This window comes from Lycorma delicatula, chromosome 2 (assembly GCF_047948215.1).
Source record: "Lycorma delicatula isolate Av1 chromosome 2, ASM4794821v1, whole genome shotgun sequence".
Lineage (NCBI taxonomy): Eukaryota > Metazoa > Arthropoda > Insecta > Hemiptera > Fulgoridae > Lycorma > Lycorma delicatula.
In genome coordinates this window covers 117,944,927-118,015,778 of record NC_134456.1, presented here as the reverse complement: position 1 = coordinate 118,015,778, position 70,852 = coordinate 117,944,927, and the positions used below count along the sequence as shown (strand labels likewise).

Sequence of the window (70,852 nt, the reverse complement as noted above, 5' to 3'; positions counted from 1 at the left end):
GCCCCTCAATACCAGCTGCACATGATCTGATGAGGTCACACCATCATCCACCGCTCGTCGGAGGTCATCGGCCCAACACGTTATCGCCCACTGAAGGCCCCATATGGAGTCTGTGTAGACACGTCTGAAATGATAAAATAAGTTTGAGTCACCTCCTCCACCATACTCGGCCGAACAGACCCACTCCCCTGAGACTCCTCAGCCTCATCCAAATCGTTCTTAAATATCTCCAGCGTGCGTACACTACCCTCCATGTGATCAGCATATTTTTTAACTTTCGTGTTCACATGTTTTTGAACGAGTGAATTTAAGTCCTTAACACTGTTAAACAAACACGCCAAGTTATGGGGAAAGCACCTCTTCATAATAGAGAAGCTCAATTCCTTACTCCCCGAACTTTTGCCTCCTTCTTGCTCCCCCCCCCTCGATATGGAATCGTACTGTGATACATATCCCTGTAGTTCAGAGGTCTCATCGGTAGAGGACATAGAGGACAATCTCCCGCCACCAGCATTATACTTCTTGGTGTCTTCGGCCGCCGGTAGGGAACGACGTAACCTGTGTTTCCCTGATTCCTTATAATCACGCTAGCCGCGCTCCACACCTCTCCATCATCTGAGGTCGGATGAGGTCATCCGACCTCATCGGAAGAGGCAGAAAATCGTCATCGGGGGTTCTATATGAAGCAACCACTACGACCGAAACCGACAGATCTACAACTCTCTGTTGCCGCCGAACCGACACTTCTCTGCCCTTTTCCCTTTGCGACTACTAAGTACTTGGTCCATCCGCCGACATTCTTCTGTTTTCATTTGCTCGATACCCCCTTCATCAGCTGGGGACATCTCTTAGGACCGCTCGTAGTCGGCCATAGTCCAATAACAAAATTAAAAACAACAAACAAAATTAAGTTCGCTAATAAATAATTAATGAAGAAACTTAATTAAACAAACACCTTAATTACGAAACTCACGAGATGGCTAAAGTGTTTAAGTCTTAAGGTAAATATTGCCACCTAAACAAAATAATGGTAAACAAGCTCTTAGCAACGACTAAATACCCCGGAGCAACCGTAGGTAAAACGCAAACTAACCCAAACATAATATAAAGTATTAAGTGGGATAAATTATTGACAGTGGTCTCCACCATAATACGTGAAAAGACAAATGAGGAGAGAATTCGACAGAATATAAATCAACGGATAAATCGAGACACGGAGTCCGAAGACGAATGATCGGAGTCAGCCTCTTGGGGTGGGCGGCGTGGTCTCCCCGAAGTCGCCGTCTATCACTCTTCTCCAGGGAACGCCACGGGGTCGTTTTGAATCGGATGGCACAGAGCCCGGATGATCACACGGGGACTGAGTACATGCTATAGGGATTAGTTCCTGCCTCTGCGTGCCTCCCGGGCACCAGGGGCAGGAACCCCTTTAGCGGGTGAGAGCACCGCACTGCCGTCAGAGCGGGCCTGGCGGTGTCTGGCAGAGCTTTTTCCTCCCCCTACGGAAAACAAAAACAAACTAAAGAAAACGAAACAAATCACAACTAAAATAACAACGAACACTAACGAAACTAAACAAGTAAAAAAAAGCAACAAACACAGCAATATAACTCGGAGCGAGAGGAGACACAACCATACGCTACGGAATCTCAGCTGTCATTAATTACTTTAAATTAAAGAAACATACTTCGACGTAACTATATTATGTTTGATAATCAAAATATTTAAATAGCGGATTTACAAAGTAATAAAAATAACTACAGACGTAATAATGCAGCTACACTAATAATATAGCTGTATAATTATAGTAGTAACATTGTCCTTTTATGCAATAATGTGACTTACATAATCGAAAAAAATTATTGCCTTAAATCCAAATTAAAGAAATAAATCAATAAACTTTATAGGATATAAAAATCTAAATTTAAGATAATGTCCAAAAAAACTGGTAAGATCCATTCGATCGTTCATAAGAAATTATGTGGAATGTATTACATCATAGAAATTTCTTTTTCTAAAAAAAGATCTAAGATAAGGCCCAAGAAAAAAAGGAAATGTAGCTGTAGAAATGATGGTTTTTCTGAATAACTACAATAAAATCTACTGAAATAAATAAAAAAAAACTGCTTCCAACAGATAGGCGATCCATCACTCTCAACAGAAATCTTGTCAATTCTCCGTTTGTTTTCAAAGGAAATAAAGCATTTTCCCTTCATCCTCTCTCTCTTTCTCTTATTTTAAGAAAAATATTTTCTCATGTGTTGGTCATTATCAGGTTTAACTTGGATATGTCTTTTTTTGAACAAAATTTGGTGTTTTCTATACATTTTAGATTTTTAATATCTGACAGTATATATTTTTATTATAGATTACAGATTTATTGGTATTAATAATCCTCATGAACATTTATGTATATTCAGTTTGTCATTTGCTTTCCGCTTCCTAACGCTCCACCCTTCACTGATGGTAAAATTATAGGATAATATTGGAAAATTAATAAAAGTGCTGGGTGGACATAAAAATAAAGTAAAGCTGGAGAATAACACAATGAGGAAGAAAAGTTATATATTTTTCGTTTTGTTTATTTTTTTATTTTTATTTCGTGCAATAGTGTGTCATTATATCCGTTGCGTGAGCTTATAATATTGAATTCTTCTATTTGCTCTTAGGTGACATGGATGTGGATTATACTTCAAAAAGCATATAGTTTATGAGGCATCCAGTAATTTGAGATTTGTGTTACCTTAACATGCATAAGCGAGGGCTCATTTAAAATAACTACAAATTTTTAAAAATCTGAATATAATTCAGTCTTCAGAACAACAAAAAACTAAACAAATCAGTAAATCCCAAAAACCATTAATCAAATAAGCACACTGATACTTTTTCTTTCTTTTCTTTCTTTTTCCTGTTTAGCCTCCGGGAATTACCGTTCAGGTATTACTTCAGAGGATGATATGTATGAGTGTAATTGAAGTGTAGTCTTGTACGGTCTCAGGTCGACCATTCCTGAGATGAGTGGTTAATTGAAACCCAACCACCAAAGAACACCGGTATCCACGATTTAGTATTCAAATCAGTCTAAAAATAACTGGTTTTACTAGGACTTGAACGCTGGAACTCTCGACTTCCAAATCAGCTGATTTTGGAAGACGCGTTCACCACTAGATCAACCCGGTGGGTTAAGCACACTGATACTGGAAAAATTAAATTGTTCCATTACACAATGTTCTACATCGGTCAACCAAACGCAGTTTAAAAACCTTCCAGAGTAACAGTGAAAATGTTATAATAACATCATAGTCTGAAGCCACTACCCAGTAGCACTGATAACAATCTTAATATTTATTCTACTTACTTATGAAAATGATCACTCATAACAAACTTGGGAATTTGAAATATACAATATAAAACAACATACTGAAAGAACAGATGCCGTTTAAATCGCACTTTTCGACCACTTTCATAATAGTGATTGTATTATTTTAAAAAAACCATCAACAGTAACATCAGCTGACACCAGTGTGAAAATAGCAGCACCAGTCACTGACAATGATAGCAAATATGAGTAAAAGTGAGACGTGTTAAAGTAAGTATTTAAAATTATTTTCATTCGTAAATTGAACTTCCCCTTTTTCGTAAATATTGCACACTAGTTTGTATAATCTATCTACCGCTTCCTCACCTGCATTGCGCAGTAATTCTACAGGTATTCCGTCTATTTCAGGAGCCTTTCTGCCATTCAGTTCTTTTAATGCTCTCTTAAATTCAGATCTCAGTATGGTTTCTCCCATTTCATCCTCCTCAACTTCCTCTTCTTCCTCTATAACACCATTTTTTAATTCATTTCCTCCGTATAACTCTTCAATATATTCCACCCATCTATCGACTTTACCTTTCGTATTATATATTGGTCTACCATCTTTGTTTAACACATTATTAGATTTTAATTTATATACCCCAAAATTTTCCTTAACTTTCCTGTATGCTCCGTCTATTTTACCAATGTTCATTTCTCTTTCCACTTCTGAACACTTTTCTTTAATCCACTCTTCTTTTGCTAGTTTGCACTTCCTGTTTATAGTATTTCTTAATTGTCTGTAGTTCCTTTCACTTTCTTCATCACTAGCGTTCTTATATTTTCTACGTTTATCCATCAGCTGCAATATATCCTCTGAAATCCAAGGTTTTCTACCAGTTCTCTTTGTTCCGCCTAAGTTCGCTTCTGCTGATTTAAGAATTTCCTTTTTAACATTCTCCCATTCTTCTTCTACATTTTCTACCGTATCTTTTTTACACAGACTCTTGCGATGTCCTCAAAAATCTTCTTTACCTCCTCTTCCTCAAGCTTCTCTAAATTCCACCGATTCATCTGACACCTTTTCTTTAGGATTTAAACTCCAATCTACATTTCATTGTCACTAAATTACGGTCGCTATCAATGTCTGTTCCAGTGTAAGCTTTGCAGTCGACGAGTTGGTTTCTAAATCTTTGCTTAAAGGGTATAATCTATCTGATACCTCGCAGTATTGCCTGGATTTTTCCATGTGTATATTATAGTGAGTATAGACCTTGCAGCAGTCAACCAGTTTCTGCGACTGATGAGAAGCACCAAAAGGAGGAAATGGATGAATTTATTCAAAATAACGTGTCATCTCATATAGCAGACTGTCACCTAGATTGGCATATTAAAAGAACAAGTAGGACACAGATTTAGACAACTGGGCTACGGTAAAAATCTTTTTGCAGTGGATGCCACTCAAACTCACAGAAAAGAACAAACAACAACGAAAGGAACAGATTCTGAATCGTAACGTGGGAGATAACTTTCTTCTTAATGTTGTTACGGGAGAAAAAACTTGTATTCATCATCAAGATCCAGAAAAAATGACAGGAATACTGGTACTATCATTTTCTACAATTAGAAATTTCAAAATACAACCTTCCGCCACAAAAATTCTCTTGACAGTGTGCTGGAATTCCAAAAGGGTATACGCGACTGACTACCTGGAAGCTCTGAGTACCTAACACAGGGTTAAATGTAAATTCTATGCGATACATAGATTCTATTTAAGACATTTTAGGAGACGCGCGTATCATTTTCGACAATCCACGGAACGGATAATTCTGCAACACGGTAATACTCTGCCATACACATCGTTTGCAACCACCGACGCTCTTGTGACGGTGAAATTTGAGCCTAATTTATACCCTCTATACTCATCAGATTTAGTGCTCTGCAATTTTCATTTCTTTCCTCAATTGAAAAAGGATATTAAGGGTATCCATTTTATCATGGATGATTGACTGAAGGAAGCAGTGAGGTCCTGGATTAAGGAAAAACACATACATTTTTCATTTACGGAATGAGAAAAGTGGTTCACGTTGGGAGAAAAATCTAGCTGGAAATGGTGAATCCCTTGAAAAGTAAATATAAGTTTATGTTATAAATAATATGGTTTTTTATGACTCATCTGTTTCATTTTAAAATATCTTTTCATTTGCGAGTTGATCGATTGTGCATTACATTTTAATTACTTCTCATATATCTGACACAACACAATATTCACGCAGTACATGTTCAGTATATTCACAGTACATTTTTTTCACTAGAAAAAATATATAGAATCAAATCCCACTAGACGCATACATTGTGAGTATTTTAGCTGTACTGGAATATATACATAGAACTGGTTGGTATTTTGGAATATACACAGAACTGGTATTTTTGTTTAATGGTATTTTGGAAAAAATTATTTATCAAAGTTTAGATGAAATAATATCTTTCTCAAAATGAAAGTTATTTTTAAAACTGATTTTTCAATTTCAATTTTTGAGTAACATAAGCTCAAACAAGTTCACGCGCGCACAAGTACACATAAATCCATTCTTGCAAAAAGGTACAAAGTGCAAAAGGATGCCTTTGATGCATAAAGGTTTTCAATTTTTGATATTAAATATTTCCTGCTTCTAATAAATAAGCATTTTTTTGGTGTACATTACGCTTTAAAATGCTGTTACCTTTATGAAAGGTAAAAAAAATCCTGTTACCTGTAAATTTATGAAAAAACTCTCTTACTTATTTTTTATACATTATTAAAACTACAAAAACTAGTTGCAAGAATAACTATTTAAATCGGTTCTTTCATTGTTTCAATAATTTTTTTTTTCTTCTGAAGATTTTTAATCTAGCAATACTTCTTATGAAGAAATATAATTTAATAATAATATTAAAAAAAATGTATACGTCAAATTAACAACTTCACCGGTATTAAACTTCATAAAATATCCTTTTGAAATCTACATTCTTTTATTAATATTAATTTTTCCAAGAAATTAAATAATTTGCTAAAGAAATAATTAAGTCAAGTTCGAATTTAGGTGTGTAAAACTGAGTCAATATTATGAATCTAAAAAAAATATTTATTCCAAGGTAATTTCCTCATATAGAGAATAGTAAAATTCTTATGTAGCAGATTCTAATGTTTTAAACATAAAGTAAAAAAATAATTTATTTAAAATTTTAAATTGTTTTATAACTCTGTAGACTTCCACAATGACGGAATAAAAATTTATTTCAATGATATTATGTTTGTCATTCGAAGATAACAGTGCTTGTTTTAAATCACTTATTAAATTAAAAAAGACAGCAACATTAATTTTCTTTCAGAAATTAATCTATATTTTGATATGATTGTATTAAATTCAATATGTAAATAATTTCATAGTGATTATTTATTTTTTGCGCGTATTAATAATAAAATTATTGAAAATTTTACAGGTATTAAATTTACTTCTTTTTGTCAAGATTAATTTTATTTTATTTTTTTATTGCATTTGCTATATAGATAATTTATTATTATTTGTTTTTATATATAGCATTGGAATACGATTTAAAGTGCGTTTAGATGTATTTATATTTTTATTCATAAATATCAATTAAAAATCTGCCAACATAAAGAATTTTCCACAAAATCATCCGACCCACTAAGTTCAAGATTTGAAAAATAATAATATATAAAACAATGATAATTAATAAATAAAAAAGTAACACAGTTTTACGTTGAAAAAAAAACAATATTCCTTTTTTAGCCGATTCCTTATTTTACCATGCTGATGTAAAGTCGAACATATCAGTTTAAATTTCAAACGGGTGCTTTCAGCATACGTACATTTAACTAGTCTATTCTCTAACGACAAAATTTTATGGTGCAATTTTCCTAAACCGTTGGTTGTTTGATATAATTATAAGTATAAAATTATATCATTAAAATGATATAAGCATAATTATACAAGCATAATAGCAACAAACTTGAAGAAATCATTAATGTTATTTTCTGTTCTCTATTTATTTCGCTATTTATAATCCCTATTTTTTAATATCTGTAATCTATTAAGAAAAAAATTTCAAATGAAAAACTTCAACTTTTCAATAATAATGATGAACAATGTTTCATTTTAGATTATCCTAAAACCAGAAATTATTTCAAAATATTTTGTCTATGGTGTGAAAAATCAGTTTAGTTTTAGTGACAAACAAAACTAAAATTTCTATAAATTAATGTTTCTTTCTTTTCAAACAACATGTTAGTCCTTTTAATCACTTTCACAGCTATCTTCATTGACATCGATACGAAGTTTTTTCATTATCAACTTCAATTGTGTCTATGATTTTTGCAGGCGGTTGTTTCTGAATTTGGAGAAATGTATGAAGAATTCAATCGAAAAGTGTATCAAACTTAAATTATCTATTTATTACATCATTGATTTTTGTGTGCTGGTATATTTCATATTGATCCACAACAGTAGTGCTCGTTCCTTTTAGGTTTTTTTTAGAGAATACACAGTATAAACCTTTGTAAGTTGTGAGAATCAGTTTTTTAATATATATGATACTTAATGTATTTTTATTTTCATTTTTTACAAAAAAAAAAATGAGTGTTCTATTATAACCATTTCTATATTATAAATATTTTTTGTAAAACTTTTTTTTGCACGATCTTGAAATGATGAATATATTGATCATTCTGTGGATCATGATTCTAAGACATGGGATTTTATAACACTTGGATATTTGACCCTTTGTGAATATGTCATTGTTTTCATCAAATTTTGAAACTGGACTTTTTTACGTAGTTTGCTTATTGAGCCGAGTTTGTGAACACAATCACTTTATGCGAATAGAAGTCTTGTTGAGTTAAAATATCATTGGAAAGGTTTGAATAGAATTTGTTTCAGAAAACGTTTTTAAGTGGTTGATATACGTACAAATTAATTTGTTTGAATAATGGCTTTAACGACGTTTATAGTTTGTTTTATGGATCATGAATTAGTGGTATAATGTTAGTTTTGTAATCGTGTACTTAATAGTTTAAGGTCTTATACTACATAATGTTTTAAAAATAATATAATCTTTAGATTGTGTTATGTTTCCATAAAACTTTGATATAGTTTAATATCTCAGACCTACATATCATAAGTAATCACCAGTAGCGAGAAAGATGCCGGAAAGGATATAAGTGTGGTTAAACCTGTGGGTAGATAATGTTCAAATAAAACAGCAAGAAGATAAGAAACATTTTTAATATATTACAACACTATTGTATCATATAATGAATAATAATCAAAAATTCCAAGTGCAAATTTCTTTACGCATTTAACTTTAACTGCTATTCAGTTTTGATAGAGTAATTGCCGGATCTGTTAAGTTTGATAACTCGTCTACAGCTTCCACTAAAATCTCTGACGAATCCTTCTCGACACTGTAAGAGTGGAGCAATAAATCGATTGTTTTTTTGAATATTTTTTGAAGAAATAACAGGTTCAATTGTCGAATTAGATGGATCGTTTATTTGACATACCGTATTTTCCAGTATTGCAAAAATCAAAATTACTTGAATCAACCAATGCATTCCGTAAATTTCAATGTCAGCTCCTATAAAATTAAAATTATTCAATTTATGATTATTATAAAATATTTTCTAAAATAAACACAATATTATTAATAATTAAAATTCAATTTGTGATAATACTATTCAGTAATATTTTATTCAGCTAGTAATTTTTTATAAATTAATATTGCAGTATAGAAGCCATAGAATGAAATCATCTGCCACAAGATTACATTTTATATTACATGAGGTTGAATTCCTGGGAAATAATCTGGAAAATAAAATACCAGGTTTTCGTAAGGTAATAATCAATCAGCCTAATGTCTTTTGCGTTAGATGATCACTCTAAAATCGTTTCATTATTTATACGAGTATGTTTCATTATTTTGGGTGAAATCAAAAAAAAGAAATAGTGTATAGAATTCTAATTCCAAAATCAATCCATTATTTAGGCTGACATAAGACGTGAAATTCATAATAATATTTCCTTATAGTGAGTTAATTAAAGTATTAAGGAGAAAGGTAAAGAGGTTTTGACTTTTTTTTATATCCATCACTATATTAAAAACACTACCAAATATATTAATTAAAAGGGAAATATGTATTATAATATTTAAATATTATATTTATATTTAATATAATATATAACCAAATAAAAATTACACTACACATTGAATAGGTGAAAATTCTTTTTTATGTAATATCATATCTAGCCTCATGTTGTAACTTAACAGTTCAGCTACATCTTGTTTGCTTTTCTTTTACTGATCAGGACGAGATTCGTGGCTGAATCATACCTACACCAATAGTATTTTGTGTTCACTTCTGAATATATTACATATGTAGTTGAAGTAAAACACTACAAAAAATAATCTATATCCTAGAAAGTATATCTGTTTTTTTTTTTAGACGCTGATTCTACGTATTATGTAATCTAAATAAAAATTATGAAGTTCGATTACAATTTACTTTCAATGGATAAAAATTTCAGTTTGTATATAAATAACATAAATAATATTTTTTCTTATCAAACTTTGATTGCTTCATAAATACATTTTAACTCCATACGGAACAGAACGAAAGGATTTTGGAGGGTGCAACAGTCTCCTGCAATAACGTCTTTTGATGCTGCGTCTTTCAACTGACGAGTAAGAAACAGAAAACTTAGTAATATTCGTTGTTTATGTGAATTTTAGGACTTCATTCTGATCCAGTAGAGTGTTAGGTGACAGGAACCCGATGGAACGATTTGCTTGTAAGCTTATTTTCCTTGACCCTCTCTTCCTTTCCGTTGAAAGTCGGCAAAAAGGCTCGTAACTTGGAGCCACCCTCCCGTAAGGGATGGGTACCAGAGGCGATTTTAGGGCCTGGTCCTATAAGTAGAGTAGTGGCACTCTAGTAGGATTCCCATACTATTGGGTGTCAGATAGGCAGAATCCCAGTCTGTCAAGGTAATTTGCATTCCCATAAAAACAACTGTATGTAAATCTACTGTAATTTTATTCAAGGCTTTCTATATAACACCATTATTTGTGCAGTTTTACACAGAAGGTTAGTATTTAGTATTCTAGAACGGATTTATATTTGAGACTGAAAAGGATAAATAAGATACCCAAATTATCCAAGTTTACTGTTCAGTTATAGATTCCAACTAATTTTGAAAATACTTTTTCAAAAGTAAGTTCGAAGGTTATTGCAAGACAAATGCTTGAAAGAATTATCAATTTTATATGATCGATAATCAGTTAAATTATTTATACTAAAATAAAGTGAAATCAATAAATCCAGGCATTAACACGGAAAATAAAAAAAAATAATTTATTTTAAAAATAAAGCTGGTTTTGCTAATTATTAACATTTTTTTCTTAAATTAATGAATAATAATAATTTGGCAGTGTCATTCCTTCCGAGAAAAAATTTTCCCAGGTAATGTAGCCTACTGAGTTTTTCAATGAAGAATTAGACATGCATCAGAAATGCATTCTTTAGAATGTTTTGTTTCAAGTTTGACTGAAGAAAAATTTTCCCAAATTACTTTTACAAAATAAAATTTTACCAATTTTTTGACGACTTTAATTAAGGAAAAAAGTTTGTCGTTTTGTATTTAATTTGATAAATCTTAAAAGTTCATAAATTTATGATGAGCTCCCAATTATCTGATGATGTTTTATTATTTTATACTATTTTTTTTTTTTTTTTTTAAGTGAATTTTTACGGGCATCGACTGCTAAGGTCATTAGCCCTCGTCACATTATTTAAAAGAAATTATTATCTCCATCAGGATCGTCATATGTAAGCGTGTAAAGGGCCCTTACATTTTATTTAAAAACACAAACTTCACAATAAACATTAAGACATAAAAGACAAGGACAATCACAAACACTTACGGGGTGTAAAGGGCCCCAATATTAAAATTTGAGATAGGTTCTCAAAAGACCATAAAAATTAAAATTTCAGCTTATCAATACCATATCTTTCTTTCTTTCTTCTACGAGTCTCATTTATAGTTTGTTTAAGCACCCTCGGGGCGACCAGAACCGCCGTTGAGCAGTATATCAGTCGCGCCAGGGTGCCGAGGCAGTTTAATCCTTCTTATAAACAGGCTATATGCATGCACGGCATACATCCATAGCCTCGCGCCCTTAATCCACCCTTGAGGGTCCCCCATGCCATCATCGGACTCACTGCTCTTGAATGCAGGTGAGCCAAAATGGCCTAGGCAAGAGGGCTACCTCCCGTCACTATACGTGCCACGCTTCGATACTCCCTTATATATATATATATAAAACTACCGCTTAGAGTATCTTTTATCACAGCTTTAAACTTCCATTTTATAGACTTTTAAGAAGTCCACTGGCGTGTAAAAATGCAACTATATTTTCTTAATTTCCATTATCCAGATCAGCACTAATATTATTTGTAAGACGGAACCTCTTTCTGAGGTCCTCATATATGGCACACTCTTCTATTAGATGCTTTATTGTCAGTGTTTTATTACGAACACCGCACATTGGTCCCGGTTATTACGAACTCCCTTCGCCGGTTAACAAATATAAATTTGTTAATCGCGCGTGACCGATTCTAAGTCTGGTCACCGCTACTTGTTCACGGCGAGTCAACTTAAAGTCGCTTTTCCATTTATAAGGAGAAGTTTTTACTGAGTTTAATTTTGTATTTAAACTCCTCCATTCAGCGTTTCACTTGTTTCTTACTATGTTTGTTAGACGGTTTTTAACATCTGCCACTCTTACAGGAAATACATCCAAATCATCGCAGACTGTTGCCTTTCTGGCAGCTTCGTCTGCGATTTCATTACCTGTAATACCAGCATGCCCCGGAGTCCATACAAATACGCATCGCTGTCCTCGTTGTTTTAGTACGTATAAAATGGACAGGATGTTTGCAATTAGGACATCCTTAATGTTCTTGTTCCGAATTGCGACAAGTGCACTTAATGAATCGGAACATATTAGCACTCTCTCTTCGCAATAGTGTTCAGTGTAGCGAAGAGCCTGCTGAATTGCAGGGAGTTCTGCCGTGTAGACACTGGCCACATCTGGCAGTTTCCAAAAGTGGGCTTCTTCATTTACATATATTGAGCATCCAACACCATGTTCGGTTTTAGAACCGTCAGTATAAATTCTAATATGTTCTTCGTAGCTACTGACGGTTGCCAAAAATTCCTGCTGGATGATCACTGTTGGTTTTTTTTTTATTTCTCCTTGAGAGAGATCCAAACTTGTATTTACCGCTGGCGAGAGCCATGGCGGTATTTCTCTAGTAGAAATTGCCAATGTATCTGGAATGGCAATTTCATATTTATTTCTTAATTCATGGTACCTAATTCCGGCTGGTCTGGAATAGGTAGCACGACGTTCGTATAATGCAGCCATGGGATGATTCGTAAACAATTTATTATTTATATGAGCAGGGAAAGCCCATACATTTTCTGCATATCTAAACAAAAGGATCTCTCTTCTATAATGTAGTGGCATTATTCCAGCTTCAGACATCAGACTAACCGCCGGAGTGGTGCGGAAAGCGCCTGTTGCATATCTTATTCCGCTGTTATGAACTACGTCTAACTTTCTTAAGTGCGACTTTCTAGCGGATGAATATACGATACATCCGTAGTCTAGTTTAGATTGAACCAATGCTTTATACAATCTCAATAATGTCTCTTTGTCTGAGCCCCAATTTAAGTTCGATAAACATTTTATAATGTTTAGGGCTCTTTTGCATCTATCACTTAAGTCCTGTATATGTAATCCCCATGTAAGGGATTTATCCAATACTATTCCTAAATATCTTACGCTGTCTTTATATTGTATTGGATTATCATCAATTGTCAACGCAGGACTTTGATGAGGAATTCTCTTCCTACAAAAGTGTACACAGCACGTTTTTTCTGGTGAGAATTGGAATCCGTTATTCCTTGCAACTTCATTTAGAGCATTGATCGCTCGTTGTACCTCACCATAGCAGTCTTGTTGCTGGCATACACAATTGCCAGATCATCAACATAGACGCTTTTGCTGATTTCTACTGGAATGGCTAATATCAATTTATTAATCGCAATGGTAAACAAGGTACCGCTCAACGGCGAACCCTGCGGTATGCCATTTTCCAAGATTCTTTCACATGAATATTCATTGTTGACGCGTACTAGGAAGGTACGGTCATTCATATAGTTGCTGAGCAGCATAGGCAGATTGCCTCGAATTCATGTATCTGGAGCATTATACCATGACGCCAGGTCATATCGAAAGCCTTCTGAAGATCAAAGAAGACTCCGACACAATGTTTCCTTTTAATAAAGCTGTTATATATAATGTCCTCTAAGCTCATCACTGATCATTTGATCAGTGGTAGAATGGTATTGCCGAAAACCTGCTTGATACGGTGATATCAGGTTTTCTTTTTCCAAAACCCAGACGAGTCGATTATTAATCATTTTTCCCAGTATTTTTCCCATAGCACACGCCAAAGAAATAGGACGATAGCTATTGGGGGTCTGTTAAATTTTTATTTTTATTTATACTATTATTATTGTTATTGTACAATTTTATTGTGTTATGAATAATTTTAAAAATATCGTAAAAATAATAGGAGTAATAAAATAACATATTTTATTCTTATTTTGGTCATCCTATATGATTACGATAATAATTTTTAGTTTGCAATAATTCAGTACAAAAATGATAAAATATTTAACCTGATAATATCTACGTTGAAAAACAACTGTTTAACAGTTTTATTCGTAATAAGATATTTTTTCGTATCAAACTGTATGCTGAACGCGATTTGTTTCTTTCGTCTCTACTACGTATTTTCGCTAATACATTTTTCGCTTTATTTTATATCATTCTTTGATTGTATTTATGGGCCGAATGCTTGCTCTTTTTAATGTTCCGTACAACGACCCTATTATTGAAGAAGAAAATATTATTCAAATAGTACATTCCAGTACTCAATTAAGTACTAGGAAAATTTCCCTTGCGCTAAATTTTCATTTCAAATAACTATAACAAGTACTAAAGAATGGAAAAAGTTAACAAAGAGAAATTTTAATTTCTTTATTTGTCTACCGTTCAAAACTTTTTACTATCTGATTGTCACATAATAAATTTTTGTAATTTAAGTTAAAAATTCCAGATATTGTAAATTAAGTTTTAATTACTGAAAATTAATTTTTAATTTTGAAATGAAAGTTGAAGAATAAGCTTTAGCGGACTACTGAAAATCAACAAAAATAAATGTAACCAAATTTTTTAAAACATATTTCTAGTAAATAGCGTTAAATAAATGAAAATCAATTATTTTTCATGATCGCCTTACGGGAAGTGGATGTGCAAAAAAACCTCTTACAATTCTTAATAGAAGTAGTACAGCTGGTAAAGACCCAAAATATTTAATAACAGGACTGGTACCTCCTGATTATTTTTATGAACTTAGTCAGCGCTTAAACCTTACTTAAAAAACAGATGGATTGAACAAATAAGTCCAATACTGACTTCCAAGGTAGCCTTATTTTAATTCCCTTGCCTGTTTGTAGGTATAAATAAATACTAAGTAAGTAGTTTACATAATATAAATTAATAATCAAAAGAAGAATTAATCAGCATAATTTTTAATAATGCATTTGGATGACCTTGATATTCTTAGTAGAATTTCCTTTGATATTCTACATCGTACTAGTTTATGCATAAACAATGAAAAATAGTGTCTTTAACCTTTGAATAGCGTCTTGGTATACTAAACTAAATAATTTTGAATTCTCTTCTGTCATTAATTATGATTTTTATTTATCTTAGAATTAGAATAACTACTTCACTATTTGTGGTTTCCATTTCAATAAAATTTATTCTGTAACACTTTAATCCATTTTATATATTTATAATAATTTGCTAAAAATTAAATTTTCTGCAGATTTCATTTTTAAGTTATTTTCAATTAAAAAATAATTTTTTTTTCAACAGAAAACTGGCTTTTTTGACAGTCGTTTATTGTGTTAAAAAATGGTTACATGATAATTAAAATATACCTTTGAGACGCCATTTTTTTTAAAATCAAATTACCCTCAAAACCATAAAATTTTCTCCCTAATTGGCGTCATAAAAATTCAGTACGATATTAACTTACACTTACTGTATAAAAGATATTTTCGCAACAACATCGAAATTCAGAAAGATTTCAGTTCAAGCTAAAGCAACGCTTAAAGTTTAAGCTAAATCTTAACGGCAGGCTAAATAAACCAGGAAAAGAGATTATTTTTCAGGAGTTATAATTTCAAAATGTCTTCTAATCACTGGTGCTCGTTTAAACTAAATCTCAACGGCAGGCTAAAATAAACCAGGAAAAGAGATTATTTTTCAGGAGTTACAATTTCAAAATGTCTTCTAATCACTGCTGCTCGCAGAATAGCTTTTTCCTTTTATTTATTCTAACCTAGATATTAAAATTAATTTAATTTTTTCCTCATTTTCTTGTTTTTATAAAAATACAAATAACTAAAAAAATCAAATGAATAAAATAGAAAATAAAATTAAGATTTGTTTAATTGTTAAATTCTATCGAAGAAACCTTTAAATAACTTCTGCCTAAATTTTTGTTATATTTATTTTTAATTACAATGTAATAGAAGACGAGGGAAGCCATGGACTTTAGCGGTTGGACGAGGGGGGGGGATAAAGAAGTTTACCGAATTATAATGAAATATTATATTAATTCGGCTAATATGGGAAAATTTTTAAATAAAAATTAATAATTAATTATAATTCGTTAAACAAATAATAGAATATCGAATACTAACCTCGTAAATTTGTAATAATAAACACTAATTTATTATGCTTCTCGTGTAGATGCTTATTGAACAGCGTTATTTTCACCTATGGCAAAGCCGGTTAGTAATATTCCGAAGTAGACCTCTTCCTTCCTCTTTTTCTTCCTCCTCTCCTAATAAATAAATAAATGCATTCTGAATACTAATTTTTTCCTTGTACGTCGTACGAGAAAGTATTGTAATCGCGGAAAATTTCGGTTTTCAGATTTCAACGGAAATATCCATTTTGACTAGTTTTAGCGTGACGTCTGTACGTACGTATGCATGTATCTAGCATAACTCAAACGAGTTAGTCATAAAAAGACTGCAAACTGATGAAATTTAACTACAATATTCTACTGAACATTTAGTATTTTATTATACAATATGTAGTATACTTAGATAAGTAAACTAATACAATTTTTTATAAAAATTACGTGCATACTGTAGTGTACTTAAAAAAATCGCTACACAAACAACACTATAACACGTAAGTCAAAGACTAACACACAATAATTAAATAATTACAGAACATTTTAGGCGTATGTTTCGTTACTTAAGTACTTCTATCTATAAAATCTGTAACCTAAAAGGTGCTGTATTTAAATTTACGTTTACATATTTACACTTCATTTTACTTTCTAAAGAAATTTGTAATTTTTCTTTGTACTTTCCTTTCTTTTTCTGATGCAGACAAACTTGTCGCATAGCAATTAACTTCGCCACCTGTGCTTCTTTTTGAGCGAAATGCCATTCGATGCATTTCGTCAGCATCTCCACAACTTCTTTGCCGCTCATTTTATTCACTGGATTATCATCGAATTCTTTACTTTCGGCATCTTCCTTTAAATTTTCTTTATTTTTAATATGATTAACAATTTCTTCATCATTTAATATTTTGTAGCCTAAATCTGTGTCGTTTAGTTTTACCCATTCTTCTACCTCCTCATTTGTAACATCATTTAAACCAGGAATGCTGTCACAAATTTCTTTCGATTTCAAATTTTTTCAGCATTTTCTTTTTCAGTTTCTGATTCTGATAGCTGATAAGGCCATAGTTTATTCCAGCTCAACTTAACGTCTTTCCCGGGATATCTTGCCAAGCGTCATCAATAATATGTATTGCATCCTTTATGGTGTACTATTTCCAAAAATCTTCGAACTGTAATTCATTTTCGCATAAAATTAAATTTTGCATTAATAATTTTTTATAACGTCGCTTCATACTTACCATGACCCCATGGTCCATAGGCTGGAGTAAACAGCTTGTGTTTTCTGGAAGAAATACGGCGATTATATTGCCATCTAGTGCTTCCAGTTTGTCGACCGTATGACAAGAAGCTTTATCCATCACAAGTAATGGCCTTTTCTGGTAAATTATTCTCTCTAATATCAGTGGACTTCGGGCACAAAACAGTCCTAAACCACTGGCTAAAAATTTCTTGCGTCATCCAAATACTCCGTTGCGAAAAATATTTCACCGGTAAGTCACGATTTATATGTTTAAAACTCTCCAGTTTTTTTACTTGTCAATAACAGCTAGAGGAAGTCGATGACAACTATTTGCGTTACAACATACAATAATAGAGATGCGTTATTTCCTTACTTGGTATCCAGCCGCAGAGCTCTCGGAAGAAGATGCTAAGGTTTTCTTAGGAAGCGTCTTCTAGGACAACTCCGTTTCGTCGCAGTTAAACACCTGGGCAAAATTAAGACTTAATTTTTGAACTAAATTTATCACAATAGTCAGAAATAACGTGACTGTCAGCGCTTAATTTTTCGCCCTCAATTATAAGCTGACAAATTCCATACCTTTGCTTTAAATCTATTTAGCCAATGCTAGGTGGCTTTAAAATTTGGATCGCCATTTAATCGTTTATTCATTTGAAGAGCTGCCTCAATAATTAATGAACCACCTAAAGCTAGGCTTTTACTACGACGTTGTGCGAACCAAATGTACACTGCCTCGCCGTGTTCAGCATTTTCTGCATTTTTCATTCTCTTTCTCGTTGTTACATCAGTCAGTAACTTCCATTTTACTCATAAATTTTTCTACTTCAACAGCATTTTTTTTTTAATATCGTCTACTGACGTACGAGGAATTCCGAACTCCTGTGATAATTTAACGGCACTTTCACGCTTACGCGGGCGTTGAAGAATCTCAAACTTTTTTGTCAATTCTAAACTTTTATATCTTCCACGTTTGATAGACATTTTTGCTCCGTAAGTACAGTAGACACTAATAGGTACGACACTACGACATTAGTACGAACAACTGACTCACACTACGCAGAGCACTACTGTAATTATTTTCAGAAACGGAAAGGAAATGACGTACTATAGTATTTTTGATAAAGTACTATGCTGCATAAGAAATATGTAAATACTGATTAGATAATAGTGCCCAAATGAAAATGTTTATATGAATGAATTTTATGTAAAGTAATGTTATCAGTTCTTTACTCTCGCGATTACTGTAATTTATACATAACGAACAGTAGGCTAATAAAATAACAATAAACGCAGTTTAGTGAATATTTATGCTGTAGGCCTAAACAGATAGAGTATTTTTTATTAGTAATTAAAACTCTAACTTACTTTTGTTTATCAGTATTGTACCCCTAAAATAAAAATCACAAATTTTCCAGAGAGGGGAAGAATTATCGGGATCCTATTGTATATTGATTTATTAATAATTATTAACCTCTGATTGTTAAAAGTTTTACAATAAATAATAATTCAATAATAACAATAAAAAAAATCAGAAGTTATTAATGAAATAAAATTTTATGCACTTTTAAAAATATGTATATGTAATTTAATAGGCGTACAAGAAAGTCATGTGGTGTCCACATCAGATTTTTATAATTAGCTTATCAATAAGTAACTTCATCAGTCTATAATGTTTTTATCCTTAAAGCGTCAATAATTTTACTAATTTACTTTGTTAGCTGATTTATTTATATGTTAATATAAACAAAAACAATATAATTTCAATATAAATTATTTTTCCGTATACTAGGATCCCTATAGCTACGCCTTATATATTACTTATAAATTGTAAAAAAAATAATAGGTTCTTCCTTAATCTTTTTTTCCTGAAATTCTAAACAAAACCATTTGAAAGTAGGGTTTTCACTTTAGCTGTCTTCATATAACTTAAGTTATTACTGTATGTGAAATGATTGAAAGTAAAAACAGTAGTAGAAAATTAACATTAAAGACATCAATAAACTGATAAAATGGACTTCAATTTCTACTAACAATTTCTTATGTTAGGAATAAAATATTGATTAAAATAAAAAATTGTATAATTTTGAACTCATTAAAAAAGCCAAGTAAACATATATAATATATATATTGGTGCAAATTGTTATTTACAATCAGCTTTATTTACTTAAACAAAAAGTAAATTGGCTTGATTGAGATAGTTCCCAGTGAAACTTCTCAAAAAAAATCGATGTAAACAAAACGTACGTTTTATGTATGGAAAATAGATCATACCATGAGAGAGAGAGAGAGAGAGAGAGAGAGAGAGAGAGAGTACCTGTGAAATGAACGCAACAAAACGTAATCAACAATTCTGAAAATATATTGATGAAACGAAAGATAAAAATACTTCTGAGAATAAATTCTTACATTAAATATCACACATTATCTTCTAGATCTAAAACGTGGATACGTTTCAAGCATCTAAGATTTTCACTATTATCCAGCAAGTTCACAGCAAGATGGTTTTCATTATTGTTAAGTCGTAATTTATACCTCAGACTAAACCATTGAGTTTCTTAATGAAGATAGGACAACCCCAGATATTCGTAGACCTCGCTGTTCCTTACCAACCATGGTGCCTCTTTTATCCTCCTAAATATCTTATTCTGAAACCGTTGGATAATTCCAATGTTGCTTTTACTTGTCGTTTCCCAGATCTGGATACCATAGGTGCATACCGGTTTCAGAAGTACTTTGTACAATAACTGTTTGTTTGACAACGAAAACTGAGACCTTTTACCTAACAAGCAGTACATTTGTTTAAACTTAATAATGTTCAGCTACTTCCTTTTTTCTCTTACATGATGTTTACAAGTCAGATGACGTTCCAGATGAAAATCTAGATTTTTTTTGTTGAGATTATGGGGATCGACTGCTTTCGACATTTTCTCCTATGAGAATGGAAATTTGTAGTGTATGAAAATGCCATGCCTGAGTAGGATTTAAACCCAGAACCACCGGGTGATAGACCGATCTCCGTGGCACTCTGCCACGGAGATCGGCCCGAATTTAGATACTTGTGTTGCTGCATGGGGAATAAAAATACCATCCAGATAGACTGGTAGAAGTGCGTCGGCCGTCCAGAAGAGGAGGTCGGCGTGTTTTAATGAAGCTGGGGAGACCCCCAGCTATGGGAAGCCCCCTCGAAAGGGACGAGACAGGAATGGCGGAGACTGCTGCCACAACACTTCGAGACGGCTGTGCAGTGGCTAACGGAAGGCGCCAGTTGTCTTGGAGATGTTTAAAAAGTATTGTAAAAAAAAAATTAAAAAGATGGACTGGTGGACAGTCTTCTTTCCTCAATGTAAATGTTACATGACTAGACTTCGCTGAATTAACTTATTTTTTACACAGTTAACTACCCGTTCATTTGATTCAATTTAGACCGTAATTTATCTTAGGCTAGTGTTGAATCATTGATGACCGCCAAGATCGCAGTGTCATCAGCAAACTAGGCACAACGACTTCGTGGCAAGATGGAAGATCCGCAGTGTAGATAAAGTATAAAAACGATTCCAGACCTGAGCCCTGAGGAATACTAGACTGAATGTTAAAAGACTCAAATATAATTCTTGATTATGTTTAACTTTGAAAAAACGACCCCACAGGTAGTTACGCAGAATCAGGTAAAATGGTTGAGGTAAACTCATTTTCGCTTTATAAAGTAAACCCAGACCTTGTCGAAGGCCTACCTGACATCTAAAAAGGCTGCTGAAAAATATTTCTTTCTCTCTTAACACTAAATAAATATAAAGGTTTAATGAAAGTAGATCTTATGCAATTATAACATTTTAGGAAGAATATAGCCTATTTCTTTTAAAAATGATGAAACATACAGTTTTAATTTCTACATTATCAGTATTTTATATTCTACAATCTAATAAAATAAATTTTGAAAAAAAATATATATATATATACGAGGTGTGATCAAAAAATACGGTGAATAATTTTTTATTAAAAAAAGTAATAAGGTTACTTAGAATTCGATTTAATCTCCTTCAAAATACTGTCCTTGGCTAGCAATGCATTTATCCTAACGTTGACTCCATGGCTGGAGGCAGTTCTGGAAGGCGTCTTTCAGAAGGACTTTCAGCTGCTCGGTCGTGGCCCTCTCAATGACAGCAATGGTGTCAAAACGTTTTCCTTTAAGCACAGTTTTAATTTTTGGGAAAAGCCAAAAGACGCATGGTGCTAAATCCGGTGAGTATGGCGGATGTGGACAGACAGGAACACTTTTTTCGGCCAAAAACTCGCGAATGAGAAGCGAGGTGTGACACGGCGCGTTGTCGTGGTGAAGAAGGAAGCCATTGGTCCATTTTTCTGGTCGCTTTCTTCGTACGTCGTTTCGCAAACGTTGCAGTACATAAAATTCAGAGTTTACAGTTGTTCCCCTTGGAACGAACCCTGATCGCACTATGCCCTCACTATCGAAAAAAACAACGAGCATGACCTTGATGTTGGATTTTGACTGACGTTCCTTTTTAGAGCGAGGAGATGAACTGGTTTTCCATTGGGAACTCTGCATTTTGGTCTCAGTGTCATAGGCATAGACCCTAATTTCATCTCCTGTTACAATTTTTGCCATGAAGTCCGGATCTGCATGAAGACGACCCTTCAACTCCGTGCAAATTGACACACGACTTTCCTTCTGTTCATCACTCAAAAGTCTGGGAACAAATTTTGCACTCAGTCGTCTCATTTGCAATTCATTAGTTAAAATGCTTTGAAGGGATCCGTACGAGATATTAAGGTCTTCCGATAGCTTTCGAATAGTCATTCGCCTGTTTGAATGAACCATGATTTCCACTTTTTGCACATTTTCAACTGTTTTTGAGGTTACTGGACGTCCCGCACGCTGCTCGTCTTCAACAGACTCATTTCCGTTTTTAAATCGGTCATACCACTTGTACACAGTCTTCAAAGTTACCACATTATCGCCGTACACCGATTCGAACATTTCGTGAGCTTCTTTGGCACTCTTTTGCAACTTAAAACAAAACTTAATGTTAATGCGTTATTCAAAATCCATGTTGTGCGACAGACAGGATAAACACAACCTCACTCTAGCGGCTCTGGCAGCTGACTGGCAAGCTCGAACGTGTTACAACTTGTCCCTGCCTGTCTCAGTTGATCACGCTATTGGACAAATTACAGCATATGGATGTAGCGTCGGCAGTTGCCGCTATAAAAATTCATTCACCGTATTTTTTTATCATACCTCGTATATATAATTTTTTTTTCTAAATTTATTTTAAAACATAATACACCATTTGTCATTAAAGCTGACGAATAGACTTAGTAATTCGTTTAACTTGTAGAAAATAGATGGTAGTTTATTTATAATACAAATACAAGTAACATTAAATTCAATATAACTTGTGAAAAAATCTATTACTTGTTACATCTACTAATTATTTTTTTTTTATTTCATTGAATGAAGTTTTTATTCTTTTAAATTACTAATCTTGATTGTGATTTACATAATATGCAAGATCAAGAGAGAGTTAAATATGTTAACATTGATACAACATATACATGTTTTTCATCCGTTTGTAAAAACAAAGGACCGAATTAACTGTAAACTAAAAATATATTAACATCAGAAAACATAAATACGTAAAATAAAATAAAGTAAAATTTTGTTTAAATAGATTTTTAATTTACTTTTTTTAAATAAAACAGTTTTAAAAGAAAATCAATTAAGCAACCAGTTTTTGAAATGCAACTTTACTTTCTTGGGAAAATACAGCAATCTCGATGCCATGTAAGCCAAATTACATAAAATAAACAAATCTAAAATAAAAATATTTATAATAGATTTGAAGTAAAAACATTATTTTACAAAAATTAATAATAAAATTTAATACTAAATCTCCAAGTGCTTTAATTTAAAAATATGTCCCGTAGAATACCCTCTGATGAAAATTTCATTACTGTCAACAATTATTGACCTTCAGTAATTTATTTCATTCATTTAATAAATTCAGAAAACTTATTTTATACTTTTTTTATAGTATAGTATTTTTTTTTTTTTTTATGAACCTTAATATGTAAAATTGTTATATTTTTGGTTCATTTTATAAGCAGTTGATTAAATAGTTAAAACTTGTGTGATCATTTCTATATTTAATTAGAAAATGTATAATAAATGATTTTTGTATAATGTTGTTCAGTGATTCAGTCAGGTAATACTGTTGCATCCTTTTAGTTTTCAGTGTTTGAAAGAGAAAAGTGCCGTATGATTAACGGAAGAAAAACAAATTGCTTACACCGTATTAATAAATATTATTTTTTTAACATGGCAATGCTTGATAACCGACCAGGTAAATATTATTTTTTTAACATGGCAATGCTTGATAACCGACCAGGTTGGTCTAGTGGTGAACTCGTCATCGCAAATTAGCTGATTTCGAAGTCGAGAATTGTAAGGTTCAAATCCTATTAAAGGCTAGTAAAGTTACTTTTATACGTATTTGAATACTAGATCGTGGATAGAGGTGTTCTTTGGTAGTTGGATTTCAATTAACCACACGTCTCAGGAATGGTCGACCTGAGACCTACAGGACTACACTTTATTTACGTTCATACATATCATCCTCTGAAGTAATACCTTACGATGGTTCCGGAGGCTAAACAGAAAAAGAAAAAAGAAAGATATCAATCAGTCCAATATTTATATCGATCAATAATATATGAGCTGGGTTAGACAACATTACAAAACAAAGGACTTCTAAATGTATGCCTTCCTAACTAATAGTAAATTATAATTTGACCAACATTTAATAAGAAAAGTAAAACGTAGCTTTGTAGTACGGAAGTAGTGTAGCAAGGACATGTATTTACTTATTTGTTAATTTCCATTGTAACAGAATAATTAGCGTGGTGGTTGATATTAAATGAAACAAAAAGTATTCAGCACTGAAAACATATTTTTTTATTTATGATAAACATTACTACATATTATATATTTTGTTTAAAAAATACTTGATACATAATAATCGTTAATCTTCTGCCTTGATAAAACAAAAATGAGATTTAAAAAAAATACTAAATATCATTAATTCGAATAATTTCCACATTAATTGGTCACTTTATTAACCTTACATTGGAAAATATATGTGTTATTTAAAATAAACTTCTAACACTTGAAAATAAAAATGTTACTTTTAAAATATTACTCTGATAATAATTCTTTAAAAAGAAATAAAGTAAATAATGGTAAGCTTTTGATTAATATTATAATTAGAAGCCAGTTATGATTTCACTCCACTAGGTGTAAATGTAGTAGAAGTCATCAGTTAATCTATGTGAAATGTATCGTAACTGCCAACATAAAAAAAAAACACGTTTAATATTTTCACTTGAATGCAAAAGTGATATTAATTTTTAATTACATATTTTTTTACAGCTACATATATACAATTATATGTCTAACTAGACGATTCGCATCATAATTTATGAATGGGAATGGTTTGGTAGATTTAGACCGTACCATTATTCAACGTAAAGACCATGAGTAACAAAAAAGCCAATTATTATTAATGAGCTTATTTTTTAGTGATTTATGGATTTTGAATTATTTACATTATCAAAAAGAAAAATTCCCCATTTCAATTGTAGGATGACTGTGTAGCTAGGGAAAATGTATGCAAGTGACCAAAGATAATATTCTGTTTAATAATATTGTTGGTTTTAAACTTTGACTAAATCCACCGATGGCTTCTTCCAACCACACTTTTCTAACAACTAGGCGTTACTTTATGACATCTTTATTTTTACAAATTGAGCTTCCGTGTTCATTGCTTGAATCTTCTGTAATACAAGCAATGAAGAGTGGCTATTCATTGCTTGTGTGGCTCTTGTTATATAAATAAGAATTATTTAATTTCTTACACAACAGAATAAAAAATATCCCAATTTTTCTTCATGGAAGTTTGAATCTCTACCCACAAACTAAAGAATATTTTTCCTAAAAGATTGAAAAATATTGCTAACATCATTCAATAAAAACCGCTCATTAAAAAATATATATAATCGATAGGTTAAGACTAATAAAAGATTATAAAAATGATTAAAATTTATTTTTACAAACTTCAATTGTTTCAAAGAAATGTCATTATAATTATAGTATTATCATTGATTCTTTCAATTTTTGGATAACTTCTGAAGTATGAATAGATTTTTTTACTAATTCCAATCATGATAAATATGCAAAGAATTTCCTCAGTATCTCAGTTCGTCCTAATCCGCATCTTCTTAACATTTAATACGGTATAAATAATCCCTAAAACACACAAGCTCCCAAACCAGAGTTTATGATATTTAAGGTAACCTTCCTGATACTCACAGACAAAATATTAGGCTGTATTTTGTCTTTCATGACTTACTTCAGGACGACGGTAGGCGGGGGAGAATTTTTTATCGTCACAATAAATCCTTCGTCTGTTAAAAATATTCTGTAAAGTAAAAATACGTAGAAACAACGATAAAATCAGTTTGTAACAATTCAATCACTATTTCTTTAGTTTACAACATAAACAACAATATCACCGTACGGAAGAATTACACAATTTAAATTTTAAATTTTCATGATTCACATTTATAAGTGTGTTAAAATAAAAAAGGCCAAATTCTATAAACTAAGCAAATCAGCTTCTGCAGTACCAGAAATACTGATTTATACACAAAGCTTTACACGAATCTAAAGTCTCTATGGTAGATTATTATATTAATTGAGTAAACTTTCAATTCCAGTAGCTTTAACGTATAAGGCAATTTAAAAATAATAATCGTTAATTTTCAGTTTATTTAAGTAAAATCTTACTTACAGATGTGTACTTTGCCTCAATAATTGTTTTTTTTAACATAATTCATCTTCTTCAATTTTGTCACCAAAAAAATCCATAAAATTTCTTTTTTCTCAGAGACCGTCTACAGTCACCTACAAAGGTTTTGATAAACCCGTCACCACAATTTTTTATTGGTGCTATGTAAATTACTTGATTTTCGTAGCGATAAGTAGGAATAATGAGTTCCTCACACTTGATAGTAACGACTGCGGTTACAACTAAAATTAATACTATGATCCAATGCATATTATATTTTGAAATAATATTTTGTAATAGTGCCCTGAAACCAAATAAATTAAACATAGATCTTTTTATTCAAAAACTTAATTATTATCAAATAATTTTATCTTAAAAAAATTGCGTAATATTTTCATCGTGTCATATCAAATAAAGTTATCTCAGTAACTTTATTACGAGCACACCTAAGCTCATGGACAAATAAATATTTGAGAAATGCCAATAAGAAGTATCTTCTCAATGAAAACCATGCAGCACAAATCTATTTACTGTTTTACTAACAGATTTTAGATACTATGTAATTTTTTATTCATTCTTACACAAAGTTAATTTTCGAAACTACTCAATTAAAACTTAAATTCTATTTTACTCTATTTCTATATATTCATAAAAAAATGAATGTACCAAGTAACTATTACAGTTAAAAATTATAAATAAATAAAATAGTTATTACCGAACTGAGAAAAAAAAAATTGAATATGATGTATGTATATACGAATACGCAATACACAAATTTTCATGAAATGTTGTCAAACTATTAAGCTCGATTCTCAGATGGCAATAGAACTTAAAAAAAAATAATTAAAAAAATCGAACATACTAAAATGACAGTGAATATGCAATAAATCTTAATTTTAAATTCGTTGATTATATATCAAATAATAAAATACTTAAAAGGGTAAGAGTAATACAGTAGCAGATATTCGCTTTAACAGGATCCCTTTCTTCATATAAAACTAGTTAACAAAGATATTAAATTATCATTTTTTTAAATATTAATAATAATAAATTTATTAATAGTTAAATTTAAATTAATTATATTAATTTATATAAATAAAAACAATTTTCTACAAGTTTTGTTTAAAAAGGTTTTGTTTTATTACCCATGTAACAAAGTTATTGTTCGTCAAACATAAAAAAGCAGGGATTTTTACCCCATTTTATTAATTTTCATCCCAGATTTCTCAAACATTACTGCAGATATGATTCTGGTACCTATTTTATCTAATTTTTCCAATTAAAAATCATAAGAAATCAGTAATTCTGCTCCTTAATTAACATCCTAAAAATTTTAGTACGACATCATTTCACCAGGGTAGCTGAATTCCGAGCGAAATCTTTCACTAGCCATAACTAGCAAACGAAACATTTTAAAACATATGTTTAACTGAACTTTTTCCATTATTTTTACGAGTAGATTAGATTATAAAAGTTCGGAAGAACACTCTGTATAATCTAAGGAACAAGATTTTTGAGAGTTAATTACCATATCAGCAAGGACAACTGCATAATTACAAATCGATTAATGCCGCTTTATAAACGTAAATAATTATCTTAGTATAACTAATAAAACTGAGTTTATCATTCGTAAATTACAAGCAAACGGAACATAAATCAATAATAAAAAAAACTTACCTTTGTAGTGTTTCATTTGGCACATTGATTAGAATTTTAAAACCCTGACAGCAGTAATTTGGGATGTAATTTATTCATTAGATATTTGAGTATTCTTAATCAAGTAGTAATAGTTGTATAAAAAAAAGCAATTAGTACAAAAATTTAAATACAAAATCTTGTATTAATACAAAAACTTATACGTTTTTAATGATTTCATTAAGTTCTGTTATTTATTCGTCAGTAATTCAAACACGTTTTAGTAACAAGATACTAAATCCATAATTATTGTTTAATTTAGTAAATATTAAAATTTACCTCGTAATATAAATAATATGTTTAACTGCATAATCTGAATTAAAGATATATTCTAGTATAAATTATAAAAGCAAACAAGTTGAAGAAAAATACGTCTTATTTAAAAATAGCTCTGTTGAATGCAAGATTAAAATTACCATCGCTTTTATTAGTCTGTTTATTTTTTTATTTAATTGATTAAAATAATTCTATTTAAATAAAACTTTTCATAATGACTCCAACTTATAACATTATAGTGAGAATGAGAATTAATACATAAACAGGAAATTTAAATAGAATATGTAATAGTAATAGGTAATAATAATAATAACAATAATAATATAGGCAATATATTAATATCTACTCGTAATAGTAAGAGGAAATAATAATAATAGTAATAGGTTTAATATCAATTTAATAGTCGACCTTAAGCGTTTGCGTACTATTTGTGTATAAAAGATTCTATGAAAAAGATCAATCTATAAAAAACTTATTTATGTTAAGTTTTCTGACGTTTGACTGAATTTTCAGAAAATGTTTTGAAACAGTTATAAAAATTTAACTTAGTGAATAATTTTTTAACTATTTCACCTTTAGTGTTTATATATACTTAAAAACCGTCTTTTTATAATTTATATTCAATTATCTGTCTACATCACTCCTTTACATTTAAAGAAGTTGTTTTCTTCTTAAATAACTTAATTCGAATGCATGTATGATAGATGATCTATCTCGGAAAGAATGTTAAAATATCAAATTCGTTCAATTTTTGTTACCGTAAGATATCGTGTGATGGTATCAGAAGCAGTGAATATTTGAATAATAAGGAATATCAGAAAATATCAAAGATTTATTCCTAGAAAACTGCAAAAAAAGTCTAAAATTTAAGGTTGTTTTCTATGGTTACAATGGTAATATTTGATTTAATAATATAGATAAATAAAAATTGTCAGGTTCAGGAATGATTATTTTCTCAGTTTCATTTATTCTGTTTTATACTTTGTTAAGACCAATTAAAGACTATTCTACCGTTTTCATTTTTTTGTTATTAGTATACAGAGAGAGAGAGAGAGAGAGAGAGAGAGAGAGAGAGAGAGAGAGAGAGCGAGAGTGGCCGTTGCAGTAATAATAAAAGATTATAACAGTTATTAGAAACATTTTACATCTTATAAAGTAGAATTTCATTAGAAGTATGTGATACTCCGGAAAAAATTTTCATTAACAACTTATTTTAAAATTATTTCATCCAATTTCTACGCAAAATATTATCGCTATGATTCTCTTGAATTTTACTGTAGTTAATTTTTTACTGTAACTTTTCTAACAAAAAATTAAAATAGGTTTTTAAAAAATATTGAAATTATAAAAAGGTACGAAAGATTTCGTATTTAGTGTTTTACTATTACATATTCAAACAGCATAGTGAAAAAAAGAATCTAACAAATAAGTGTCACGAACACATCAGAATTAAACTTTTTACTGTATAGGTACAAACATGTTAAAATAAATACCTTCCCTTTTATAAACAAATCTTAAATACTCATCACTAACAGGTTTTTTTTATTTTTTAATATTACTTCCTCATTCACGCTTGTCTTTGCAATCACTCACCCAAATCTAAAAGCAGATTAGGAAGGGAAGTGGCTTTAAAAAGTCAATGCAAATAATAATAATAATCATTCTTATTCCTTTATCAAAAAAATTAATAATTATATAATTTAAAATAGGAAAAAACTATCAATATAAACTTGTTTATTTTACTTTAGTCCATTCTTCACTTTCATAAAGAGAAAAAACAAAAAAAAAATTAATTAAATTTTATTATTCTTCAGATAGATTATTTTAGTAACATTTCATTTTTATAGCAACTGAAGTGTCGAAAATACTTGTAATATACTAATGAGTACTTGTATTATTATTTTATAAACCAGATTTTGTTTAAATTTAAAAAAAAAACAAAAAGGTAAAAAGACCTCTTTTTACTTTTTTTAAATTCTTATTACATTAAATAGAATATTTATTTTACGATCTAGTACAAGTACAGTATGCGCTCTGTTTTGGTAATAGGATATTCTCGTTAATTACTCATTAATCTAATTAGGGGTAGTTTCTATTGCTGATTTTTATGTTTTGTCGTTAAGTTTTGAGAAATTTATTTATAATACGACAAGAGACAGAAATTAATTATTTATTGGCCACTATCTTAAGTTCAATTATAGTTACCTAAGTCTCTTTTACATTTTATGGTCAAAAATTAATTTTATTAAATATAAGAAATAACAAATTTGAGTGGAACTGGAATGTCAGTTCTGATTGCTATCAGAGAAAAAGGAAAGACGCCATCATTTGGCCAAGAAGGTCGGCCGGATACAAGTAAGGAATTAAACGTCTAGCTGTTCTCCAAACAGCGTAAGTTATTTCTTAGAAAAAATAATGAAGAAAAATATTATGTAAAATATGTATAAATACTCAGATATTAGATACCTAATGAATAAATTACATCGGTGTTTATAATTTGCTTAAAATTCTATCCAGTGCCTAATAAACTGAATTCCGTCAAAAACATCTGTCTTAGTTTACGATTCATTTAAATGGAATTATTAACAAAACAGAACTATAGTTTTTTTATTTAATATTTGCATAATTAAAAGAATGTTTTTAAAGCGGTGTTACACGTTTTATAATTAAATAGGAGTCCTTGATAATATGAAAATGAACCGCAAAAAAAAATCTTGACCATCCAAAAAAACAAATAATTTTAATGAATTGTATTATTTTTATTCTATTTCAATTTCTGTTTATACATAATGTTTTTTTTTTCGTAGGAGGAGGAAAAAGCTTGCCAGCCGCCGGCAGGCCCGCTCTGATGTCAGTGCGGAGCTCTCACCCGCTAAAAAACCTCTCCCTCCAGTCACGCAGGGCCCGGAACTAATCCCTATGGCATACATAATCTTTAACTGCATACATAATGTTTATACAGCATAAAATTGTTGTTAGAATTCTCGAAATAAACGAAACCAAACTTATTAAAATAAAAACTGTCAACAAAGTTGTTATACCTTCCTGAAATTGGTTATTTATTCTTACGAAATGGAAAAAATTTTACGAGAAGTTATCTCTAAAATAAAGACCGTTTCATTGTAAAAAAATTTATTCTGAAAGCTTTATAAATATTTTTTTATTTCTCTTAAACTACATACATACCTTATACTACTTCTGTATATAATCGCCACATGAATTAAGACATTTATCGTTGCGATACACCAGCTCCAGTATTTCCTCGTCGAATTCTTGTGCCGCCAGACCATTTATCCACTGATTAACAGCATTTTTAAGTTCGTCGTCACCTGCGAATTGCTTACCACTCAAAACTTCTTTCAGAATCCCAAACAAATGCTAATTAGAAGGACCTAAGTCCGGACTATATGGTGGTGTCGGACCCTCAACATGTGTACGTGCATTATCGTGCAGCAGGATGACGCCTCTGTCAGCCGCCTACGTCGCCGATTTTGAATGGCGCACCGTAACTTACGTAGAGTTTAGCAGTAGGTTTCTGCATTTATAGTCGTACCACGTGGCACGAAATCAATCAGCAATATGCCAAACTGATTCCAAAAGACTGTGGCGATCAGTTTACGTCCAAATGGCTGTGGCTTGACCTTTGTTGGTCTGGTTAGTGATTGAGGATGACGCCATTCACTTGACTGCTTTTTTCTCTCTGGCGTGTAATACGAAATTCATGTTTCATCTCCGGTAACAATAAAATTATGGAACCCATCACCTTTTTCTGTGTAGCGCATCAAAAATTCCAAAGCAGATCCCGTTCGGATTTTTTGTGATGTTCCGTTAAGACGTGCGGCACCCAACATGCATAAACCTAACTGAAGCCTAAATGGTCACGAAAAATGCGAACAATAATAGCTCTTGAAACATCAGGAAAAAGAAGGGCCAGGTCGGAAATCGTTAAGCGACGATCTTTTCTAATTTCATCATCGACGCGTTTCAACAAGTCCTCGGTGATTATCGAGGGCTTCCCCGACGTTCTTCGTCATGCACATAAATTATGTATTATTTCTAAATCTTTCACACCATTTTCGGACGTTTCTTTCATTCATTACATTATCATTGTACACAGCAACCAACTGCCTATGAATTTCAGCCGGTTTTATATTCTGATGGTTTAAAAACCGTGTGACTCCACGTATTTCACAGTCGGCGGCAACATCGATTTTCCTATTCATTTTATAACGTAATAATTTACACGTAATCAAAGATACTTACAGACAACAATGCTGTATGTACACTACTAGCGAGACCACGAACGACACAGGTTTGCAAAAATAAGGAGAGAAATTTCCCAGCAGTCTTTACTTTAGAGATATCCCTCGTATAAATTCAGAAATTCGATGTTTTTAAACTTTGATTAGCTCCCCGACCATCAATATTGCCCGCAAAATATTTTTATTTTTTACCATTTGCAATATTATTATGCTTAGAAAGACATTAAAAAAATCAGGTTAATAAATACTCAATAAATAAAAACGTAGTTTTTTTGCAATTTTTAGGGAAGAAGGGAAGAATTTGGTAGCAATATTTTTTTTATGGTAAGATAAGCATTTACTGAGCTTAATATAAAGTGGGTTATGTTTGCCAAATTTTGAGAGAACTGACCCCAAAGAAACTGTCTACCCCCATTCTCTAGAGATATTGATCCCAAACTTTTACCAACAAATTCCCTCATGCACAAAGATCTCTGAGGCAAATTTTATCAAAATAGGTTTATCTATTCAAAAGTTATTAAGCTTTAAATACGGCGTATGCAGGTGCATACGCACGTACGTACGTTCCCACTTTACATTACTCCCCACTTCTTTTGTTTTTTGGATCCATAAAACTGGTTTCTGGGAAATGCAATAAACCCATACCCCACTTTTTGACTGATTACCAAACTTTACCGTACTTTCTTGCAGCGTAGCTCTAAAGCTAAAAAAAAAAAGAATTACTTAAATCATTGGTCTTTAAATACTAAGTATTTAACTCACATATATTTCAATGAAAATTAGGTATACGTTAATGTGGTGGTGAAGTAATTATGGTAAGATTTAATAAGTTGAAGACTTTTTTTAAATCAATCACGTGTTTATATGAGAGAAAGGGAAAAATAAATGTAAGTCTTTTTTTATAACATTTTTTTTTATCAAATTGCTTCATTGCACGAAATTGCACAGAAATATCTTCAAAGCACGTTAAACTTTGTATATTATTTATTGATCTATCTAATTACGCTATTTTTATTTAAGATAAATGAAATGTTTTCTAGTTTTTTAGGAGATTTTAGGAAAATGTATAGTAAATAGAATAATTAAAATAAATTATAATAATTTAATTTGGCGAACTGCATGACACTGTTTCACTGTTTAGTATTTCTACGAAAACTGTTTTAAAGTATCTTATACTTGTAATTACACTTTTTTGTTTTGGATATTTTTATTTTGTTAAAAATATAGGTAATGTTTAATAACACCAAAGCATGAAAGTTATCTTATTAAATGAAACATTGTATTTTTATTTTTTCAGTGAATATATTTATTATTTTTTTAATTAACATATAATCTGTTTCTTTTATTATTTTAAAATATCTTCAAAAAGAAATATAAATAGGCTTTTACTTGTTTTACTGATTTAACCAATAAACAGGTAACCTTTTTCAACAAGTTTTTCAACTATCTGTTCAATTACTACTCATTAGAGTTAGCGATATCATATGGAAAATTGCGTTATTTTTAGTTTTAAAGCAGTATTTTTTAAATCGTATTCCTTTTCGTTAATTAATGGAAAAAATTATATGGTTTAGAAAAACTTTTACCTTTTATAGTATCCAAGGATTGTTAATGTTAAAACGATTTGCAATGCCTTTACGAACCCGACTCATAACTTTCTTGGTACGTTGATTAAAATAATACGTTTATTATAGTGTCAGTGTCTACAGTGAACAACATTTTTTTTATTATTTATTTATGTATAATGCAGTCTTAACGTTCTAATTACTTTAGTGGAATGAAAATTCTAATGATGGAACACAGCTGTGAAACGCATCATTTTAATTTGCACATCAAGACAATCACGTAACGAATAAACTAATTATAATTTTTTTTATTTTGAAATACTGCGTTATTCTTTTAAAAAAATTTTATTAAAGAATAATTTAATGATAACGTAATGAAAAATATTAACCTCTTTAAACAGCAATAAAAGTTTCTCCAAATTTGTTATTTGTAAATTGTATATCAGATCTACAGCTCTTTTTAATTATATGATTAATTGAATATTATTTATTATTTATTATTTATTTATTATTATATTGAATATTAAATTTGTTAAATATATTTCTGAAAATTAATTTTCTACTTTGCGTAAGAAATAAATATTGTAAAATTTTACGAAATTTTATAACGTACAAACTATGTGACAAAAATTAAGGAAGATAATATCCTAATTTTATCTTATTTTAGCAGGTACTGATTCTAAACAAAGAATATATATTGAGATATTAGTAATATTATCTGTATTTACACTGGTTGCTGTTCAATGTGAAGAAATCTTTCTTCAAGCCCTCTCGATTACATAATGCATAAGCATTTTTCTTGTTACCTGAACGTCGTCTTAAAGGACATATCATTTCTTATTCAAGTGGACAGACATATTGGATAATCTTTTTTTCAAGATAATATGTTGAACCTGACCTCGGTCTCAATGGGCACGCTATTTTATGATCTTGAATCTTTCTTTATGACATCGACCCTAGGTCAAGTCGTCAAGGTAATGCCAAATATCATAAAATCAACAACCGGGTCAAGAACGAGTGACGACGTCATATCCCAGACCCATCCATTTTACAATGCTGTTATTTGTTAATTGTGTATCAGATACGATCTTTTTGATGATAACATTGCGTATAATCGGAGAACTGCGCAATAAATATAAATGAAATTAAATACAACCGAATTTTAAAAATATATTTCTGGAAATTGTTAAAAAATAATATTATGAAAATAAAACGCAATTTTGTAGAATACAAATTATGTGACAAAAATTAAAAATAAATAATACGCTCATGTTATCTTTCTCTAACAGGTAATGATACTATAAAATAAAATAAAAATATGATGCCTTGGCAAAAATGATTAATATTTATTGTTACTACATTGGTTGCCACTGGATGTGAACAAATCTTCGAGCGTTTTCTACCATATAAAGCACAAAAACTCTTCGTGTTACCTAAACGTGATCCGAAAGGGTACATCTTTTCTTATTCAGCTGCAGAAGGATATTTAGAAATAACCATTGAAGGAAAATGAGGTTTTTTCTTCGGCTATTTGGAGCTAATTAAGGAAGGGAGCAGTGCGTAAAATTAAATGGTTTATGGAATAAATTATATTATATGTATATAAAATAAATTAATAACTTTTTAAACAGGATATCAGATGATCACCTGCTGAAACTAGTGGTCAAATTATGTTATCTTTTGAAACTAGTAAGTAAATTAACCGATAGCGGAAACGTTTTTAGAAGTATGTATGGGTAAAGATAAGCTTAAAAAGCAGACTTTCATACATCCATATTTTTTTTTCTTCAGAAAACTAATTTAATGATCTGATAGTGATACTCATTATAGTGTACTCTATTATAATGCCACATACTAAGGCATCCTGGAATAGTCGCTTTAATATTGGAAGGACAGGTAGAAGGGAAAAATTGTGTAGGCAGGCCACGTTTGGAATATGTAAAGCAAATTGTTAGGGATGTAGGATGTAGAGGGTATACTGAAATGAAACGACTAGCACTAGATAGGGAATCTTGGAGAGCTGCATCAAACCAGTCAAATGACTGAAGACAAAAAAAAGTGATACTCAAAGTTTTTTTCAATCAAAAAGAAGATAAAAATTAATGGACAAAGTTAGGTTAATTATTAAATTTAAAATACTTATTCCCACATTCTATAGAGGCTTAACTTACACTGCATAGCTACAAGGCAATTTTCTTATTTTTATCAACTTGCAGTTTTTTGCCTTTTTACTTGTTGCAAACGGTTTTTTGTAATACCGTTAGTACTTTTTGTACTCTATTATAATTAAATTAAAATTAACAATCTGGAATAAAATAAGCTCAAAAAAATTAATACCGCAATAGAATACTACTCCATAAAAAAGTTATACTTTTATATTTCTTAAAATTTGGACTTTTTCTAGTCAACATCAAATTAAGAGTTAATAAACTGAAGTTGTTTTTAATTTGAACCCTACTTCAAAATGTTTCCAATTTAAAGAAGAATTTTTAAAAAATTCAAAATTATTCCTAAGGTTTTTTTTGGGGAATTTGATTTTATCACTTTATTTATTTATGAATAATTTTATTTTACTACTTTTTCAGTAGACAAAAGTATATGATTTCTTTTTAAAAATCTATTGCACTGAGGTTTTTATACATCTTTTTATTTTTTTATTTTATTTTGACAATCTAGCTACATTTATTAACCTTAAAAATCCAAAAAATAATTACATTATGAACTCTAATATAAACTAAAAATTAATACTTAATTTTCAACCTTTAAAACTTGGTTTAAAACAATTCAATTCAAAAACCGCATGGTAAAACTGTAAAACAAAATCACGAATAAAGAAAAAAGTAATATTCTCTACTTCGTTTACATAATTTGCTTTTGAAATCATGTATTTTTTTTCTGAAAAATGTTTAATTGCACATGAATTTAACGAAAGTCATCCCATAATGTAAACCGTATAGTTTTTATATTAAAGTTATTGATAGTTTTACTGCTGTAAATGTAGTAATTTATTTTTTAAATTAAATTTGTATCCCGAATTACTACTTACATACTAAATGCATGCAAATTATTTCCTTAGAAAACAACAAACATAAATACTGACCTTACTTAACACACACTTAGAAGACTACACATTTCCATTTCTGAATTATGAATCATTAATACAGAACTACATTACTCACATTGTTTTGATTTAACAGAACCAAACAAAAAAAAAGTTAATTTCAGAAACGCTTTAGTATTCTAATGGAATCCGAATACAAATAAAAAAATATATTTGTCTTTTTAATCTATTTACCACTTGTTTCCCTAAAAATTAAGATTGTTTAAAACAATGTATACCCAAATATTTCGTTTTCTTTACGAGAGTAAGAGAATACTTTCTAGTTTCTATTAATTGTTTTGATTCCCTTTTTGGGAATAAAATTAGTTAATTTGTATGTAATTTTTTTTAAGGTTGAAAAGATATTGTATATGTAAGAAACAAATAAATATTAATATGTAAATAAAATAAATATTAATATGATAACTTGCTGTATCATATAGATATTTCAGCAAATAAACTTGTTTTATGAGATAAATTATAAAGATGGAAAAGCAAAGGTAAAATGTTTTATACTTACTTTCCCTCCTCTTACAAAAAAGAATATTATTCAATCAATCGGTTTGTAAGTCTTAATAGAACTTTATCTGATAAACTGAAAATGTTTTTGTCCTAAGAGAATATATAAATACATTTTAAATTGTATACAGTTTTATTTCAAGTTCATATGAAATAGTTTAAGTTTCAGTTCATATGAAATAAATACTCAATATAAACATTCTTTATATATATGATATTTTTGAGTTCTTTATTGTCAGAAAAGATTTATTTATTCAATCTCTGAACTTAGCCTACGATTTTCTTATATCACTGCGACTAAAAACCTGTATAATTCTGCCGTTTATTCTTCACCAGACTCAACTTTGAATTTTAAATGAAATTCTCCATTTTCTTTGCAACCCCTGTATTCTTAAACTTGACTTAGTCGAATTTCTAAAAGGTTCATGAAATTTTAAGTAATAAGCGTCTACGATTTCAATTCCTTTCTCATTTTCTGCTAATAAATGAATATATTATACTTATATCAATGATTATTAATCAATTAAAATTTTATACATTTGATTATATAATTATACACGATATAAATAACATCAGGAAAGATTAAATACACTATTCAGAACTTAACCAAGAAAAATACTCAAATATTTGTCTGGAGTGAAGAAAGCCATTGGAAAAAAACCTTTTATCTGTAGGATTGATATTTTTAAAAACACAGGTACCGAATCTGAATTAATGGATGAAAACAGTTACAATGAATAAAAAAATTGATCCAAAAAAAATAATTTCGAAGGAGTTCTTAAAACATTTATTTGAATTCATTAAATATTAAGTAGGCTAGTATCAGTATTCCTGTACGCATAAATATAATTTTGTTTGTGTAACGGGAAAATTTTAACTTAAATGTAAGTGTGTTATTCAGAAACGCCCTTGTTATTCTAAAAAAAAACACCTGCCGCCATATTAATAAAATACAAAATTTCATAACTGAAGATCACAGTGGTAATAGTTATATCAATGGTAATAGTTATATAGACTTACAGGATTCTGAGTATATACACCCCTGAATACATATTTTTATCAGTAAAAATTAAATGTAAATTAAGATTGATTTGTACAGTAATACTTATTAAACGTTCTAAATACTAAAGTTCTATTGAAATGGGCCCAAAAAGACATGGATTTCAAGTTTTCATGGGTTAATCAGTCTGGCAACATAAAAATGAGGAAGTTTTCATGGCAACATGAAAAAGAGAAAAATCCATTTCTTGTTATTAATCGGGAGAGTGATTTAGATGCGATAAATAAGTGATTTTATAATATAACTAATATTGATGTATTTAATTGTAACTATTCTTGTTGAAAAATTACAACACTATAATTGTGATTGTGTCTGTTGGGGATCTGGGAAACATATTTGATAGGAGATTTGGTTTTGATGAGCATCTTCAATTTATTTTTAATAATGCTAATAGATAATTGTGGTTTATAAATAAGATACGCTAAATATTTTCAGGATGTTGAAGCAATTAAAATACTCTACTATATCTACCTGAGAAGTTGACTTGAGTATGTTGTACAGATATGGAATTCGTTCATCAATATCGGATCGAACACTTAGAATTAATCCACAACAGGTACTTGGAATTTGTTTTTTTAAGATTAATAATTCATTTTGTCCCTATATTTTTCTGTCTTAGTTACATGCAATGTTAAAAAACAGAAGTCTTAAATTTAGACGAAAGTAATTGTAATTATTGATGTTATATAAGGTTATTAATAATTTAATTTATTGTCAATATATTTCAGAAGGATGAGTATTTTATGTGCCTAAGTTAACTAGAGGTTCACGTTTTTCGTTTTTGATAGCTAGATTCTGATAGCACATCTTGCAGTGTGCCAATTTCTCATAAAATTCTTCTCTTAAACTGTCAAATATTGTGAGCTTAATAGATAAGAATATTGATCTGTTTAATAATAATAGTTCGTGTAAATATAGATAGTGTTCTGATGCGTTGATGTAGCTTGTTGTTTTTTTTTTGTTTTTTTTTAGATTGACCATCCTGGCATATTTATTGATTTTTTTTATTTTCATTTTTTTTACTTCCTTGTACGAAGTATTCAGTCACCATATGCGACACCCTCCGGAGAAGGGAGCGCATTGATCCCTCCAAATAACTAGGACGTATTTCTGCTAGCCCATAAGGTGCTAGTAACGAAAGGATTTCAGTGGACGGACAAAAGGGAATAACGCCGGGAGCACGAGGCTCAAAATCTCAGTCTCCCACGGTAAGACCCAGTAAATAATTTTCACGCTGGTCCATATGGATAGGAACGCAAATCACCAAATCCGTCCGTAATAAAACTTAAAATTTATAACTGCCACTAAATAACCCATGAAACCCGCCCGATAATAGAAAGATACAGCAGCAAGGGACATTGTCCAGGCTCTGCTATCTGTAGGGAGAAATATTGAAACTCCCGCCATTCTTGCGTTCCGTTCCGTTCCTGTACGAAGTAAAGGAAGTAAAAATAATAAATGGAAGTTTGTACGTATGTATCTCGCATAACTAAAAAACGATTAGACGTTAAAATGATGGATTTACGACTGTTGTAACATCTAGTTGTGCGCCTCCCCTTTTGATTGCAATCGACTGAACGAAAAGTGTCTAAAAAAGCCCAAAATCCAAAATATTTGGATTTTATACTTTTTCTTAACTGCAGTAATAAGCTCTCATTGACATCTTTTCAATGATGTTTCATCAGTGGTACTTACTTTCATTGGTTCCAGAGTTATAGCCAAATGGAATTTTAATTAATGAAATATTTGGATCTTATAAGGGGAAGCACATTGGTTCGAATCAGACTTCATCTCCTTTTTTCTTTATTTTTTTTTTTTTTTAATCAAAATATATTGATTTATTAATAATTATTAACCTCTGATTGTAAAAAAAATTTACGATAAATAATAATCCAATAATAACAATAAAAAAAGGTATGAAAAATTATCAGAAGTTTTTAATGAAATAAAATTTTATGATCTTTTCAATTTAAAAAAAAAAAGTATATGTAATTTAATAGGCGTACGATTAAGTCATATGATGACCACGTCAGATTTAGTGAAACGTCTGATTATTCGTTTTTGTTTTCATTTTGTTGATGGTTACATCACAATAATTTTTAAAACATACTATTAGATAGATATAAGACACATTTAAATAAAGAGTAATAAAGGGACTTTTACTCTATCCTAATATTTCAGGTAAGATTGTTGAATTAATAATTGCATAAATGTTTGATGTTAATGACCAATATTTTAGCTATTGTGTGACTGTCCACTTTATTAAAGAACTGGAGGCTCGTATCTCACTTTCAAATGAAATAGGTTTAAATGAAGTGCCGCAAAAATGTGTCTGTAATTTAACAGGCGTACAAGAAATTCATCCGGTGTCCACATCAGATTTTTTTAATTCATTTTTGTATTCTTATCTATTAGTTTTTATACATTATTTTTTTTCTGTGGATACTTTAAGAGAAACTATGTGTTCGTTTAATGTTAAGAAGATCTGGGCTGATTTCTAATACCTTTGTGCCCAATTACTGGTAAATAAATAAATCAAAGATCATGTTGAAATGATTTAGTAGACGTTTATAGAAAATAATATTGAATATTCAGTAAGCTATCGGGGAGGTTTCACATTCAAATAGAAGGAAAACAATTAACGTATTAATATTCAAGTATGCTTCGACACATGACCTCGCACCCGGATGTTGCGATATCTAATGTCTCTACTTGAAGGTACATACAACAATAGACGATCTATTTAACAGCCGTAAACAAAATTATACCTTTATTAACCTATTGCGTAAATGTAATCAAAGGGATAGTAAAATTAAAAAGAAACCGGAAGGTTATGTTTACTCTCATACGCTCTATTTTGTTCGACACCATGACTTACCTACAATGACCACGATAATGCTTTTTTTTACTGCAGAATTTCAGTCACCGGTTTTGAGCTGTGTTTATAATAGGCTGCAGCCTTAATATGCTACGTATTCGTTATTATAAGTAATTTCAGATTATTTTATGTGCTGCACATCTATTCTTCGGCCATGAACCCTTTCCTCTTTTGGAAATCAGGTGACCTGAAAGGATCTCTCGAAACACCGTCATAGATGCTTTGTCAGCGAGATCCTGCTGAAACCACATCACATTCAAGTCGATACTAAGATGAACCAGTTTAGAAGCAAGGAAATCTTGTAACATCGTTATGTATTGATTGGAATTAACTATTACCAAATGCCTTTTATCTTTGAAGAAATAATGGCCTATAATTACCAAAGCTTGTCAAACCACACCAGACAGTTACACGTGGGATGTGAAAAATACGCATATGAAGCCACTTAGGATTCATACCAGACTGGCAACGAAACTTTTGTTTGTTCACTGTGCCCGATAAATGAAAATGCGCTTCATCCCGCATTAACAGAACCGATTCATCAGTAAATAAGCTAATAAAATTTAAAAAAACACACTCACTTAGATCTCGCATATCTAACATTTTACAGGAATGTGAGTTCAAATCCTTGGATAGAATTCTTTTGACACCCTAGAAGATAAACGGAGACTCTTCATCATTGCCTGCCCGACTCTGTCAATGTTTGGAGGAATTCTTACGGAGTGCACAGGACCTGGTGATTTTTTTTTCGTTGCAGAAGCAATAATTCGGAAACTTATTATCTACAATTTTATCTATTTCGTCTTGGAACGGCACCACGATGTCGAATATTGAAATGCAACATATAATCACAACAGAGTCAGGATTTTCAGAATACCTTTCCACTACTAACGTTCGATCTACAGCAATGCACTGCTCCATAGTTACCAAATTGGCATCTGATGTGCACGGTCATAACCATATCGATCAATCACAACTTCAGGGTTACCAACTTATTTTGCTTTACAGCTTAAAACAGAATTACGTTGCTTAAAACAGACTCATCCTCTACAACGCTTAAACTTAAGTAGTTATTAATTATATGATTAATTATGAAATTTTATTTAAAAGTATTATTTTGTTTGATATGTTGAGTTCAACGTACGAGTGAGAAGTTTATTGCGAAAGGTTTTGTCGTAACTGATTAAGACACAAAAAAAAGTTGTAGTTGTTGTAAGTAAATAAATATTTAAAAATATTCAAATTAGACTTTTTAATTTAACTTAATTCTAAAATAAATAGGTCGTAGTAACAAGTCCTTTTTTAGACGAAATCAGGGTTTGATGTTGAAGATATAAAAAAAATATACAGAGGTATTAATGATTTTAAGATAAATATGTCCATCCTTTTCAAAATTGTTTAGAGTAAAATATCTTTTTTTTCATTGATGGTGTTGGTTTAAACATTTATAGCGAATCTTATAAAAAGTATCTCATTCTGTTCCTATGATATGAACTATACTAAAAAAAAAAAATAAAAAAAGTGGCTGACAGGCAAGAAAAACAAGGCGTTTCCTGATATAATAAAAACCTTTTTCTTATTCCAATGAGGACTCCGCTTTTTTACTCCAAAATCTCTGCGCATAGATATATATATATATATATATATATATATATATATATGTGTGTGTGTGTGTGTGTGTGTGTGTGTGTGTGTGTGTGTGTGTGTGTGTGTGTGTGTGTGTGTGCAAACTAATTTCTTTTATAAACATTAAACTGAAACGGTAAAAGACTTACAAAAATACTACTTATTATATATACAGTATCAATTTATTTTATTTAACTGTAATGATTTATTGTATTTAAGTTAAAATAATGTATTATATGTATAAAATTTCTAATAACTAATTGTTTGAAGAAACCACATTCCTGCAAATGAATTGAGCTGAATGAACGAATAATTTTTTTAATTGTTGACGATACAAAAAAAGTGTTATTACAATATCTCTTGTAAATATTTTGTAAAATTATAAGTAAAATTATTACAATAAATAAAAGCTGAGACAAAAACCTAAGCATACTTATGTCTACAGTCATAATTTATTCACCGCAAATTGAACCAACACTTGATTAATTGGAAAATCGGTTAAATGAGAGATCGGTTAGATGAGAGCGCATTGAAAAAATAAATTACAACCGCAAAAAAAAAATCACGGGTTAGTTGATATTATTAATAGAAAAATTAATAAACTGTTTATAAATCAATGAAATAGGATCTTGCTCAAAACGGGTACATCTATTTACATGTGTTCTGTAAATCCAACTGTTCAAGAAAATTTTGTGGAAATAAAAAGCAACACCATACGAAAAATAGATTGAACTCTTTCTCTTCAAAAAAATTGAATTTTAAGTGATTTCAAAAAAAGGAGGGTTTTATTCCGATACCCATGTATACTTTTTGTCTCTGTAAAAATCTTACTCTTCAAAAAATGGACCGATTTCGATAACTCGTTTTTTACTTCATAGATCGGTGATTTCCAAATTTTAGTTTCTTTATGTAGAGTCTCAAGTCGGCTCTAAATAAATTCTACTTTATATTTATTTTTAAGAAAAAATCAACCCGGTAACTTGTGATAAGTTTGATTAAATAATTCACAGCTAATTAGATAATTCATGATATTCCTATAGTTAATATTTTTCTTAAATTTGAAAAAAAAAATTATAACCACATTAATTCTAATTTACACGACTCACCACCAGTGGATGTCGGTCCAGATTTTGAGAACCATTCCGTGGGAGAGGATATTTCTTTGGTGGACCAGTTGTAATATCTTTACATAACTTGAACGGAAGATTTTTTAAAAATATTACATCATCTTAATAAATGATCTGAAAATTTTCTCCTTACTTTTTCCCATCATTATACATGTATAGTATCAGATTAACATAACGTTTTAACTTATAGCCTGAAGTCATTTCGATATTCAAATTACTATTTGAGGAAAAATTTCTCTCCATTCCTTTTTTTAATTGTATTGATTAAGATTTCGCTACTTATCGCTTCTTGTGAATAACGTTTTTCATACAGATAGGGTTTTTACTTCCATAACGAAGTAAAGAGAGTATTGTAATCGTGAAAAATTTCCGTTTTAAAATTTCAAAGGAAATATCCATTTTGACAATCCCTAAATAAATATTGGCTAGTTACGGCGTGACGTCTGTATAATCAAAAAAATTTGGGTTTTGAACTCTTTCTTAACTGCAGTAATAAGTCCTTATTGAGAGCTTTTCAACGATCTATCATAAGTGGCACTTATTCTGATTGGTTCCAGAGTTATAGCCTAATGAAATATTTGGATCTTACATGGGGAAGGCACATCGGTCGAATCAGATTTCATCTCCGTTTTTTTTAATTTAAATATATTGATTTATTAATAATTATTAATCTCTGATTGTAAAAAAATGTTTACGATAAATAATAGTTAAAAAATAACAATAATAAAAAAATATATGAAAATATCAGAAGTTATAAATTAAATTAAATTTTATGTACTTTTAAAACTGTGTATATGTAATTTAATAGGCGTACAAGGAAGTTATGTGGTGTCCACGGTGGCCACATTAGATTTTTTGTATTCCTATTCGTATTTTAAAAAAAGACATATTGAAAAAGAAATAAATAACTTAAGTAAACAATAAAGAAAAGATTAAACTTATTTTCATAAATAACATCTTGTCTTTAACTGAGGTGTTCAAAAATATTGAGAAACATTTCCAGTAAATCGGAGAAAATTTAGTATTTTTATTTATGATTTTGAATTTTCTGTTACATTTCGACAACTTTATTACTAGAAAAATCTTATAGGCGGATACCGTAAAACCGGATTTTAAATATAGTTTAAACAACAATTTATTACTTTAATTTAAATTTTAACTTTCTTTCTAAAAGCCAACCTTCACTAAATCTAAAATTTTATTATTTTCTGTTTCTTTATATTTTTCTAATTAGTTCTTTTATCTACTATTAATTCTAAATATTTGACTTCTTCAACTACGGAAGATTTTTATTCAAATCGGTTTAGATAAATTTGAGTCCAACTGGAATGTTTGACTAGGCCGGGATAATTTTAATCTCTTATTATTCTATATAAATTTTGAATTTAATTCTGCCTGAATTTTATTCGCTAATAAGGTGTTTTTTGCATCTAATCTCAATAAATATCGTCGAATAAGTTAGGTAAATGTGCAGACTCTTTTCGATTATGTACTTAAGGAATTGGTAGGAGAAGGTAGAAGAAACTATAAATAAGAAAACTTTAGTTCATTAATTTTAGATAATTTTCAGGTGTATATTTTATGAATGAGCAATTTCTAAGAAAAACATTTCTCTTGTCCAAGAAAGAGGAAAATTCTCATTTATAGTTAATTAAAAAAATGGAAAAGATTTCTTATTTTTCAAAAAGTACTCCTGTAATAAAATCATTTTACTAATATCAACATTACACTTTCTCACATCAAGCCGAAGTTTAATTACAATCAGGCAGTTGGTTTGCAGTGAATCTTTATTTAAGAGAGCAACTTTATTTTAAGAGAGCATTAATTAATTTTTTTAATTTATAAAAAGTATCCAAATATACTGGTAAATTTGAAGTTTGAGGAATCGTATACTAAAATAAAAGTAATAGCCGTATACATGAATATGTTTTGGCTATGGTATGAATATGTATCAATATTATTATAGAGCAACTAGTACAACAGATGATCGGCCAGGTAACTATATAATTGATAGTTGAATAAAATTTGGCCAAAATTAGGAATAAATAAATAAAATGTTTAAGAATAAAACTAAAAACACAGGTAGAACAGTACAATTTGTTGGCTGTGGATTTCTTGCAATTTCAGTAAGATGCTAGGAAAATATTCCCCTCAAAGTTTTCTAAAATATCTAATTTGATTACACTGCAGCTTCAACTACGGCACTGTATTAAATTATATTGTTACAGAACTCCTTTATTGATTTGAAGTCATACTTTGTAGCAATAATATGGACTTATTTAATAGTATCGGTTTTTTTCGTGTTAGATTAATGAACTAGTGATAAATACTAAATGAAATGGAATACTGCAGAGCACTGAAAACATTTTTTTTTTATCTACAGTGAATTCAACTGTGTTACATCTGAATGTAATATACATACTGCGTATAAATCAAGTTAATTAATTCTTAACGCATTAATATTTATATTTAATTTCTCAGTAAACAAAAATAATTAAAAATCTGTTAATAACAGCTTAAGTTAAGTTACTAGTAACATTTACCACTAAGAAAACTTAATATTGAAGAATAACGACTAAGGATACACTTATAAAACAATTACTAACAATTATAGATTTGTGTTTTTAATTGTTACCGACATATTTTTACAAAATTAATTTCGAATATTTAATACAGTAATAAAGTATTTATAAGCCGATTATTATTTAATTCCAGTAGTTGCAATAAAAATAAAAATTATTACTTAATCCTTGTAAAGATGTATCACCCCTGCCAACAAAAAAAAGTTTAATATTTTTATCAAAATTAATATATTTATATAGACGATTAAGTTAAGTGAGCGTATGCAAAAACTGAATGAATTTTAAAATTGTATTTGACTTAATCTGAGATTACATAGAAATTGTTCTTTCAAGGAAACTTCTGCGTTTAACTACAGCTTTACCTCAACGCGGTGGTCTAGTGGTTAACTCGTTGTCGCAAATCAGTTGTTTAACAGCTGATCTTCAAAGTCGAAGGTTCTGAAGATCAATTCCTAGTAACAGTTAGTTGATTTATATGGATTTGACAGTGGATACCAGTGTAGTCTGGTGGTTGGGGTTCAATTAACTACATGTCTTAGGAATGATCGACCTAAACCTGTACAACACTGCGCCCCATTTGCATGACTTACTTATCATTCTTATCTCATTGGGCTGCGACGTGTTGCTTATTGTCCAATAGTTGAACAGACTGTAACATACAAATTAGGGGGAAAAATTGAGCAGCTCCTTATTCAGTGGAGGAGATACTCTAATAGAGTTTTTTAAAAGTTAGGAAAGCTCTTTAAGGTTTAAATAACGTATCCGATCTATACATTTCTGTTTAATATACTGTTTTTGTCAACTTTTAACTATTCTAATTGTTCTAGTTTTTCAAGCTTGTTGTGATCATTATTTACGTACTTCGTGACAGAGTGACAGCATCTCAGCCTTTCATCCGGAGGTCCTGGATTCAAATCCCCCGATCAGGCATGGCATTTCTCACACACTACAAAATTCATTTGTCATCTAAGAGAGCGTAATTCTGTTGTTACTATGTAAATGGATAAATATGCAAAATTTACATACTAAGGTTAATATTTTTGTAATTTTCCTATTTCTATAACAGATTTTTAAATATATTTTGTTACCTATACAAGTTCCGTAAGAAGTTAACCTGCATAACCTCTTTGTAACCGTAAGTGAATATTCATCGAGTCTGTCCGACACTTCATATAAAATCTTATCATAATATAATAATCATTAACATCACAAAACGTATCACAGATTTGGAGCAAAGCTTTACTCGGCTAAAAAAGTCATATTTCCTAAACTTTGCCTGCTTAATAATCTGATTTACTTAACAACTTGAAAATAGTAATATAATAGGAATAGTAATTTTGTTTAAAGAATAACATATCCTATTAACAAATTATCTTGTCGCTTAAATTACTAAAGTAATCTATTTAAAAATTAGGATTCTTCAAAGATTACTCGGCAAAAGTATGTTTACGCTCATTAGAGAACTATATCCTTTCTTGTATCATTTCAAAGTTTGTCATAACTGTTTTTTCTGAGCATTACAAAAGATAAATAAATAATAATAATGAATTAGAGAACTCTAGACATTATTTAATTTAATTAAATTTAGCATCTCTTTTTATTAATTATAGATCCACATCATTTATTACATTTTCTATGGAATAGTTAAGTTATTTATGAATTCATATTATTAACATACGGTTACTTAACATATTTATAGGTAGATTATCATAATTAACACAGTTATGGTTAATTAACATAACACCAGTTATGGTTAATTAACATAAGGTTATTGCAGATTATTGTATGCTTATAAAATGCCGTTGTTGTCCTGTAATTTTCATGATGCCTAATGTCTTAAAAACACACAATGAAGATTATATTATTATTAGAAACTTGTTTGATCGAACGTGTTAATATTTTTAAATTATTAAAAATAATAAATGACTCGTTTTCAAATTTTGCACTTCCAAAATTCTTTCAGCATAAATTAAAATCACGTTAATTAGGTGAATTACTGATTACTAATATAGACCTTTTTTAAAAGGGTTGGAAAATTTCTCAGAAAAATAAATAATACATATTTAATACAACAAAAAGTTTGTTCGTTTAATATTTCCTTTTTCTATCAGATTGTTTATTGCAACGACTGTAGCTTAATTTTTATAATCCTGGATCGCTGTGATCAGGGTATGTTTAAATTATTTTACTAAAAAATTTAGTGTACTTTCTTTACAATATTGAAAACAACACACTAGACCTCTTCCCTGAAAATCTAAAAAAACTCTGTATCCTGTTGTATAAAAAAATAGATTGTAATATACACCCACAAGCTATCATAAATGTATGTAAGCTTCTACTTACAAGATGTACACGCACAAGCTTACATCATTCTATGACCGACATATTATTATTATTGTTTTAAAATAAGTTTATCTAAAAACCTTGAAAAATACAAAGGATAATTTTTTTACTTATGGAAATGCTTTTGCTTTGTTGCATCGATGTATATCATAACAACTTTGTAATACAGATTAAATCAATTCGTTTGTAATCAATTGTTATTCTTCCATTTACAGCATAAAAAATAACATCATAAGAATATCGAACAATAATTGCAATTTTTAATTATACATTTTTTTTTTCTAAATCTGAAATATTACGTGAATGTGAGAAGAAAAATTGACGAATTATTCATACGTTGAATTAAATAGTATTTTGCAATAAAAGATTATTTTAGTTCTAGGTGTATAAAAGTCCGCATTATAAGTTTAATTTTACTCATAAATACCACTTCTAAAAAAACTTTCACTATCGGTTCAATTACTTCTTAATTTGTTAGATGGAAAATATTACCTGTTTAAAATATTATTTATTAACGTAAAAATTTTATTAATAGATAAAGTAACTTGCCTCATTGATCATTTGATTTTGCGCACTGCTGTCTTATTCAATTAGCTCCAGATATCCGAAGAAAACCTCGTTCTTTTTCTATGGTTATTTGTAAGTACCCTTCTACAGCTACCTGTATAAGAAAAGGCGTACCCTTTCAGACAACGTTCTGGTAACACGAAGAGTGCTTGTGCAGTATATGGTAGAACACGCTCGAAGATTTCTTCACATCCAGTAACAACCAATGTAATAACAATAAATATTACTAATGTTTGCCAACGCATTCTTTTACGTTTATTGTGGATACCTGTTAAAGGAATATATTATTTAGTGATTAATTTTCAAAAATATATTTTTAAAATTCGGTTATATTTTATTTCAGTTGTATTTTATGGACAGTTCTCCGATTATACGCAATTTTGTCATTAAAAATTTAACTGATCTGGTAACACAAATTACAAATAATAGTATTGTAAGATGGATGGGTTTGGGGCATGCGTCACTCGTCCTTCACACGGCTGATTTTATGATATTTGGCATTACCTTGACGGCTTGACCTAGGATCGATGTCATAAAAATTTAAGGTCATCAAAGCCCATTGAGAACGAGCTCAAGTTCAACAGATTACTTTGAAATAATAGTCATTCACTATGTTTCACCTTAAAATTCAGTCATGCGTAAGTGAAAAGGGATTATGATTTCATGTAAACTCGTACCGATTTTCTACAGCAGACTTACTTTTTGGGCTATTACTAGTACTACCTCTAAACTACTTCTACTACTACTATTACTACTACTACTACAAGATTTCGTAGCATCTACACTTTAGCTGAATTACATTTGTTAACTTCGTTAATTTGCCTGAAGATACTTTTCAATGTTAACGGAATGGGCTTTATTAATTAAGACTTGTGGACACCTGGTGGTATTAACGAAGCCCACTCTTTTCATTTAGATTAAACTGAGATTACCTCATGAATACCTTGCAATATTAAGAGAGTGAACGTTATAAAACGTAGTGATTCATAATCTCAATTTTTGGCAGATTATCACACTTAACATAACTAATATTTATATATTATACGACTTCGAGGGATAGAGATTATAAATGAAAATCTTCGTATAGACTAAACACAGAAATGGGACACAGTTATTCCTTTTAATTAACAAATGAAAGAAACTTTATACCTGACTCCGTTATCAGATCAGATGGAAATCGTCTTTTTGTACTTGCTACTACCACATGATATTTAATATTTTTTAAATTAGTAACATTAATCTGAAAAGCGGTGTAAACGTTGTTCGGATGCACTGGCGGCTTATAGCTAAAATTAGTAGGGGGTGCTGCTCCAGAAAATTTTTTTGGCCTTTTCACGACCATGGTTGAAGTTTTCTGTCAAATAAAACAACCGAAAAAAATGAAAAATAGAATAGCCGGAAGCAGGATAATAATCTAATTCTACACTTTATCACATTCAAGAATGTGGTACATATTCGGTTTAACCGAATAAATAATAAAATATCAATACAGATAATACTTTTTAGTATTATTAGATAATAACTTAATAAAATTTCCGCTTTAAAACACTATAGTTCAATGGTGCTTAATTTATATTTCTACGTACACAGAAACAAATACATAATTATTTTTTTACTAATTACCTTCTCTTTCGCCCTTCCAGCGTGTTTTTGGACAGATTTGGCAATCAAAGAGCTCTTACCTTCCACCATCTTCTGGTCACTACTGAAAAAATAACTAAACCACTTTCATACTCCTTCCACCTACTAAACTAGAAAAGGGAATGAACAAGGAACGTTCCGTACACACGCGGAGTGAAAAAGAACTACCTTCCACCAGCACGCCAGGGTCGGAACTGCGGAAGAGACAGTGCTCTCTCTCCCTCATAGCCTCACGTACAGCTTCCTATGTGCGTACGTGCACAACAGCCAAAAGCCACGCCGTTGGAACTGTGAAGCGCACAGTTCCATACAAAGATTTTTATTTATTTTTCTTAAACTGGGGGATGGCTACTGACATTAAGCTTAAGGATTATATATTGTACAAGTATAAATAAATAATTAAAGAAAAAAGGACTCATTATATTACATTTTATCGATAATATCAACTGGAAATAGGGGATGCTGCAGTTTCACAGTGCCTATACGCGAGCCGCCACTGGTCGGGTGTTGAAGACGCAAATTCCTGACAGTGTGCGAATGATAATGAAATAAATGGTTAATACTAAACATTTTCACTACATCATACAGAAATTCCGAAGTTCTATAAGTATAAATATTAAAAAAAAAGATACTTCCGGTTTGGAGGTATATTATATTGAAATTGGAGTGAAAACCAAATTGAAAATTTAAATCATTGATGAGTTTTTTCATAGTGATCTTGGTTTCTAAAACTTCAAAATTTTTTTTTATAGAATTAATAAATATTCTTTAAAAACTAATTTAAAACACTTTTTTAAATAATTTACATAGTTTTTTTTTAAATTTAAATATAATTGTGTGAATTTACTTTTTCTCATAAAAGGTTTGTATTTTATTATTAATAAAAACAATAACATTTTCCTAAACACCTGTTATAAATATTATTTCTCCAACAAAACCTTAGTTAAACAGTCTACATTTAACTGTGTTGGATCTTCAGGTTTTAGAGATCACTATAACTTTGTTTTTAAATAGGAATAATATATCAATTCGCTGTAAATTTAAAATATCTATGAAAAATATACTTACAAACATGTAAAAGTATAGGTAGCGTACTTGATGAATAAATGTATTCTCAATAACGTTATAATATAAAATAATTGCAATATTTTAGCCACAAAGTAGTACAATTGGATTTAAAAATATCAAACACAATCTAAGTGGCAATGAGGAAGTGGTTGGAATGTTGTTACTATCCACTACGGAAGTTTGAATAAATATTTTTAATTTAGGCATAATGTAATAATAGTTTTTTTATCCGCTCTCTAATTTTTGTAAAGCTTTTTATAATCCCAATTACTGATAGCGATAGACTAGTGAGTTCGAAATTAAATAATTAATTTCAAAAAGAAATTTAAAAATTCGAAAGCTTTTTCGAAATCAAAGGAAAAAATTCTCGAAAAAATCGAAATCGTATTCTTTTTCATTCCCTGAAAACTTTCTGTTAAAACCATTACTCCGTTATTATTAGTCACCTTCAAAATACTAAAGAAAAATTACCAGAAAAGTACCCATTTTGTGATTACTTTTATCTACCAAACTTTATGGCCGTGAAAAACGAATAAAGAAAATTCCAAAACTGTATCTTATTATTTTATCCACTTTGCCACCGCGTTAGTAAATAGTTACTTTTAATTACGATGTATATTTTCTTATTTAGCGTATTAAAAAGAAATGACTAGCTTTTTTAAAAAAATAACCATTCCTGATTGAAAAAGTAATTACTTGGAAGTAGCCGAAAAGCGGAAATCCGATGGTCCAAATTTGGCGATGGCATTTGAGATAAAATTACATATTAAGCAGTTAGTAAAGAATATTAAAATAATTTTTTGTTTGTTTTAGCAGGCTATAAAACAAATTTAACTAAAAAGTAGTCAAAAAGGATAATTTAGATTTTCTATGAGTTTTTAAGTTTTGTATTTTTTTTAAATGGATTTCATGGAAATGAAATAAAATTACATGAGCTAAGAAGTTGGAAAAATTTAATTGAGATTAAAATGTAATTAATAGATTTATCACAGTTATTAAGAAACCAGTAATTAAAATATAAATTAATATCCAATGAAAGAAATAAGGTGACTAATAAAGAGCTGTAAAGCATAAAATATAATTATTTTAGAGAAGCATATTTTTTTCCACTTTTTCTACAATTTATGACAAATCTAGCGCTTAAATCATTATTGATTTTCTACGTCTTAGGCATCGTGAGTTCCATTATGTAACATTGTGTTTTCATGTCATCTTACAAATCCTCTAATTCTACATAAGTATTTTGATATAAATACTTAATTAAACACATTACTCCAAAAAATAAAACGCTGTATAAAAAAAAATTGTAAAAATCTTGCGTTGCCAAATAACTAATATCTATTACTGCGTCAACTAACAGGAAGTACTCTGCTTACTTTAAATGTATGGACAACAATAAATCTATTAATTGAAAATTAGAAATTTTATTAAGCAAATAAAACTTTATAAGTCAAAAATCTTAAATTTTATTATATAGCTTAATCATTAAGGTAAATGATTTTAACGGCTAATTGAAGCTCCTGAAATTGGAGCATAATAAACGGGAACAGTAGTATTTATTGGCACAACGAAAAATATAAAATAATCAGGAGAAAAGGTTTGCTTTTCATGTTGGTTAGTTTAATTATTTAGCTCATCAAATGAAGAATTAACGACACATTCAATCATCAATAGACTTCGTAGGACTATTTACTAAATACTAAATAAGATAATCGACAGATGTATTTATTTAAATTTGTAAAAATGGATTCTTTACAAAAATTTAAAAAATAAATAAAATGTATATACATAATGATTCAGATGGAAAGGGGAATAATTTTGGAACTATTCTAGAGATTGAAATAAGAAAAAACGTTTTTACAAACATATGTCTGGAAACGCTTTGTTGTCGAGTTACGGCTAGCGAAAACTTTCGCCCGGATTTCAGTTCCCCGGTTAGCTGAGGTCATAAAGAAATTTTTAAGGTGTTAAATAAAAGGTTTCAGAACTATATCTCCCTTAGTTTTCATGATATCTATAACGCAGGAAAATTAGGTGATGAAAAACACGTTTTTTTAGGTTTGAAGTACTATAATAATTTAGTTAAATGGGTGATACATTTTATTATCAAAATTTGTAGAGGATTTAATTCTGAAAACATTTAAGTATAGGAAAAACAACAAAAAATTTACTGTTATTATTTAAAGCAAAACTGAATAAAACTAACAGAAAAATGTCATGAATTTGTAAAAATTAAACATATGTAATTAATAGGCACTTTCAAACTAGAAAAACGTGTCACTGAGAGAAATATCTGGAATTTTTTAACAATGAAATTCTTACAATGCTTGAAACTTTCTCATTGGCGAAACGAATTAAAATATACTTTCAAACTAATGGAGCACTAACACATTTCAAGAATGAAGTAAAACAATTCTTAGATGATAAATGGAATGAACGTAGTAGAGGTCCGTAAATTGGCCATCTAAATCACCGTACCTTACTCCCTTAGATTACTCTATATAATGGAGATGGATGCGAGGTATACAAGCAAAAATTAGACACACGTGATGAACTTCATCGATCGCATTCTCAATGCTGCTGTTCTCATCAAGAACGCGAAGATACGTTACGGTGGCGACAGAAAATGTAAGGAAACGATTTCTAAAGTACATAGATTTCAACGGTGGAATTTTTTAACATTTATTGTAAATTAATACATCATAAACGACTCAGTACTTTTTGCTTTAAGTAAAGTAAAAGGATTTTAATTTTTCAAAGGTCTGAATTTAATATACTAAAAACAACTGTTTTTCATTTTTACAAATTCATACTATTTTTCTGTTAAGTTTTTTCTGTTTTGTTTTTAATAATAAAACGGTTGCATTTTTTAAAAAGACTTTAATATTACAGTAATAAAGTTTTACTAAATTATATAACTTAAATAGTCATTGAAACCATCCAGTTTACCCGTTATATAACGCCTTAAAAATTTCAATATGGCCTCATTTCATCGGGGGAACTGAAATCCGATCGTAATTTTTCGCTAATTGTAACTCAATAACAAAGTGTTTTCGGACATATTTATTTTTATTTTATGTAATACAGTTTTATTTTATGTTGCATAGTGACATGATGTCAACCGTACTCTACAGAGATAGCAAGGCATCTGTTCACAGTCTGGCGTGCAAGTGTAAACGTACAGGTAAATGTGTAGTCTTGAACAGACTCAGGCCAGCCACTCCTGAAACGTGTGGTTAATTGAAACCCAGCCACCAAAGAACACCGCACAGTCTAGGATTCAGATCCATATAAGAGCATCTGCCTTTACGAGGACTCGAACCTTAGAACCCTTGACTTCGAAAATGTTTGTATGAACCTTTTTCCTTATTTCAAGCCTTAGAATCAGTTCAAAGATTATTTTCCTTTCCTTATGAACCACTGTGTGTGTTATAATTATCTACACCTTTTTCAGTTCAAGTAAAGAGGAACCATAGAAAAAGATTTTTACAATACAGTCACTATTCAGTAAAATGAGTTACACGATGGGCTGTGTTTTTTCACAAACCTGAATTATTTACCCACTGAAATAATGGTTTTTTTTGGAAAAATTAAATCACTTTCTAATATATTGTAATTAATGTAACTTATATACATAATCTAAAATTAAAATGTGAGTAAATGATACAAAAATATCCTCCAAACAAATAGTTAACATCTGATAAATTAGCAAAGATTTCCACTCTGTAACTGAAATAAACTTCATAAACAGTATTTCTTTTTTTATAAATTTTCTAATACACATACTTTAAGCCAGAAGATATAGTTTCAGAAACAACAAAATTAATTAAAAAGGTTAATTCACTTAAACCTCAAGAACTGGGCCCTCCACAAAAGATTTTGCACCAACTTCATTATTTTTTAATAAACTATTATTGTGAGAACAGTATTTTCCATATTTGGCAACGTCTTTCTTTTGAAGAAATCTAGATTCTTTTAATTAGTAGAGATTCTTAACTGTTGAATTTCTCTGATAAAAGTTCAAAAACTTTTCCAGTAATAAATTTTACTGAAGGCAATGTTGTGAAAAGATGTGACTTTATCTTCATAAATGGAGATAATTCTTTATCACAGATATGGACAAATATTCAAATTATTTTAGATAGTTTTACAAATTATTCTACAATGGTCTTAGAACCATTCACAAGAAAGAGGTAGAAAGCAAAAAAAATTTTCTGAAAAATAATGAATTCTACGTTACAGATAATAAAAATCATAGGTCTTGTAATGAATATTTTATATATTTACATATAAATATTGCAGGGAACAATAGCAGACCTAGTAGAAGTAGTAGTAGTAGTAGGTTTTTTTTTGTTTTCTCTAGGGGGAGGTAAAAGCTTTGCCAGCCACTGCCAGTCCTGCTCTGATGGCAGTGCGGGGCTCTCATCTGTACTAAAAAACCTCCCCCTCCGGCAAACAGGGGCCAAACCTAATCCCTATGGCATGGATTCGCCCCTGCGTGATCACCCGGACTCTTTCTATCCAATTCAAAATGACCCTGTAGTGTCCCCTGGGGGCAATTGACAGACGGCGTCTCCAAGTAGTAGGTAGTACCCAGTAGTAGGTTTAATTAATTAATAACTCACTTTTAGTGGGAAATGGTCCAGAATAATAAAAAATATTTAAAATTTAAACCTTTGTATAAAAATAGTTATAAAATATGATGGAATAATTACAGACCTACAGTTTTTTCCATCTTTTTCAAAAATAATTAAAAAGATTCTATCCAATGAGTACCAAATTCAAATGAAATTAATATATTAATATTAATAGTATTACTGAGTAGGTGAAAAAAGGAATATCCTTAAAAAAATGCATTATTAACTTATTTAAAAAATAATAGACTTAATGAATTCAGGAGAAAAATCTGCACCATTTTTTTAGTCCTAAGAATAGCTTTTGATAGGGTAAATGGTGAATGTCGCTACAAAAATTGTAGAAAGTAAGTTAACAGAGGTAACAGATGAGTACTTTAGATCATGTATTATAAATAGAAAACAATTTAAAGTGATAAAGCAACAGTCAAAAGAAGGAGGGGACAAATTAGGATACAATGTTGGTATGATGACATAAAATCTACTACAGTCCCATGTTAATATATAAATACATTTGATAGATATACATTCAGCTATAAAAAAATCTTTCAGATAAGTAAATTAAAATAAACATTAAAAGCTTTTTTAAATGCAAAGAGTAAAATAAAATAATATTTTCATGATTGTTAATATTTAGAAGTCATTATTAGTGAAATTCTTAGGATTATAACTGAAAATAAATTCTCTTGAAAAGACCATATAGATTATTTTTGAAAAAAGCAAACTTTTTAATATTATTTAAATGAAATCCATCGTAAGTAGGAGTAAATTTTATAGAGACCATTACTAAATGAAGCTATTAGTTAAGATAATAAAGATATTTTTTATAAAAATACTACAGTAGTTTTTAGTTTTGGAAATTTGTTTATTCCACTGAAAAGATCCTTTTCCTTTCCCTAACCTGATTACTTATGTAAATTAGAATTAAGCTTTATTAATGTTCTGGACTTTTCCAAGATTCAACACTAGATCACTGAGGAGATAATATTGAAAAATTACAATAATAATAACAAAATAAAAGATTTGCACACAGTTCGTAAAAAATAATCTTATTATTGGGTTGTTATACCAAAAACTGGTTAATGTTTCTAAGCTGCACTATTTTATACCATTTCAGAAGAAAGAATAAAACTGCTTTCAGAATTAACTACTCTAGCTACTGTCTATACAGTAGTAATTGAAGAGTTGAATAAGGAGAGCAGAGGTAAAGATAAAGTGACTTAGCTGATGGAAATTAGATCAGACGTGAAAGATAATGAAGAAACTGGACCTGTGGTAGGCAATAATGGGCAAGGCGGAAAATGGAAGGCTAACAGGAAAAAAAGTTCAGATACCAGAGACAATGAGGTAAAGATTAATGTGTCTGGAGGACAAAGAGATAAAATTCAAAAATTCCAGCCACCCCTGAGGTAAACAATGAATTAGATATTCGCATGGATTCTTGACTGTAAATAAAGAAAAAGAAAGAAAACAAGGAAGAAATTTTAGGAAATATGCAAAAAATTACCACTTAATGAAGCACATTGAGAAAGCTTTATTTGTTACTAGATTTAGGCCAGATGTTATGCATGACAAAGTTGAGAAATTAGTTAAGATAGTTGCTGAGATCGAGTCAGCATAAAACAGGAGCTTAACCATTTAGGATACAACTCATTTCACATGCTTGTCTCCAGAGGATTATGAGAAATAAGCTGGCTTTCACTGACGTTTGGCCAAGTGTAGTTCTGGTGCTTCCTTACTACAGCAAATTTGCACCAGAGGATATTTATCAAAAAGATGATAAGGAGAGGGTGAGAAAAGTTACAATAATGGGCCATAAGAGCTTTAGGATGAATTATCAGAATGTGCATGAGTTGCCTATGAAACAGAAAGAGTTTCTTGCATCATTATTTGAAACCACATACAATGTAATAACCATGAAGGAAACAGTTTTAATGAGAATTGGTTTACATTTGAGCATTTTCCAAGTGGATGGAGTAGATAACAAGCAAACAAAGATTATGTGGGAACCAATGAAGAATGTGGTAGTGATGCTTTACTGTCAATTAAGACGTCATTTTGACTTGTAGAAGAAAGGAATTAGAACTTACTGTAGAATGTATTGGGTGGAAATTGAAGTTAAAGATGACCGTAATTTTTTAATAGGAAATCACTACTTCTGCCCAGATATCCGTTCAGATGTATTATCAAAATACTTTGATCTGCTGGAAGAAGCAATAGCTAACACAAGCTATCTAATTTTGATGAAGTTGATTTTAATGTAGATTGGAAATCATCTGAATTACATGCTACCTCACCTTACTATGTTCAGAGAAAAGCAATGGCAGTGTTTGATTTTATTGATGATCTGCGAACGTGTTCAGTAAATGACTGACTGCTAACCATGAAGAGAAAAATCAATTCTTGATCTTGTCCTTTCAAGTGTAGATGTCTCTGTAGATCTCAAAGACAATGGCTGTTGATAGCTGTTGATCCTCCACATGATCCTCTGATGATTGTTCAATTTGAAGAAGTAGTAGTTGATGGTGGAAGAGAAATGTTGGATTATAAGAGGGGAGACTATTATGAGTTATATCAAACTATAAAATATCTTGCTAGGGCTGCGGTTTATAATACTGTTTCTGTAAATGAGGCTGCAGACATTTTTTTCAGTATTGTTTGATAATGCTTTAGAGATGCATAATAGTTACAAAATGACAATTCAAAGAGGTAAATACCCTCCTGGTTCTCTGTAGAACTGATTAAATGCTAGAAGATAAAGAATATAGTACCTATGAAGTACAAAAGAAGAGGTAGGGAATATAATTATGCAATGTTCGTGGAGTTCAGGAAGAAAGTTAAAAGGTTGCTTAATACTGTAACTTTACTGTACTTTATTAAGCATGCTAATAAAATAAAAAATGAAGTTTGTATGAAGCCATCTAATCTATTCAAGTATATCAACTCTTTGAAAGAAGCAAGATGTGTTTTCTTCTTTGATAAGAACAGACCATTGAATAATTACTAACAAGAAGAAATAAGTAATGAATGTAAAAGATATTTTTAGTCTGTTTACCAAGCTGACACATTCTATACTAACTCTGAGCATGAAGGAATGCAATGGGATATTCAGATCTAAAAGAAGATGTGAACAATGTGATTAAGGCAATAGACAACTTGAAACCGCTTGCAACCTCAGAGTATGACAATAAATAAAGTCTTATATAAAGAATTAAATAAAGGTTTATGTAAGTTAATAGCTCCTGCATATATGTATGTTTTCAACTGTCATAGTGCACTTGCTTCTACATTAGTTAGGTCACTCCACTTCCCTGTGTAGGGTAAGTACTCTTTCATGGAGATCGGAATGGCTATAAGGGGTGGTTTGGAGGCCATCAAAAATAAAAAAAGTCATTATTCTCACATTTCTGTGAAACACAAGTGGATCTGATTTTGGCAAATGGTGCTGTTGATTCCAAGCTTACAACTAGTCTTGTTAAATCAGATTGCTTCCATCCTCCGTTCCTAATATTGATCAAGAGTGTTCAGATAGTGCATTGTAATTTTAATTCACATTCATTTAATTTTAAAAAGGCAGATTTTCTGTCCTAATATGAAGATGTTCGTTGTGCATCTTGTACTATCCTTTTGTGTCCTACTTGTTGAGAAGTGGTGTTGATCTTTTAATAAATTAAGTCTTTAGGTTCTTGTGATTATGATTATTTTATTGTAATTGTAAATATGTATAACATTAATGACTTGCAAATATTTATGTAAGTTTATTGTATTAATAAATGTAATGAGTGAAATAAGACTCGATAAGTCCTTAGAGATTTGTAGTAGTCTCTTAGAAGACTGGAATAAGACTGCATGAATGAAGTGAGGAGCTTGCTTATATACTGTGTACAGAGCCGCTGAATCGTCAGGAACCGAGTGCAGCTGAAAGGAGCTGTGTGAACTGTATGGAGCCACTGAATCGTCAGAAACCGAGTGCATCCGAAAGGAGCTGTGTGAACTGTACACAGCCGAGTGTGAACCCGACCGAAGCCGAAGATCTTTAAATTTTAAAAGTTCTAATTTAAATGAAAATTAAGGTTTCTCATTAATAGTGAATTTTAAATAACATGAAGGAAACCCAAGTCTATACAATACTCTTGAGAAGGCTGGTGAAAATTTGCAGAATATATTTTCTAATACATTTAAGAAAGATTTTTCGTTTTTTAAAAAAAAGAATTCAAAATTTCCGAACTGGTTACCCAAAAAATTAATATCCGCCATCAAGACAAAAGCAAACTTCACCGTCGATATAAATAGTCCAAGCACTTATCTGATTACAACATTTTCTCTAATCTTCGTCGTAAATTAAAGAATTTATTTAATCCATCCTGATAAAAATAATGATATCCATCAACGACAAAAAGATTTGTCATCCAACTTTTTGAAATTTTCTCTAATTACACGTCTCTAAATGTTCAGTTTCTCCAGTGACTGACGGTGAAGTTTTACGATCAGAGAACTTCATTTTCTCTTTTTGGCAAACATTTTCTGTCTATCAGGTTTTCTCTGAAGGTAGCGATGTTTGCCTGATGGAAAAGACGTAATGAATTGTGCGTCGTTGAACATACCTTTTGTCTCCACTAAAGATGTACACAAATCAATCAATCAGCTAAACCATAGATTCTCTTCCGATCCGGATGATGCCTCTCTTCATTTTATAATAGTCTTTAATCAAATTTTCTCTCCTGTCCTGGCATCAATTTTCAACTGGAGCCTTTTGTCTGGTACATTCCCTTCCCCTTGGAAGTTAGCATGAGTCTTATCCATTCCTAAGTCTGGTCTCCTGTCCAAAAAAAAAATTATGTATAATCATGTACATAATAAACTTCGTCATAAATTTCTCAATTCTGACAAGGAGTTGTCTAATTTCTTCCACTTCAAAGAATTTAGATTCCCTTCTTTCATCATTGGTCCATTGGTTGAGTATAGAGCTTAGATAGATGCTGTGTACTTTGATTTCGCCAAAGCTTTTGACAAGATACCTTATTTTTTATTACTTCGTAAGATTTCCAGCTGTGAACTTAACTTGTAAAATGATTCTCATCATATCTTGAAGAGAGGAGTTTTTACAGTCCGTTATGCCGATACATATTCTGACACATTTTTCATACCACGTCTGGAATCCAAGAGAGGTCAAATCTGAGCCCGTTGCTGATTCTACTCTTCATAAATGATAATTCGGAAGTCATCTCTGTTGATTTTTAATTATACGCTGCTGACTTAAAGATCCATCATCGTACCTGTTCTATTTATGATCACCATCGCCACCAGAAGAATATTGACGCTTTTCTCAGATGGTAACTGCTGAATTATATGCCACTGAACATCAACCAAATTGTTTTATCACTGATTCCCCAAAGACAAACAGGTCAATATTCCATTATTCCTATGTTATACAAAGAGAAAGGATTATTCGCGATGACTCCAAGCTGTGTACCCCTTTATACTCAAACTTATACTCTTGACTTAAACTGTATGTGGAATAATCATATTATTAATATTGTTAATAAGGCTAAGCGATATCTCGAGGACTTATAAAATGGATATCCAGACCTTTCTAAAAAATCTATCTCCACATGTTTGTTTGCTACTGTACATAGCGCATATTAAATGTCATCTGGAGTATGCTACAACATTCTGGAACAGAATACGTGCTTTCACCTATGCGAATTTGAGGAAGTCCAGAATAATTTCATATCATGGTTGTGCCATGAAATAATAGCGAGTTAAATCACTTTACTACTGATGGTATTCGACTCCAAGTTAAATTAGCGCTTTCATGTGCGAAAAGAGAGTTCAAGGATGCGCTACTATGTTATATCTTAAAACGTAACGGTCCTGCATCAAATATCAGTCTCAGAATATTGAATAGAAGACTACTCAACTTTTACCCTTTGGTCGTCCCAGTACAAAGATCGCTCACTCCAGATCGAACATACTTTAGTATTGCTTTGCGAAAAGATATTGATTTCTTCAGATAAAATCAAAACATTTTCAAGAGCAATCTGAAGAAAATCTTATTCTAACTTCGACTTTGCTTGTCGTTGAAGGCGTCGCGTCGTTTGTTAGTTGATCCCCTCTTCTCAGTTTTCCTGTTACCGTGCAGTACCAGTGCCTATACATGATTTCTTTTTTATTTAATAGTTGTCACTCATTGTTGATAGAAATATAGCACAACACATAACATGCAATTTGTGTATTTCAACCGTGTTAACGGTTTATCAGCTTAATGACATATTATTTTAAAAAATAACCTGTTAAATTTTTAACTTTTGAGGGTATGATACCTTGCGCCTTTAACGCAGGTCGGGAGAAATTGGTTATTTAAAATAGTTTCTGCGTAAATACATCACCTTAGGCAAAAATAAGTAAAATAAAGTAAACTTAACCTGATAACGTGAAATTTATCAACTGCTGACATAATTATTTATTGAACTAACGTCTACAAATTTGGAATTATTGTAAAACAATACATATCTTTTATAATTCCATTGCGATTATTTTAAAAATATAATTATTATTATAATAATGAATAAATAAAAAAAACAGAAAATTATTCAGAGAGCATTAAGAGGCAAGAAGGATTTAGGAAGAGGTTATTTCACTTAAAATATATGGTTAAGGAAAATTTATTAATCTGCTCATTATTTTAACACTTACATCACTGATTTATTTATGAGTAGTTTAATTTTTTATTGGCCTTTTTATTATTATTATATTTATTTAACATGATTAATGTTGTAGATATTTATTTTACTGTTTTAATGTAATTAATAATGAATATAATAATTACATGTTATTATCAATAATATTTTATATTTGTAACATAGCGTAAAAAAAAATCATAAAAAAATAAATTTAAAACTAGCCAAATAAATTTTAATTGGTAACCTTAAAAATCTGGGATGAGAAAAATATTCCTAATATTCCTAAATTTCCACGACTGCCTTAATATAATAAATCCCTTACATAAAAAAAAAAAAAAAAAAAAAAAAAAAAAAACAGATAAAAAGGTTGTCAATAACTGTGGAGCAATTTTTCTCTACCAGTCTCTAATAAAATCTTATTTAAAATCCTCCTGAACAGAGTAGAAAAAAATCTGGATAAAAATTTAGTAAATTTAATTTAATAACATCAATGTTATATTGTAACGTTTATGGATTTTGAAAACTTCTGATTCCATGGACAGAAAAGCTTTATTTAATACTCTAGAAGAATTTGGAATTCATCCTAAAACAGAAAATTAATTCGAGAAATTGTGACCGATGCCTATACCAAAAGTTATATAATTATTTTTAATTAAATACAACAGTCGTAAATACAACTGTAAATTCTGTGATTATTTACACTTGTAAATATTGATATTTTTTCACATTATATTTATAATAATTAATTTAAATTATTTTATTTATAATTATCTATTCAAATTATTTTAAATTATTTTGACTGATTTAGTGCCATAATAATTTGAAGTAACCAACCTTGATATGAATTATTAACGAATGAACTTTTAAAGAATACCACATACGACTGTAATAGGGCTTCTGCTAATATGTAAAGCTCCATTTTTATGATTATGATGAAAATGGGACGTACAATTTTCCGTAAAATTTTATTTTTTTTTAAATTTCACTGAACCGTAATTAACTTTTAATCACTTTATTTAGTACTTCATAGTTTTCCTGTATAAAATTTAATAATCCTTCTGACAGAAATGTTTAGATAAATAAAAATTTTTGTTTGCATTACGACTAGCATTTGTATCTTCATCAAAATGTCCTCATCCAATTAACAAGTTTCACTTCACACACATTTAATAAAATATGTTATTTGCCTTAATCTAGGAAATACCATCCACCAGAAACGTCATTATTATAAAAAGCTGTGAATGGCTAATAAAGAATGACTCTAATAGAGAATGAATTTATTTATTTAATAATTTTCACTAAGGCATTAAAGAATAAAATTCAGAGTTAGCGAATTGTAATGGTATGATTGTGTGTGTGTGTGTGTGTGTGTGTGTGTACAATCCCGTATATTGACTGCTGCTAAATACAATTTCGTAGAAGTATCGCTGAAAAATTTGCCATTCGATTGAAAACTTGTGCGAGTATTATTATTAAATACTTAAATTATCTTATCTTGCTGTCATGGAATAAAGTAACAATAAAGATCACAGTGGCTGATATACGACATAATCTTTAAAGTTGTATACAACATGATCATAAATTACAAAATAATATTTTCAGTTTCATCATGTATACTGCATGTAGAATTATCTACATAATTAATATAATTGTTTACTTATGTATTTACTTATAAGAATACTTGGAATTCTTGCTACAGGGTAACTTTAAGTATATCAATCCTGGTTGCACCACAATTAGTCCTACATACGCAAGATCATAAATTAGTTAATTTATATGGTGTGAGTATGGATCTCTTGAGAATTATATCTACAAGTCCGTGTAACCTCATTAATCAATTGCCCGTTGAATTTCAATGCTGACAATGAAGAAGTATATATCAGAGATATTTTTAAATAAATTTCAATCTGCCATAATTATTTATTTCATAATCATAAAAACCAGCAATATGACAATTTTATTGTTGTTTATATATGTATGTATATATAAAATAACTTGTGTGTGATTTATAACAAACTCCCAGCAAAACCTATAAGATAAACTGATGAAAATTTGTTTACACATTCTTATGCTGTAAGTGAACACTATAAAAAGACTTCTTGAAATTCCGATTTTAAAGGGTTAAAATGGCGGAATAATGAAATTGATTATTTTTTTAATTTCCGAGTAACAAATGAAGATTTTATCTTGATTTTTTGGGTGTGTAATCTTCATTGGGTTAAAAACCAATTGCTAGATTTTGTTGTAAATTCCAAGTTTAAAGGGGTGAAATGGAATTTTTAATTTTATTTTAAACCCGATTATTTATCTAATTTCTCAGTAACGAATGAAGATTTTATCTTGATTTTTGGTGTTGTAATCTTCATGTGAATATATAAAACGAATTTCTAAATTATTTTTGAAATTCGACCTTGGAAGGGGTGAAGAAACGTAAAAATTTTGAATAAGGATTGCAAATTATCCCCGTTTCCTACTATACTAAACGAGATATTTAGTAGATTAGAGCTTGCAAATACTCTTCAGATAAATATCTAAAAACTATTTTCGAATTATTTGAATTTTATTATTTAAAGGAATAAAAAAGCAATTGTATTTTGCATTTTTGGCCTTTTGTACGCTATTGAATCACTCTTTATGAGATTTCATAATATTATGATGGTAATTTATGTTTGCGATTCAGATTATGTATTTCGCGAGCGAAGCCGTGATGGAAAATCTAAAACCCAATTATTTAGTGATAATTGCACATTATCTTAATGTTATTGAAAATTACTGCAAGCATCAGCTATAAAATAACTTTATTAGAAAATAATTCAACTTAGAAGCAGAGAATTATGCATTAAAAAAAGAAAAGTTATAAAAAATATCAGTTTATTGAAAAAAATGTATATAAAATTATAATTAAACCTTTATATAAGCACACATGAATTTTCATTACCATAACAAAATATATTTTTTAATTTAGAATAATTTAGTTCTACATCAGTAACAATTCTTATTCGGTTAACTTTTTATACATACTCAGTATATTAAAAATAAGTTAAAACTAAAGAAGATATTTTTTTTTAAAAACACATTAAGTTGTTACATAATTGTATATATTTATACAGAAAACGATAGTACTTTTTTATTTATTTCTTTACATAATTTTGTTTTAATTTTTTACATCACATGCTCGTAATGGGATGTGGTGCTTTAACAGTCACTGACGAGAGTAAAAATAAATGAAAGTCGGATAATATTGGATGATAGCTTTTAAATCTGCGCATTTGTTATCTTATAGTGCCATTACTGTTCCTGGTGGAATTTACCGTTCGCAGGAATTGCAGTTAAGTGACCGAACTTTAATGACAATTTTTTATGCTCTTTGATATATTTTTTTTTATCATCACAGATGCATAATGATATCAGTGTTAATAAAAACAAAACTTGGCTCCAAGACTTCATTATCTGAAAGAATAAGAAATAAGTTATAGAAAACTTTATTAATTAAAGAAAGATGATTGGTTAAAAGGATGTATTTCATGTGAAGTAGATAAAATTTTAAAATAAAAGTTATTAAATTTTTATATGTTTGTAATACATTATAAATAAATTAACTTATATTTTGTTTAATCCTGAATATAACATTCATTTGTGGCGAAAAAGGAAGCCAAACAAATAATGAAAGAATTTTTTATTTTTAATTAAAAGAAATACTGAAGAATTAATCGAAATACTGAATAATTGGATCCGAACCAAGGAACCTTGAAATTAATATTAGAATTAGTGTACTTCATTTAATTCTAATTTTATTAATTAATAAATAAGTAGATAATGACGACAAAGTGTTTTGTGATTTAAACACTTAGTAATTAACTGATCGTTAATTGACCTCATAGTTAATACGTTGACCTTTGTTATGTAGATAGTATTAACACTACTTCATTTCGTGATATGGTGGAAAATAATATGAAGAACCATATCATTTTTCAATGTAGTGGCATTTAAATCTACCCATTAAATCCTTTTTTTAAATTTAAAATAGTTGTTTTGTTATAAAACAACAAGGCATTACCAAGTACATTACTATCTAAGAAAAAACAAAATTTAAAACGTTTTGGAATTTTAAAAACGGAGAGCTAGGGTGCAAATAAGCAAATAAAGTAGTGATAGTTATTTAAAGATTGACGAATATGTTATAAAGTTGATAAAACGATCACGGAGCTCTATATTTCATCTAATTGAAAATTTAACGCATTGAGAAGCGTTAAAGACCGAAATTTTGTAGAGAAACTGAAAATAAATAATTTTTAAAGTTTGGCGGGATTTCTGATTTTAAGGACAGATGTAATATTTAGTTTAATCACTTTTTCACTGAGAGCGTATATGTAAAAAATTAAATGGTTGAAGAACTGATACATAGATTATCCGTTATTACTGGGGACGAGAATCAAACAATACATCAAGTGTAGATGAAACCGCTCCTTTTTTCATGTGTTGGTCCACTAAGACCTTTACATTTAAAGGGGAAAGATCAATAGGGGTAAAAGTTGTAAAGAATTGGTTAGGGTTAAATTCTTTCTAAAGAATTTATTATAACAATATTTTACCTGTGGAGTAAAAAAAGGGGGAAATTTTTGGCAGCCTTAGCTTGAAAATAGTGTCTACAAATAAAGGCTTTTGCAGACACATGTTTATAAAAACGTTTTCTTTCAAGTGCCTTCCAGGAATACACTCCAGTTACTTTACAGTAACCGAGGATGATTTTTTTTTTTCCATAATTGCTGTATATTATTAGAATTCGATGTGTTTATGTACAATTATAATTAAATAAATACAGTTAAGTACATTAAGAATAATTAACACAATAAGTATAATTAATTATATTAAGTACAATTATAATTAAATTTAAGAATAAATTGACCAACCGTATAAATACCTTAACGCATGAGTTAACGTATGAGGCAAAACTCAGACGTAACATGGATTTCCTAACTCTAACGGTCTCTTACCACACTATACTTATACTTCTAAAATTTATATCTGGAAAAATATTTTAACCACAATTATGTTAATAAATAATTTGTTAATATTAAGCGGGAATTTTATAAATGATTTTAAACATTTTAAATCAGCCTGACGTTTCCAAGATGAACTACCAGGAAGTAATATTTTTATCGCCTCCATTTCCTTTTCTTTTTTTATTTATTTATTCATTTCATTAGTTTTGAATGTTTTTTGGGGTTTTATTATCTATTACATTTTATTTTAATAGGAATTTTTTTTATTACTATTTCCTGTAATAATAATAAAAATGTAACACAATATAGCAAAAATAATTTTCATAGAATATTCACTGACCAAATAATAAGCAAGACAAGAAAAAACATCTTTTGTAAGCCACTCACCTTGCATGCAGGATAAAAATGGTTCGCGGTGTACCTCTAAATATAATTTTAATAGATTAATTATTCTTTAAAATTAAAAAAAATTTGATATATTTCGGCGTCAATAAAAATAATTTTGTAAAGATTTTTCTATGAAGGTAAATTTTAAACTTCTTGTACTTATTCCATACGAATTTACAAGAATAATTCCATAAGAATTTTAAAAAAATAATGAAATATAAAGATCTCCCCTATTATAACTGAATTATGAAAAACTATATTACAGTCGGCTGATCATAGTTGTCCGTAAAAGAGAGGAGTATAATTTTTGTAATTAGTTGCTCGCTACAGAAAAATACATCTTCCAAAAATGTTTAATTAATAAGACAGTCTATGAATTTGATCAATTTTAAGTTACGACATTTGTCAGAAATTTCGTATCTCCCTCTCTCTTGTGTCATTTTTATGAAAATAAACAGTATATTATATATGAATATATATATATATATATATATATATATATGTGTGTGTGTGTGTGTGTTTTATGATGTTGTTTCAATGATTTTTATAATAATAAAGTTATTATTATCTTACTTTACTTCCAACAGAATTTAAATTTCTTCCACCTTACTCCTAACGAGCTCAATCGATATACATTCAGTTTGATATACATATATATATATATATATATATATATATATATATATATATATATATATATATTGTAACAATACCGGTATAACGGTCTGAGCAACGGTTTCCTACCAATTAAGAAGAAAGTAGTAGAAAATATAATAATCGGAGGGACTCAGAAAGGGGCTAAAAGAAAAAGTAAAGGTAGCCTTTACCTTTTCATAAATCTAACAGGTAACAGGTCCATTTAACAATCGTCTTTTGTAATAATGACCACTGACTACCTAAATAGATGTTCTTCCGTGAGAAGAGTTACCGAGTCAGGTTAGGAATGCATGAGAATGAAACGGCTCGGTCGATCGTTCTCACGCTCAACTGGGGTCTGGTTCTGCAGGTAAAGAAGATAGGAGTATAAGTATTCCGGGGAAGACCAGTTGAAATCAGTCTCAGAGAGACATTATGACGTCAATCTGCGAGATGAGTCTGTGAGATGTGAATTCTATGAGAGTGTTAGTACGATAAAAGAGTAATTATTCGAGTTTGAAACGAGAGTATGCTGCGAGGAGATCCGTTCGACGCAATTAAGGCGACGTCACAAGTAATTCCAGTACACGAAAACAAGAAATGGTTGGGTGAGTTACTGTAAGATTATAAGTGAAAGAGACAGTGTACTAAATTTCATTCATAAATTGTTAGGGTAGGTTTTTTTGTAAATAGAAAAGGTATTTGCAGTAAAAGAACTTTATATTTATCTTATCTATTGTTCTATCGTTGTTAATACAAGACTAGTAGTGGCCAAAAGTGTTAAGACTGGCGATCATGCTAATGTCTTTTGTCAATGGAACTGAATTCTGGTTTCCAGTATTATTCATCAACTGTGAATAAAACCAAACGATTATTTTAAATTCTGTATTG

At 30.0% G+C, this 70,852-nt stretch overlaps 2 long non-coding RNA genes across 3 annotated transcripts; both read right to left on the bottom strand.

Moving 5' to 3' along the window:
- Nucleotides 1-8,565: 8,565 nt before the first annotated feature.
- LOC142320239 (uncharacterized) lies at nucleotides 8,566-16,340 on the bottom strand. Its single transcript, XR_012755323.1, has 2 exons — nucleotides 16,204-16,340; nucleotides 8,566-8,935 (listed from the first exon to the last, which is right to left on the bottom strand). It is a non-coding gene; the product is annotated as an uncharacterized LOC142320239 (long non-coding RNA).
- An 8,055-nt stretch (nucleotides 16,341-24,395) lies between these two features.
- LOC142319172 (uncharacterized) lies at nucleotides 24,396-52,753 on the bottom strand. Of its 2 annotated transcripts, none has more exons than XR_012755120.1 (4): nucleotides 52,619-52,753; nucleotides 49,892-50,177; nucleotides 26,313-26,613; nucleotides 24,396-24,807 (listed from the first exon to the last, which is right to left on the bottom strand). It is a non-coding gene; the product is annotated as an uncharacterized LOC142319172 (long non-coding RNA). The 2 variants fall into 2 exon arrangements; XR_012755121.1 differs by lacking the exon at nucleotides 52,619-52,753 and adding an exon at nucleotides 51,533-51,650.
- Nucleotides 52,754-70,852: the final 18,099 nt, after the last annotated feature.